General features: G+C 37.2%; 7 protein-coding genes across 9 annotated transcripts; 4 read left to right on the top strand and 3 right to left on the bottom strand.

The window, feature by feature from the left end:
* The first annotated feature begins 14,631 nt into the window (after positions 1–14,631).
* Positions 14,632–19,298, top strand: LOC109239961. 2 transcript variants are annotated; one of them, XR_002069986.1, is made up of 10 exons: positions 14,632–14,749; positions 14,850–14,897; positions 15,016–15,085; positions 15,244–15,334; positions 15,415–15,476; positions 15,852–16,120; positions 16,218–16,251; positions 16,332–16,463; positions 18,076–18,324; positions 18,437–19,298. XR_002069986.1 is itself a non-coding variant. In XM_019406576.1 (9 exons), the coding sequence occupies exons 2-9, from the start codon at positions 14,850–14,852 to the stop codon at positions 18,261–18,263; spliced, it is 894 nt and encodes a 297-aa protein (XP_019262121.1). In that variant the 5' UTR covers positions 14,632–14,749; the 3' UTR covers positions 18,264–18,471. The 2 variants fall into 2 exon arrangements, 1 of the variants encoding a protein (XP_019262121.1); XM_019406576.1 differs by having other exon boundaries at positions 18,076–18,471.
* Positions 19,299–19,934: 636 nt separating this feature from the next.
* LOC109239960 (60S ribosomal protein L11-1-like) lies at positions 19,935–22,073 on the bottom strand. The gene is made up of 5 exons (XM_019406575.1): positions 21,963–22,073; positions 21,736–21,843; positions 21,606–21,648; positions 20,748–20,943; positions 19,935–20,436 (listed from the first exon to the last, which is right to left on the bottom strand). Exons 1-5 carry the CDS (start codon positions 21,963–21,965, stop codon positions 20,241–20,243), a joined length of 546 nt encoding a protein of 181 aa, XP_019262120.1. The 5' UTR covers positions 21,966–22,073; the 3' UTR covers positions 19,935–20,240.
* Positions 22,074–22,752: 679 nt separating this feature from the next.
* Positions 22,753–25,305, top strand: LOC109239958 (putative pentatricopeptide repeat-containing protein At4g17915). The gene is made up of 3 exons (XM_019406573.1): positions 22,753–23,046; positions 23,405–25,110; positions 25,258–25,305. The coding sequence occupies exon 2, from the start codon at positions 23,431–23,433 to the stop codon at positions 24,811–24,813; it is 1,383 nt and encodes a 460-aa protein (XP_019262118.1). The 5' UTR covers positions 22,753–23,046; positions 23,405–23,430; the 3' UTR covers positions 24,814–25,110; positions 25,258–25,305.
* Positions 25,306–25,323: 18 nt separating this feature from the next.
* On the top strand, positions 25,324–28,626 carry LOC109239959 (LEAF RUST 10 DISEASE-RESISTANCE LOCUS RECEPTOR-LIKE PROTEIN KINASE-like 1.4). The gene is given in 6 exon segments (XM_019406574.1): positions 25,324–26,058; positions 26,061–26,354; positions 26,434–27,042; positions 27,045–27,333; positions 27,458–27,609; positions 28,253–28,626. Coding segments are annotated over 4 exon segments (1,284 nt in total). The 5' UTR covers positions 25,324–25,952; the 3' UTR covers positions 27,320–27,333; positions 27,458–27,609; positions 28,253–28,626.
* Positions 28,627–35,197: 6,571 nt separating this feature from the next.
* LOC109239957 (protein ABHD17B) lies at positions 35,198–42,012 on the top strand. The gene is made up of 5 exons (XM_019406572.1): positions 35,198–35,792; positions 36,560–36,596; positions 39,954–40,190; positions 40,273–40,320; positions 41,192–42,012. The coding sequence occupies exons 1-5, from the start codon at positions 35,497–35,499 to the stop codon at positions 41,591–41,593; spliced, it is 1,020 nt and encodes a 339-aa protein (XP_019262117.1). The 5' UTR covers positions 35,198–35,496; the 3' UTR covers positions 41,594–42,012.
* A 2,212-nt stretch (positions 42,013–44,224) lies between these two features.
* LOC109239955 (chloroplastic group IIA intron splicing facilitator CRS1, chloroplastic) lies at positions 44,225–53,054 on the bottom strand. 2 transcript variants are annotated; one of them, XM_019406570.1, is made up of 10 exons: positions 52,043–53,053; positions 51,191–51,671; positions 50,089–50,219; positions 47,782–48,120; positions 47,545–47,701; positions 46,767–47,056; positions 46,621–46,680; positions 46,148–46,447; positions 44,950–45,030; positions 44,225–44,881 (listed from the first exon to the last, which is right to left on the bottom strand). In XM_019406570.1, exons 1-8 carry the CDS (start codon positions 52,961–52,963, stop codon positions 46,388–46,390), a joined length of 2,439 nt encoding a protein of 812 aa, XP_019262115.1. In that variant the 5' UTR covers positions 52,964–53,053; the 3' UTR covers positions 44,225–44,881; positions 44,950–45,030; positions 46,148–46,387. The 2 variants fall into 2 exon arrangements, with proteins under 2 accessions (XP_019262115.1, XP_019262116.1); XM_019406571.1 differs by lacking the exons at positions 44,225–44,881; positions 44,950–45,030 and having other exon boundaries at positions 46,371–46,447; positions 46,625–46,680; positions 52,043–53,054.
* Positions 53,055–58,478: 5,424 nt separating this feature from the next.
* Positions 58,479–61,623, bottom strand: LOC109239954 (delta(7)-sterol-C5(6)-desaturase). The gene is made up of 3 exons (XM_019406569.1): positions 61,228–61,623; positions 60,372–60,677; positions 58,479–59,025 (listed from the first exon to the last, which is right to left on the bottom strand). The coding sequence occupies exons 1-3, from the start codon at positions 61,442–61,444 to the stop codon at positions 58,733–58,735; spliced, it is 816 nt and encodes a 271-aa protein (XP_019262114.1). The 5' UTR covers positions 61,445–61,623; the 3' UTR covers positions 58,479–58,732.
* Between the last annotated feature and the right edge of the window lie 8,921 nt (positions 61,624–70,544).

Raw genomic sequence — 70,544 nt, 5'->3', positions numbered from 1 at the left:
AATAAACAATCAAAATGCTATTGTTTAACTGTTATCATATTCTGCTTTACTGCAATACATAAAAGATGCAAAATCAACTAGGACTGATGTTCCACCATCAGTCGCCAAAGATGTATCTGCCAAACATGAAAAACTGATGGGGTCATTTTATAATTTTTAAAAATATAGGGTAAATTGGTAAAACAAAAAAACTAGCAAATTCCCATTTTCAATTGAAAAAGTGGTGAGAACCAGTCTTTTAAATTTGAAAATGAATATTCAAGTGAAAAAGGAAAAATTGGTAAGAATGGGATAACCATACATTGTTTTCAAAAAAAAAAAAAGGAAAAATTTTGTATGTCCAAATAGGCTCTTTATTTCGCTCTTTAATCTAGTCATCATTTTTTTATTCATATTTCATCCAAATACTTTGGATAAATTCGTTTGCTACCTCCTTATAATATAAATTCAATTATTTGTTCGAAAAAAAGCTTGTGGGTAAAACACTTTCCAGGTTATGCTTCCGCTTCCTACACTTAATAGCTAATGGTAAACCTAAATTAATCCCGCTGCAGTTTATATTTGTATGTTGTTTACATGTATATGGATTCTAAAGTCTAACAGTACACCCACTATTTTATTTGTGCAGATTGAATCAAAATTTAACTTAAATATGGTAATTCTAAAAGGAAAGTGAGGTATTAATTGGAAACTTCCATTGCCGAAGTCGAGAACGAGATTAAAATTCAAAATTTATAAACTAATCTAGTCAATAAAGAAGTATTACTCATGAGTCCCGTATCTGTGTCAAAGATTCAAACTACAAATTTATGCTTTGTAAACACACCGATGTAGGATTCCACAAATTGGTCGGTGCTCCGTTTCCCAGAAGCAAATCACAAAGATTTGAAGGAAATAATTCCCTTAATGTGATTTTCACTGCTTTAGTGTGACATGTTCTTGCAAAGGGATGATATGTTTATCAAACTATGGTTCAAATCTTAATATGAATAACGCTCATGAGTTATTAGCATCTGGTTAAATGGTTTTGGTTGCCTGATAGTAGATATATAACTAGCGAGTTTAAGAGATTTTTTTGGATTAAAGGGATGATATTGTATGGGGTCAAATTTGATCGTCAGCATCCCTACGCCAGAGGGTACGCCCAATGAGTGCACGCCGACTAACGTAGCGGGCACGACTCGGACGTGGGGACGAAAGCGACATCGTTTAGGACTCAGTGTCTTCACTAAGGAGACGTCACCTGTCTTTGTAACTTTTTGATTCTTTCGAGGAAGGTCTCTTATTATATAAAGGAGACCTTCACATTGTAAAAGGGGGATTCTGATCTAATACAACTCTCTCATCTTCTGTCTTTCTCTCTCTATTTCTACCTCAAACGAGCATATCTTGTTAAGTTCATATTATCACTTTGCAATACCAGATCTACAACAATAATATCATCTTTGCATCTCTAGGTTTATTATATTTGATTACGATTTACCCTTTCCTTACTTTCGATTGTTTTCTAGCTTACAAAGTATATTGCTAACTTTTGAGCCAAACAGATATATTAGCAACTAAAGGAAAATAGGTACATCATCTTCAAAGGGGTATGAAGTAACCCCCCCCCCCCAAAGTTTTGATCCACAGTATTAATATTACATTCTTGGAAACACAGTTCCTAGGATGTTTGTCCAAAAAGCTTCATTTGCAAACACCGGAGGAATAGGCAGTATTGTTGTTCTTCCAAAAAGATCTTTCTTTGCTCCTTCCTTCGCCAGCAGATCATCTACCATGTTCTTCTCCCTGTAGCTATGTTTCACCATTGTGCCTCTTAATCTTTGGATTATTGACCTGCATTCAGAGATAATAGAGTCATAAACATAGTTTCCTATTTTAAGCATTCTTATTACCTCTGTTGAGTTTGTGTTGATTTCCAGAGGTGTTAGATACTTTGTTATGCAATTTGCAGTCCCTGTAATAGTGCAAGAAGCTCAGCTTGGGTATTTGTTATGTGTGACATGCTTCTCGTAAATCCCAGAACCCAGTCACCACTAGAATTTCTAAAACCACCCCCACTCCACCCTTTTTAGGGTTCCCTAGTGCAACCCCCATCAATGTTAAGCTTGTATTGGCCCCTTAGTGGTGGATCCCATTTGACCCAGATGGTCACCTCTTTTCTGGGGGTATTACCTAATGAAATAGTAAGGTATTCAGTTGCAATTAATATGACATTAAGGACAGAGACCTGATCTTTTTTGTTGTTGAAGAGGTTGTTGTTACGAGTTAGCCACAAATGCTAGAAGCTAAATGGAAAAATGTCTTCCCAAGAAAGATTGTTGTTGAAAGTTTTATTCTGGAGGGTGGACCATGTGTCAAACCAAGAAATACTTGTGAAGGTGTGGTTGATGTAAGGTTGTGGTAGTTCTCTTGGAGACTAGGTTCTGCCAGAATATTCTTCCATTAGGGCAATCAAAGAAGATATGGGCAGCTGTTTTAATTCCAGATGAGGCAAAGTGGGTTACAGTTGACACAGGCACCTGTGGGAAGCCATCATAGGCTGTCGGAACTTGCTTCTTGGCGCTACGTGGGAAGAGAATTTATCTATTCAGCCCCCCCGACTTCAATTACAAACTCTTACTACTCGGTCTAACTTGGACTAATCCCTTAGCAGGCAAGAAATCGCCGTATATGGTTCGAGGAGGTATATAAATCCTCTACTTAGCTAGAGAAAGTCTTCTGGCCATCGTCTTACCTCCTGCGAGATAGCTTCCAATCCATCTTCTCTTCAAGCCCCTTTCATGGTACAAGAGCTAGGGGTGACCATCGGTCGGTTCGGTCGGTTAGTATGAATGTACGGTTCGGTTTATCGATTTTCGATTTTATAATATTAATAACCAAACCAAACTAAAGTATTTACGGTTCGACCCGATTTTTTCAAGGTTCGGTTCGGGCATACTCTACGCCTTTGCAGGTAGCAGCTAATTATTGGATCCTGTTACAACTTACAAAAGTAGGTAGCAGCTAAAATCTTGCATACTCAGATATTACATTATACAGAAGCAGGCAGCAACCAGCGCCCAGCAGCTACTCTATGCCTCCACAGTGCAGTCAACTCATTGCATACTAAAATTTTACATTTTTGCATACAAAAATTTTACATTTTTGCATACTAAAATTTTGCGCCATTATACATAACAGAAGAAGCAGGCAGTAGCTACTATTGAAATTTTGGTTCAAACATGAAATTTCATATTACGGTCTATCACGAGACAGTAAATACCACCAAAAGTAATAAAAAGCCATCTCATTTTGGGTTTGACTTTCAAGTATCAACATGAGACGTGAAGGAGTAATAAAGTAAAGATAGATCTGCAAAACAATAAGAAGAAAGGGTTAGCAGTAATTGCTGTCGATATCCAAATTTTCCCTCATATTTAAAATATATATACATATACTTTTAAAATAATGCATATGCCTCATCATTTGATTTACAAACATACACAAGTATTTTTTATAATTTTTTATGATTTTTAAAGATTTAAATCAATTTATTTCTGTATTTTTATTACATAAATGCCCAATAATTACCCTATAAATTATTTTTTATGATGAATTCATCATCCAAAATTATCATTTATACCAATATACTTTTAATATTTTTAGTGCACTTTTTCTAATTATATTTATATTTTTAGGCTAAATTGCACATATTATAATAATAGCCCATATACATGTATAATTACATTATTTATGCAGAAAATGACTTTTTATATTTTTATAATGTTAAGTAATTATTTTAAATTTTTTTGTCCACAAATGATATTTTTATTGCTTTAATAAATTATTTATTTATTAAATATTAGGTATTTAAAAACTAGCCTAAATTCCTAGCCAAATCCGAACCTAAAACTACCCAATACCCTTGGCCCAACACCATTAGCCCAGTCCCTTACCTATTTTAATACCCGACCCAGGACCCCTTAAATCGGGACCGTTGATCTCTAGGATCAACGGTCCACGTTACACCTGCCCCTTTAAACTTAACCCAATCTAAACCCTAAATCATTCTTCACCACCCTGCCACCCTGAAACCCTCTCGTCTCTCATATCTCACAGAAAACCCTAGCCGCAAACTCTCCAAATCCGTCTCAACCATGGATTTTTCCACGATTTTCTTACCTTTTGTATGTTATACTGCCATCTCCTACGAATCTATACTATCTCCTAGTACTTGCCTAAACATGTCAAGTACCTTATCCTAGATTCCGGCCATTCCCCTTTTGACCGCTTGAATCTGGACATGAATCTCATCCATATACTTCACGATCTTGGCTATATGGGCCTGATTAGCCGAGATTTTTGGCTTATCTTCGACTCCTGAAAACTAGGGTCTGAACCTCCCTTTGTTCCTTATCAATTCCCAACGGATACTTCTCATTTTCTGTGTTTGACTACTCTTTTCTTTAGGTTTTCCTTTTCTGCTTTATTCTTTACCTTAAAAATGATTTTGGTATTATTTGGTGTTTTCTCTGTTGATTTACCGAAACCATTTAATTTGTGCCATAAAATCGATTCTAATTGATTCCAGAATAATTTTTTCCCTTATTTGTGTTTGAAAGACATGTTTGCCATGTTTACTTGCTCGATTTTTTCCCTTTAAACAGACTTGAAAATTATTATAACCTCACTAGATCTAAAGCTTTACTCTGTTATTTCATTCTATACTGTGGTCTTGGCCGGCTGAAAGCCAAGGCCATTAAGTTTTTGGGTTTTTGCTTCTCATTGACGATTCAGAACACTGTAGGTTTCTGTTCTTTTCTTGCATTTCTCGCTTAACTGGTGAGTCACTTAACTTCTGCACTTGCTTTCATACATATCCTGATTTGTATATGTTGTTATTGCTGAATCCATGATCCAATATGCATACGAGTGATGTTTAGGCATTATCTTTGTTAGTTGTGTATGTCTTGGTCTTTTTAACACTTGTTTGCTCCTAATGTTGCTTGTTCTGAAGTTATTTGAACTCCTTTAGGGTCTATTCAGTTAGTGTATTGACTCTTGAATGCCTATGAACATGTTTATTCACCCACCCCCTGAATCCCTACAGTAGTCTGTGTTGAGACTTAAGTGTTAGTCATTATGGCCCTTAACATATTTATTTGATCCCATACCCCTTTAGTATGTGCTTGTGATTTAGAACAGTTATCTCAACATGTTTTGAATTGTTACTTTAAGATGTTAGGCTAAACCTTTGGCACAAACTGAATCATATTCTGTTAATTAGACCTCTATAACAATGCTTGAATGCTTATCTGATATTTGTGCCTTTCATGCTATCTGGAATCTCTGTAAAATGCATTGGCTGCTAACATGATACCCTCTCCTTTCTGTGATTATGCGGTTTAGCACAATGTTACTTATATACTTAGCATAATTCCCAATCATGCTTCAACCTGTCTAGTGATAATAACCCCAGTCAATCATGCAAACATGTTCTTATCAGCCTCTCTTTAGCATGTGACTGTTTCTGTGCTAGGTGTTGAACCTGCTTTCCTAAATTTACTTTTTAGTTCTGTGATTTGTTCAACTGTTTGCCTAATATGTTCAATTTGGTCGTGTATGTTTAAATCCTCAATTCCTGTCCCTTAACTTTAGTCTTTTCTCTTTCACCTCTTGCTTAAGTTCTTTGAATCCTATTCTTAGCCGGCTGAAAGCCAAGGCTATTTAGGTTCTGTCCTTTGACCTCTCTAGTGTGAGCACTGCTCAGGGTCTATTTGAGTCCCTTGTGAACTCTGACACACTAGGACTTGATCTCTAGTCCCTCATCTGAATGATCTCTGTTAACTTCCCTAATGTAAGCATTGCCTTGGGTTCTTGAAGCCCTTGGGAACTCTGACACACTGGGGTCTTTGTCCTATATGCTTGATTCTGTTTTTAAGACCATTGGGGAATCCCTCAAGTCCTGGCTGCCTTATGTCCATGAACATGTGATTTTGTGTTGTTGTATGAAAATGAAGGTCTGGCTTGGCCAGGTGTACTTTTGGGCCTGCTATAGGCTCCCTATAGCTATTCTATTGATGTAATTTATTCTATTCATTCTGGGTCTGTAATAATTCATGTAATAATAATTTGGGTTACTAGTGAAATTGGGGAGAGGTCTTTATCCTATACTTGCACTAAAAATGGGTAGAAATCCTGCCTATAGGCTCATTACTTAGCTAAACTGTGTTATCTTGTTCAAGCCTGTTTCAGCCTTCATGTGTTAGAAATCATGCCTATAGGTAATCTGTCTTTGCTCAAAACATGCTACTTTCCAGTTATGTAGAAAGCATGCCTATAGGTATTCTATCCCTGCTCAAAACGTATTATTTTCCACTAAAGTTCCTGCCTATATATCCTTTATTTGGTTAAAAAAAATGCTCTGCGCCTGCTTGTTACAGATCATGCCTATAGGATCTAAAATCAGTTTTAATTATAGAAATCATGCTTATAGGATCTAAAATCAGTTTTGATCGTAAAAATCATGCCTATATGAACAAAGTCAATTTTAGAGATCATGCCTATAGGATCTAAAAATCAATTTTAATTATAGAAATCATGCTTATAGAATCTAAAATCAATTTTAATCTTAGAAATCATGCCTATAGGAACAAAGTCAGTTTTAGAGATCATGCCTATAGGATCTAAAAATAAGTTTTAACCATAGAAATCATGCTTATAGGATCTAAAATCAGTTTTGATCGTAGAAATTATGCCTATAGGAACAAAGTCAATTTTAGAGATCATGCCTATAGGATCTAAATATCAGTTTTAATTCTAGAAATCATGATTATAGGATCTAAAAATCAATTTAAATTATAGAAATCATGCTTATAGGATCTGAATCAGTTAACTATTTTACTCATTTCTTTAATAGTCCTCGTAGCTGGGTTGACTATTGTCGCTAGAAACCATGCCTATAGGATTCAATTAACCAATCCTAAATATAATCCAGTAATCACCAAAGTAAGTTACTGCATCAAACCCCTAGATATCATGCCTATAGGTTTAATCTTTTATACATGTAACCAGTAGGCAACTTGGTAGGTTTCAGAGGTTATAAACTGTCCCGCTCATTAAATACAGATTCACATAGAGATCCTGCCTATAGGTTTCTGAAGCCTCATCAGCAACTGTCTTTGTTAATCTGACTCGCGTGCATTTAATGTTTAAGTGCGGAGGCCAACTTGAGCCCTTACTTGCTTATAAGTGAAAGTCCAATGTGTTTTGTATGTCGCTACAGTTTTTGACATTTTTGAGCAGCCTAAGTTAAAGTCTAGAACCACCCTGAGATAGAGGTCCAAATGCCTCCTGGACTATAAGCATGGGACGGGTAGTGCACGCGTAGGACACGACTTAGAATTGACTAGTGCGCTTCAGGTAAACAACTTAAAGATAGTAATTGGGTAGCAGGAGATGATAGTCTTTGCCCGCTGAATAATATGAGTAACACCCCATCTCGAGGGAGTTACGAAGTATTATTCATGTTGCGCGGGGTGATCCTTTAGACTAAAAAACTTAGGACCCCTCTTTCCCTTTGTCTTTCAATTGATTATTCACGTTTAGTAATTCCTTGTTTCTTATCTTTGATCACATAGACTAATTCATTTTATTGAGTTCGGTCGGGACCCACAGTTGTATACCTCGAAGAGTGCCTAACACATTATCTTCAAGGTAATTTCGAGTCCTTACCCGATCTTTGGTAACGGAAACTGGTTAGACAAAGTTATCTTCAAATAGGTTCCCTACGCACCTTAATCCGTTAGGTGGCGACTCTCTCTTTTAAAACACCTTCCTTAAAAGAGTTGCCACGTGTCGAAACCCGATTTTGCGAGAAAAAGGGGCGCGACAATTGCGGTGAGCATTGAATCTCTTATAACTTCAGTTTTTCGGTTTAACCGAAAACAGAAATACCAAAGCTGTAAATCGCACCGAATACCAAAATTTAATAATTTATAAACCGCACACCGACCGAATAATCAATTAAACCAAAATTTACGGTTCCGTCAATTTTTTCGGTTCCGCCGGTATTATGCCCACCCCTAACAAGATCCATAAGAAGATCTTAATCTTATTGGGAACTCTTAGCTTCCATATCCACGTGTAGCTTGTGTTTTCCCTATCCAAATTGTTGACATTTTTACTTGTGAGGAGGGTATAGGCTGATTTTGTGCTTTAGAGGCCATTGCTTGTTTTGCCCCAAATCATTTTATCCTCATTTATGGAACTAGATGGGATGAAAGTTGATAAGATTAGGTCTCTGATGTTGAGAGGGATATTTAGAGATATTGAGTAAGTATCCTATTCACCATTGTCGTAAATAGTGGTCACTTTGTCAATATGGTCAGTTGGAATGAGAGTACCCTCAATCATGTTCCTGATTTGGGGGGGGGGGGGTAGTTAGGGATCCAAGAGTCATTTAGAAAACTGACTCTGTCACATTTATGAACCACCCACCTGGCAGCTTGTCTGCATGTGTCCCAACCTTTGAGGATACATTTCCATGTGGGAAATTTAGCCTTTTTGGGATGTGATTCCAGTTGCAGTATTACGCAATAAGGATTTTGGCATAGAGGGAAGAGGGGTTGTGAAAGAGTCTCTAAGCAATGCCAGCATGGATAGCTTTATTTTTATATTTAGCTTTTTGAATCACAAGACCTCCCTTGCTTTTAGGCTTGGTGATAGTATCCCAGCCCACTAGGTGCATCTTCTTCTTATTTGGGGTGGTGCCCCAAATAAAGTTTCTTTGGATTTTGTCAATTTCCTTAATGATTTTTCAGGGAAAGCTTGATGTACAGCATGACATGATTTGGGATACTATTCAAGGATGCTTGTGCTAGGATGGTTCTCCTAGTCATGTTTAGGAAGCTTGTCTTCCACCCAGCCAGTTTGGATTGTATATTGTCAAGGATGAATTGAAAGACACTATTCACTGGCCTTTTATGGAAGATTGGGAAGCCCAAATATTTGCCAAAGGTCGATGATGCCTGGATTGACAGGTTGGCAGTGTAAGCCTTCATCTAGTTAGGGTGACAATTAGCAGAGAAGAAGACCATTGACTTAGTGAGATTAATTTTCTAGCCTGAAGCATGATTGAAGTAGTTTAGAGTATTGATAATGTTGGAGCAATTCGTAGGGTCTGCCCTAGCAAATAGGGTTAGATTTTCAACAAAGAAAAGATGTGAGAGTTTTGGGCCAGACCCACTAGTGCTGATTGGGCACCACTCTTTGGCTTGCACAAAATCATCAATTAACCTATAGAGTCTCTCCATGCACATTATAAAGAGGTAGGAAAAAAAGGATACCCCCTGTCTTATACCTCTGGATGGTTTGAAAGGAGGAGTTTGGTTTCCGTTCGCCGTGATTGAAACGGAGGAGGAGCTGATAAAAGTCCATTCAATCATGTTAAAAGCCTTTTCCATGTATCATGTGTGTTTTTTCCCTCTCATCTTTCCAAATTGGGCGATGTATTCCTGAACTATAATAGCATTATCAGAGGCTCTATTGTTGGACAGGAAGCTGGCTTGACTAGGACCAATTATGTGAGGTAGGTAAGGTTTAGTTCTGCTATCCGAAATTTTGATCACAGTTTTGTAGACAGTATTCTATAGGCCTATAGGTCGGAAGTTTTTTAGCATGGAAGCTTAAGGGCATTTTGGTATGAGGCATAGGAGGGTTTCATTCATCTTAGGGTGCATTGTTTTGGTTTCAAAGCACTTTTTGCAAAACTAGATGACATCCTTCCCCACAATGTCCCAGTATTTTTGGTAAAAGAAGCGGTGCAGGCCATTAGACCCTAGTGCTTTGAATTAACTTTTTAGATGCTAGACAGTGTATGGCTCTGAGTGTTTGGGTTAGTGGTATTGATTGATGATTATGTGTGCGAAGATGTGTAGAGTGCACCAAAAAAACTAGCAATGGAGTTTTGGATGTCATGTGGATCAAGTTGCCAATTATCAGACTCTTCTTTTAGAGAAAGACTCATGTTTCTTCTTCTCTTGTTCAGGATAGAAGTATATGGGAGAATCTGGTATTGGCATCCCCATCAGTGAGCCAATTGATTCTGGATTTCAATTTCCGGAAAGCCTTTTTTATTTTTGAGGATTAAGTCTTAATTCCTCAATCAATGTGTTTTCTAGATTTAGGAGGAATTGACTAAATTGGTAATTTGAAAATTTTTGGATCCCAACAATCCTGGCTAGTAATCTCTTTTACTTATGGAATATGTTTCCAAAAGTGTTTTTGTTCCATTGAGTGGCATTGTTCTTCAATACTTGGGATGATGCGATAAGGGTGGAGGCAACTGGAGAAAAATCCTAAATGAGTTGTGGAAAGGCAAGGTGGGTGCACCACATTGTCTCAAATCTGAAGGGTTTGGTGCTAGCTGGAGAGGGGGTCGTGTTTTAGCTTTATTAGTAGGTGGCAATAGTTAGAATGGGTATTAGGAAGGTGAGTTACAGAGGCCTCAGGGTATTCAGAGACCCAACAGTTATTGGCAAAATATCTATCAATTCTTTCTAGATTAGGTTGGATCTATTCCTATATCTCGTGTTAGTCCAGGTGTATTTACTACTCTTGTATCCTAGGTCCACTAGTTTATATTGTTAATGCAATTTCAGAATAGGTTGCTTCTGTTAATGTTAAAGCGGATTCCTCCAAACTAATCTCTGGCTTTTAACTGTTTGTTGAAATCCCCTCCCACAAATCAACTATCATTAATACTGCTTGAGATATCAATTAGACTGTCTCAAAGGATTTTCTTATCATCTAGGTTATAACTTGCATAAATAGTAGGAAAAAAACCATGGGGGATATGAGGGTAATAACTTGACCATTGTATGGATACCTTGGGGGGGGGGGGGTGGAGACCTCATCTACCTGGAGGATGTCTTCTTTCCACATAATGATTATGCCTCCTGAAAGGCCCACTCCTGGGAATTGGATGTACAGGTCAAACTGTAGTTCCTCGGCTAGTTTTTTTGTAGTCTACCATCTTGGTTTCCAGTAGCACTAGCATGGCCGATTTGTGAAGCTTGATCATCTCTGAGTAGTGCCTTTTGAACTCAGCATTGTTTGCCCCTCTAACATTCCATATGATGTAGTTCATCAAAGGGTTGAGGTTTGTTTGGAAGGCCACTGCTTGTGCCTTTTCCTTCCCCTGGGCATGCATCTCCTTTTTCCTTGATACTGGTATGTGAGAGCACACATTGGTGTCAGTGTAAGCAGGGGCTTCAGTATCCCCTGGCTCTAATGAGATCCCAGACCCAATCCATATTTGGCTAGTGTTTTGGGGCATAGTAAGATTAAGATCTCGTTTCACTCCACATTGAACTCTATTGCTCTCACTACATCTAGCCATAGTGAGTCTGTCCTCAGTGGTCAATATAAGCTCTGGGTTATCATCTCCTCTTTGTCCTTCTTCCCTTTCAGGATATCCAATGATTTTGTTATTTCCCTTGATATGTTCCCCAATGGGTGGTCTTTGGATTTCCTAGTGTTGAAGATGAATGTTCCTGTTGAGACCAATGATCGATCAATTAAAACTGTGGCGTTTCCACTGGGTCTATTTTTGCTGGGTTTGGGAAGAATGGGATCAAGTGGAAGGCTTGTTGCTTGAGGTTGTTTAGTGATGGAGGATAGTTGTTGGATTGTGTGGTGTTGAGGTTGCTCTGTAAGACCATTGATTGCCACAACTGAGTTCCAAAGGTTGCCAAACCCTTGTTCAGCGCCTCCATTATTACCCTTGCTTGGTGGGCTAGGTTTTGGATGATGAAGGTGATGGGTTGATTGCCCAGTTGAAAATTGGAGGATAACCCATGGCCCTACAAAGCTAGTTCCAGCCATGACGCTGCGTGTGGTCCAGCGGCGGTAGAGTGGAGGTTATGAGGATGGGTGCCTTGGTGGGTTGATCCATTTTTTGGTTTTTTTAGCTATTTCTTTTTTGGTATTGTAATTAATTGGGAGGGGTTTGGGGTAGATATTGACCATCTAAGTTTTTATGGTCAAATCATTACCCGACTGCTGGGTTTTGATAGTTGTATCTAATATCGGAGATTTGGAATTAATTGAGTATCCAGTTAAGTTGATGGAGGTTGTGAAATCACCCGAGATTTGGTGAATACGCAGGTAACACACTTGAGTATCCATGAAGGGTATTTCCGCTGAGTTTCTTGGAGGGGTGGAGAAGATGTGTAGGGTGTATCATTGGTAACGGGCTCTCCAAGTGGGTATGGACCCCTGTGACGGGAGGGATTGGTTGGGTCTTTCTTTAGTTAGCTGACAGGCCCTTAGTTTTAGCCATTGGTCTTGTTGTTTGTTTTTCACTGGGGGCCGCTGGATCGAGGCTCCTTCTAGGGTAGGGCCTGTTGTGGAGTTGACGCTTCGGCCCTCTCCTACCGGGCCCGCTTTCTACTTTGCACGCAATTCGGGTTGTTGCTGTATGGGCTAACTTTTAGATGGGGGTTATCTTTTGTTGAAGTATGAGTTATGTTAGTAGAACGATGCGTGTTTAAATGCTTGGAATTACTTTTTGATTTATATTTAAAAGTTTTAGTTTCAAGGAACTTACTAGAGTTTACATCGAACATCTTTACCTGTATACCTTTTGCTGGAGTGGTGTTTGCATTGTTTGTCTGTGCCAATTGTGTTTGTCTTTGTACTATAGGGTGGCCCTGTTTCCTCCTCCTTGGGAAAATTATCGTTTTCCATTCACTTTCCCCTTCAATATTATTTCGTTATGGTGAGCATTCAGGTTGGTCTTGAGAGCGGGTTGGTGGTTTTGGCCTATGCATACATAACTTTTGGGTATGCCTTATCCTTTCACACCTTGTACATAGTACACTTTCTCCCTCATATACCACAACTTGTTTATGATTCCTAATTGTGATGGATGTTTCCACTGGAATCTCAAGAGGTACTTGAATGCAGATTCACGCATATCAACCCATTAAAGTGGCTCTATTTTGAGTAGCTTTCCCAGTTTCCTCCCAACCTTTTCTAGTATTTCTTTGTCGTAGAACTCTGTAGGTAGTTGTGGTAAACGTACCCATATAGCGGTAAAGGATAGAGTTGCCTCTTATGGGATAAATTTCGGTTCCCATTTCCTAATTGAAACGAAGTTCCCAGATAAAAACCATGGCTCTTGGTGCAATGCTTTAATCAAATCTCCTCTTTACAAAACTTGACTATAAAGAAATCTCATCTCAAGTCAATCAAGATCAACTGTTCGATGTGTTCCATGGATCAATTTGTTTGGAGCATAGGAGGTGATGTGACATTCTTCGACCAAAGATCTTGATAATAACAGAGAAGCGCCAGAGTTGGTATAAACGATTCATGTCATTTCGGATAGGATGATTGGGCCCATATTTTCTTTGCCCTTTCCGTCCCCCTTGGTTATGCAAGGTTTATTTTCATAGTACTGAGCTTGAGTTGTCTCTTTCTTATTTAGTAGCATTTCATTGTAGCAGTGTGTTGGGTTAGTGTCTCCATCCATCGGGTTATTGTCCGGTGGTTCAGGTGGGATATTCGGTGGTTTGGTTTTAGTATCCATGTTGGGTCTAGTGAGAGGTGAGAGTTTCTCTTTCTAAGTTTTTTACATTATGCGTAATGTCTAAGAGATAATTATGAATAAGCTTATAAATTGGCAGATTATTTTATACTTTGTAGCTTATAATATGTTTGAAAAACACCATAACTGTTCGTACATTAATTTGATATAATGTAACTAATCTCATTATTTTGGTGTAAACAACGATATCCCAGGGGGTGTGATGAGATTAGCTATCACACCTATATGTAAAAATAGCACGGGCTAGCCAGTTTTCGAACTGGTCATTCAAAAATAGCCAGCGTTTGCGAAGTCATTGAAAAGTAGTCACTATTTTGCTGCAACACGGAAAGTTCGAGCATAGTATATTGGAGATCGGTGCACATGTGTATGAACTTCCAGCATATTATGCTGGAAGTCCAACACGCGGAAAGTTCCAGTATAATATACTGGAGTATTTTTTTCGGATTTTGAACCGTATTTTCGTTCATATTTATCTTTATATGAAAAGTGGCTAAATTTCTATTACTTTTGAAACTATGGCTATTTTTAAATGAGCACTTTTAAATCTGGCTATCTTTGAATTTCCCACCTATATGGGATAACTAGTCTCACTATTTTAGTGTAAAATTTATTTCGATAGCTAACACCTATAACCAAATATGAAATAAATATTATCCCGGAATTATTATCCTTATTTTGATAATCAAACAACCCCTATGGGTTTACAAATAAATATTAAAAAACACGTTTGAAAATATTTGATGCAAAGCATAGAACTTCAAAAGATTTTAAAATTTTAAAGTTGTTTAGTAATTCAAGTTTATATTTTGATGTGATATTTTATTAGTCAAGTTTATTTCTCAATTATCAACACACTTTCTCAGTCAGTTTTATTTGCAATTCACATTTGGTCAATAGTATCTAAGAGGTTGTAGGTCCATTTTATTAGTTAATAATTCCGCAGCGTTAAATGAGCCCGGATCAACCCGACCCGAGACCCAAACGGGAAAGTTGCTTTAAAATTCATTCAGTATAAAGAACCCAATCCTCCAATTTTGGCATTTTGGAATTTTGGAATTTTGAAACTCAATCTCCCGCCAAAGCTTGTTACTCGAAATCGTCAGTTGATTTGAATTTTGATCAACACATCTCTTCCATTCCCAGTTTTCCGATGTCAGTTTCTTCAGCCAAGTTTTTATTCCTGAATTCAGTATTTTCAATGTTAGGGTTATCATTTCTACGTTTTTTCTGATTTTTACCTTTTTGGTTTCAGATGGAGGCCATTTATACCAAGCTCTACAGCAAGTACACTAAGCTCAAGGTATTTTGCGGATGTTTGTCGTCTTCAATTTTTCAAATTTTATTTTTACTTTTGTTTTTGAACGGTGCTGTCTTTTCCTGTTGTTTAAGAGTAAGATTTTTCATTTATTTTTTGGTAGAAAGAAAAAGACAGGGAGTTGGAAAACCTGAATATGGAACAAGAGCTGAAATTTGTGAATTACGTGGCTGGTATGTTGATACATGAATGCTTACCTTGATATGTATCCAATAATTCAAGAAATTATAGATAAAATCTATTACTTGGAGACCTCATAGCTGCCCCATCTTTAATTACATTGAGGCTGAAACTTGGTCGAAGGCTTGACATGCAGCTTTGTTTCTTCCAGCTGCCGAACAACTGATTGAATTCGTGAGAAGTGAAAATGACAGACTACGCGAACAAATCAACGAGTTGAGGAGTGAAATGGCATCAATGAGGTGTCCACTCTTGGGAAGGGCTTGCTTAATTGAATAAGAATATTGAAAAGAATATAAATGTGTACCTAACCTGTATGCAGGGTTGCCAAAGATAATGAGAAGATTCAATACCAAAAGCTTTTGATGGAAGACAACCGGAAGAGTAAGGATAAATTTGGGAATTTTTTAATTGGTTATGGAAGTTCGATTCATCCTAGAATTCCTATTATGTCTGTAGTCCAAAGTTAGTTCTTGAGGTGAGAATTACCAAGAACATATAAAGTGAAGAATGGCTATCGCTGATTCCCTCATCCATTGTGGGATACTCTAACAAAGTCATCATGCATTAGTCAAAGCTTCACTTATTTCTGTGTAAAGGCAGCTACGTATTGCGTTTCTGTAGAGATTTTTGCGTTTCTTATGCTGGTTTTGCTGTCTGTTTGAACTTTTGGAGATAATATTTGTATTCAGCTGCTCTGTTGAATAAATGTCCAATTTTGAAATCCATATAATTATATAGTTATTGCTAATGCTGCAGTTAAAGAACTTAGTGATGAAATTCAGAGACTTCAACAACTTGACCGAGAGGGATCTGGTTTCCATGCTAGCACTAATAAAGGAGAAAGCAGACAAATTATTACTGTTGGAGATTCTCTTCCAGATGCATTGGATGGCTCAACCATAGCAAACCAGAAACGTCCTAGGCAGTCTTTGCCTAGCATACAAGCCGCTGTTACAATGTCTCCCAGGGAAGAACTTCCAACTGGACCTGCACAACCTAGTACGAGTTCATATAGGTACACTGAGGTCAGTGCTACTCTCCAATTTCTATCACATATGCTAGTTTATGCAGTAGAGCTGAGTTGGGATTTTACTGTTCTGACCATCTGACAATATTTTTCAGCCTGCTTGCTGCAGAAGAAATGCTGACATTTCAGGTTTGTTCCAACTGTTAATTGTTGTTTTAAGTCTGTAGTATCTCCTCTTAAGTAACTACTATTTGTATGTGATATTTTAGGTGATGGTGCAGCTGACATCTCTCCAGCCAAGTGCATCTTCCAAGACGTTTTTCAGTGGCTACTCGGTATGAAATTTTCTATTGTGACGGAAAATGAAGAATTATGCATATCAGCGCTTCATGAGTCAAGTGGTAATTTCTGGAGGAACTCTGAAGTCCTGGATCTTGCTTCTTTTGTTCTGTTCCCTTTCCTCCTTTTCAATTCCATTTTCTACTGCCTGATTTGTAGATATGTTATAATCCTTGCTGAAATCTTTGGAATTTGCAGAGGCATTATTCAGTTTCAATAGTTTCCGAAAATTTGCCGTATTTGATTTTATTTGGCCTAAACTTGTAGTTTCTTTTCTAAATTATAAATCTGACCTAATAAATAACTAGTTGGCAGTATATCCATTTTATTTTATTTTTCTTTTCCTGCTTTGCTGTGTTTTTCTTCTTTCAATTAAATTGAAAACTAAATTTTAAAGTTTGTATAAATTAAAAACTTCGGAATAAGTCCTTAAGATGCGCTGTTAATATTAATTTGTCTTGTGAAGGGGAGTCAAGAGATAATGTGAACAACAGCCTCAATTAATAGAAGCTAGTCAACGACACAACATACCCAATATATTCCCATAAGTGGGGTCTGGAAATAGAAGCTAGTCAGCAAAACATGAAATGGTGCTACACTGCTACCTAATAATCAGAAACCTAGATGGTTTATAAGAAATTATTCGATTTTTACATCTTTAGTTTCATTTCTATCTGCAATAACTGAAAAGCTTTTTCTTGGCGTTTGGTTGACCTTTTTTTTGTTGTTGCAAAACTCTGTTTCAAAAATTTGAACCAAATGCCACCTAAATTTCATTTTTGTGATTTTTACTGACTGCTGCTATATAATGACCTAGCAGGTATTGTTTGAGTGGTGAACTTCTATACGTTTAATGCTGTAAAATTTGAGCTGAATGATTGTCACTTAGTCTCACTTTAGATTTGCTACCATAGTGCATTCAATTGTAATTACATCTTCAAGTTAATTATCTTTGGTCAAATACAATTCGACCATCAGATTATTTTACTTTAAATAATAAATATGGCTTTGAATATCAATCAGAATTTCCACTCAAGAGAACTTCGGTCAGTTTGGCCACTCAATGAACTTAGCTGATTTAAAGCGGGCTAGACTGAATGTTTTTAATCTTTAGAAATCACTAAATTAGAAAGGTAGCACTTAGTCTCTTTATAAGCTAGCTATTTAATGTTGAACTTCATTAGATGACTCAGAATTTTGAATTATCCAATTTTCCCTTTGTTCTTCTTTAATAATGATTTGGTGTGATATTCTCACACATGCAGAGTGCTAATAGGGATTAAGATAGAATAATGGGGTCTCTGGGTGTGAATTGCCTGCAAGTCTATTTGATCATCTAGCCAGACTACTATGTTTCAGGAGCTTCTTGAGGTTTTCATGTAATGTGCGTTAGTCTTTGCCTCTTTTAGTTCACGCATACTGACAAGGAAGAGCTGCCCTAATTTTGTATTTTGGATTACAAGACAGTATAATTGTCTCATTACTCTATGCGTTGAAGAAGTGTGATACAGTTGTTTTTCAGCTCTGTGGTGTTTTCCTGTTTCTTTTTTTTTAAAGTGAACTTAATCACTCCAAATTTCAGATATATTCTTCATTGATAACAGCTATGCGCTTTTGGAAGTCTATGCGCTTTTGGAACTTACAGTCTGAAAGTCATCCTTTTGGTTTGTGCAGGACTTTCTTTTAGTTTGACGTTGATAAAGAATGCATCTGAAGAACCAGAATTGGTGTACCGCATGCTATCACTGGGGACCTGTGAGAGAGTGGCCCCTGAGTGGATGAGGGATACTGTCGTGTTCGGTCCAACTATGTGTGCAGTTTTCTTCGAGAGGGTGATTCGTGCTATTAAGCACAGATACTGACCCCATTTCTCATATGTTTCTAACTTGGATCCTCATTCCTCATGTTGTATAATTTTTCTAGGTGATTCCAGTAGAACTATATGTTTTAAAGCAAATTCATGTTTTTATAAGTTGTTCCAGATTGAGACCGCCCTTTTATTTCAATTGGTTGATTAATAAAGCCCATTGTGCAGGAGAATTGTATCCTGAGGCCAAGTGGTTTCTACAACAGGATGTCCTCCCTCTGTCTCATCATCAACTTGAATATTATCCATTTGCAGCCATTTCACTCGCACACTACCACAAAGAGCTTTTCTAAATTCTTGAAATCAACTTGTACATTGGTCCTGGTACTAACTAGCATGTGTAAACAATCAAAACTTCTCACCTTTACGCACCTTTTCTGTTTCTTCAATCTTATTTGAATGGTGTTCAATTGTGGAGAAAGGTGATACATCTGTTTTCAACCATAGCTTGTAAAGCGTGCCTGCCACCTAATACAAGCTATAGAGGAAATCAAGATTACCTAATTAACATCATGATCACAATTCACAAGCTTTATGAGCAAAAAGAAGGTTCCCTATATCCCTGGTGATCTTCACAGGTTCATTAATGTTGAGAGATGATAATGATTAGTAAGACCCACTTCTGAATTACAAAATGATTGTCCCCTAACATCCCTCCTTCATATCAGAGCTCTGTGTCACTGCTCAAAGAATGCAGAGCTCTAAGGTATCCAGGAATCAGAAGCTTCAACTTAAGGGTTGCAGTAGTAGGCTGTGTTTTGTTTTCTTCTGAAGAACTGAAAGTTGAAATTCTGATAGATATCCAGCCAGCCATTTTAAGCACAACACATGCGGCATGATGCAAGAAAAGTTAGACAAGATGATTAGAGAAAGAGAAGAGACTAAAAATGAAAATACCAAATGATAGCCATGGAGAAGTCTTCCTCCGATCCAGGAGAGGATTTTGTGGAGTCCATTGAGCAGAAGATAGTGGCAAATAGGATACATTTGAATTATTACGTTTCTATGGATTCTGAGGAATATCGTGGTTTTATACTCGGGTGTTCCATGAAAATTTGCACCAATTTATTCTTTATCATGTAAATACCTTTCAGATAGTATGAACTTCGGCTTTCTTCATCATCGCCCCCAATCCCTCTCTTATGAGTTTCATATGTTTTTTTGGCCTGTATTTTAAAAAACAAAAGTAGCACCCAAATAACGATGCTGAGTTCAAGTTTCTTTCGGGAGTTGTAGTAATTTAAAGTTGGAACTAGGAAGACCCCCCTCCCCGCGGTCCTACCCACCACCACCCGACCCTTCTTTTAGATATAATATGTGGGCATTTTTATAGTTAGTTTAAGTGATGCTCAACAGCGTAGAATTGGCCTTGGATCCTATAGTCCATGAGAGTATTAGATTCAATTACATGTATATTTACTAGTACCAGTTACCTTAACTGATATTTATTTAACATACGGATTCACAGGCTGCAAATATTGCAGTAAACTTGAATGGGCAAATACAGATTGAGAGATCTAACTATATCAGCCTGTGTTCCCAAAGCCGCCCTAAACAAACTGCTTCATTAGTACAGCACATAAAAAACCCCAGACCCGGAATAGTAAAAGGCTCGTTTCCGGTAACAATAATAGCATTGATATATACTTGGTTGTACTGCACGCCAAAAAACAACGCTTAAACAGTGGATTAATTTGTTACCACAATAGCAAACAAATCTGGTATTCAAAGAGTCTATTGTACTAGATTGTGGAGTTGAATGATTCTGATTTAATTTCAACAAAAGAAAATGACCAAAAAAAAGATTGAATTGATCTGATAGCCAAAATGAGAACTAAAACATCCTCATACGCTACTACTAGAAACTCTCCAAAACTTCCCTCTACGAGTGATATAGATGCAGGTCTACAAAATGCATAAACATAAACTTGCGAGGAGACAGACTGATCCAGAAGTTGGCTTTCTAAGCTTATCACTGAATGTTTGAGGACTTGTTAAGGATAACACCTTCATATTTGACCTGGAACCACTTCATCGCATCCTCCTTTGTGACTCTGTGCTGAATCCCAACTCGAGACTTGCACCTGCGGCGACGGGCAACACGGTATCCAGGACGCTCCAATACAACATAGAAGTCCATGCCATAAATACCAGTTGAAGGATCATATCTGTAAAACAGATGACAAAACTTAAGGAGCGGAAAGACATTTTATGGATATGAAGTAGCAGATGCATAAGCTTCGACGTTAATATAGTAAGGCCACAGCAACCATAAGGAAGAAACAAGAGAGCAATATGAGAAGAATTGTTTCTCAAGAGTCTAGTTCCATTTTTATGCAGTTCAAACAAAAGAGTTAACGACAATATTCTTGTTTTACACTGTGAAAAGGAAGACCAGCTACAGACCACCTCATAAGCAATAGCAGCTAAATATGTAAATCGTGAAAGCAATAGAGAGATACTACAAGATTATCCTTACTTAATTCCAAGATCAATGTGCTCCTGAATACCAAACCCAAAGCAGCCGGTCTCACTGAAGTTCCTTCTCAACAACTCATATTCCTTAACTTTCAATCCACTCTCAAGTAGCTGCATAGCTTTCTCCCCTCTGACCGTTACATAGCAAGCTATCTTTTCATTACGCCTGATTCCGAAAGACCGCACAGTATACCTTGCTGTTAATGAGAAACAAGCAAGCAAGTGAGAGATTAAACAGTTTTCTTGATAAAGCAGGGGAAATCTGAGATAAATACAATATCAGTTAAAGAGTCAGTAAAAAAAGTAACAAAACAAATCACTGGAAATTCCATTCACCAGCTATATTACCCGTATCAATGTATGAACAATAGGAAGACACTAGTTAGTTATCCATAATACGTCACAATATCAAATTGTGAGTAACACTGGCTTCAACCAACATCTACCAAAAATTATTTGCATGCCTTGCAGCTAAAAGAAACATATCCAGTATAATTAAAAAAAAACAACCAAATAAGCTAGTAGTTGTTCAAGGTCTAGTCTAACTGCAGAAAAAAGGGCCTTGTCTACATGCATAAAGGGCGAACTAAACATAGATTACTCCCCATTACCTGACATCTGAACTGCCATTGGTCGATCATCCAACTAAGCCGCAATGAGAAAACTAATTGGGTTCGGCTATATGAAATTTTGCATCCATTTCTTTCTATTAAACATTTAAACTAAAAAATGAAAAATTAATGAAAAACTAAACAAACTCCAGGACAAGCGACATGTTCTTCGCGCAGAGCTAATATTCCCAGAACCGACAATGTACTTAATAAAAATGTGCCAATTAGATCATATTCAAGAACTTTACCCTTGGAGAAAACAGGGGATTGACCGCTAAGCTGCTCCAAGACCTTAAGCATCAAAATGGAAGCAGCCTCAATTTTAGTTTCAACATTAAAAAACGGAAAAAAAAAGAAATTACGGAAAAGGGGTCACACCTTAGCTGCTCTGGTGAGACGATCTCCGCTCTCACCGACGGAGATATTGAGAACGAGCTTCTGGACCTTAATTTCTCTCATGGGGTTGCTCAATTTCTTCTCTGAAGCCTGCAAAACCAAAAATGCTATTAATTTAAAAGGTACATATATACATATTTTTTGGGGACATATATACATATGATTAAACATTAATACTCATGAAACGGAAATGGCTGAGAGATAGATACCATGGCGCTTCCGCTGGAAGATGTTACAGCAGCAGTAGCTGGGAGAGTTGTTGGGTACTGAGATGGCGGAAAAAACCCTAATCGTATCTAACTTTATAAATGGTACGATATGGGCCGCAGCTTGCGTCGGGTCGTGGCCATTTTCAGAATATGTTGGTAAAAAATAATAAAAAAGAAAAAATGTACTAAATTACATTCCGAAAATGATGACACTTTATAACTAACTAGTACTAATACCCGCGCAACACAACTCATATCAAAATTGTGATGCATGTTATTTGAATCATGTGCATATAACCTTAAACTAAACCTCTCAGATAAAAATTATAACTAATTCTTATAAATAAAAAATTCACCAAACACAAAATTAAATAACTTCACATGTCCCCTAATTATTTTCTCTTTTCCATGAACCAAATAACCAGCCCTTAAAAAATAAAAATAATTACTCCCTCCGTTCCAATTTATGTGAACCTATTTCCTTTTTGGTCCGTTCCAAAAAGAATGAACCCTTTCTAAATTTGGTAACAATTTAGCTTAAACTTACAACTGTACCCTTAATGAGAGGCTTTTATAACCACACAAATACTCTGGGCCCTATTTGGACTTGTTTAGAACCACAAATTCCAAAATTCTTCATTTTTTTCTTAAACTCGATGCCCAGTCAAACGATTCACATAAATTGGAACGGAGGGAATAAAATTGATCCAAAGTCAGTATTTCCGTCTAAAACTAACGGTGCAAAAAAATACGGAAATTATCATTCCCATCTTCCCATCGATGACACGCTCATTCCCAAATCAGGAAATACTAACTTTGGACCAAACTTGTTCGCATTTTGATACTTTAAGGATGTAAATGACCTTTAGGTATACTTTAGGATGCTTTCTGCTAAAACTTGTCGAAAGTCTTTTGAAATTTCAAGGTGGTGTTGCTACCGGCAGCAATTGTTGTTCAGAAACTGGCAAAGAGAGCTGTTTGAAATTTCTGCTCATTTCTTGCTTGATAGCCGTCTGGTTAAGGCTATAGATTATTTTTGACCCATTTTTTCTGCTCCATTGAAACAGAGTTCATTGTATTTAAGGTATTTATTCTTTCCAGTTATGGGTTATTTTTGTGTGCTAATAGGTGATTTTGTGTTTGCAATTTTGTATTTTCATATGCATTGATCATTTTATGCATTTTATATGTTCTCATCAGAATTAATTATTCAGAATAACGAATTTCAAACAGCGATTTCATATTGCACTGTGTCATTTCAGCTTGAACAGAAAGGATGCTTATTATAGAGGAAGATGTTATTCTTTTGTACTTTATAAAAGCGTTTGATATCTGCGAAGTATTTGTCTGATAATTTTTAGGTCAAAAAATGCTCAACTGTTCTTCAAAAAATTCTTACTTTTACTCGAAAAATGCTTTCTTTTGTTCGAAAAATGCTTCAGATATCAGGTTTAAACTGTTGGATTAGATGTGGAGCATCAAAGATAAATTATCGACAAGGTTAATGAATGTTTGCGTGGCATCTCTTTGTAAAGCCAAACAATTGGAGAAAGCTGAAGCTGTTATAGTTGATGGCATAATAATTGGAGTACAACCAGATGTTGTCACTTACAACACATTGATTGCTGCATATTGCCGCTTTGTTGGCATAGATGCTGGTTATTCCGTCCTTAATAGGATGAAGGAGGCTGGAATTAACCCTAATGTTATTACATATAACTCTTTGATTGCTGGAGCTACAAGATATTGCCTGTTATCTCGATGTCTCGATCTGTTTGATGAAATGCTTGAGATGAGTATTCTTCCTGATATTTGGAGTTACAACACATTAATGCATTGCTTCTTTAAATTGGGAAAGCCAGATGAAGCGTACAGGGTTTTTCAAGATGTTCTTTTAAAAGATATTTCTGTTCATCCAGCAACATTCAATATTCTAATTAACGGTCTTTGTATGAACGGATATACGGAGAATGCCCTAATGTTATTTAGGAGCTTAAAGCGTCATGGATTTATCCCTCAGTTAGTAACTTACAACATTCTTATTCATGGGTTGTGCAAGTCAAGACGAGGAAAAGCTGCAAGAGAGTTCCTCACCGAATTGGTCGAATCGGGTCATATCCCGAATGCAATCACTTATACGACAATAATGAAATGTTGCTTCAGATGTAAACAATTTGAAGAAGGCCTTAAAATTTTTGCGGAGATGAGAAGGAAAGGATATACGTATGATGCCTTTGCTTACTGTACAGTCGCAAGTATGTTACTTAAAACTGGGAGGATAACTGAGGCCAGCGAGTACCTGGGCTATATTATTACCAGTGGCTTTAGCCTTGATACTGTGTCTTTTAATACCATTGTTAATCTATATTGTAAGGAAGGTCAGCTGGATAATGCTTATAAGTTGTTATACGAGGCAGAAAAAGAAGGTTTGGAATCTGACAAGTACACCCATGCTATCTTGATTGATGGCTTGTGCAGGACTGGCAATTTCAAAGAGGCCCTGCAACATTTGAACAGTATGAGTATGATCGGTTTTGATTCTAACTTGGTCGCATGGAATTCTTTTATCAACGGGTTGTGTAAAGCTGGTCACTTTGATCATGCTTTGCGGATGTTTGAGTCAATGGATGTGAAAGATTCTGTTACTTACTCTACCATAGTGCACGGTCTTTGCAAAGCTGGGAGGTTTCGTGCTGCATCTAAGTTACTACTATCGTGTATTAGAGGTGGCATGAGAATTCTTAAATCAGACAAACGATTTGTTGTTGACGGTCTTCGTAGTTCTGGACTTTCACAGGAAGCAAGGAAAGTCCAGTCTAAAATTCGATTGGCTAAGATACTGCATTATTAATAAGAAATGGTGATCAACTCTGTCACTGAAGTTTTAACCTTATTTGATTGGCTAAGGTTCTGCATTATAATGATTTGTGGAAACTGAAAAATCTTAGAAATTAAAGTGGCTTTAAAGTTTAAACATCTGCATCTGTGCTGGCAAGAGCCAAGAATTCATCTTCCAAATTGGAATTTCCCATATCTCCCGCCAAAGCTTGTGAATTTGTGATCCGAAATTGTCAGTATGGGAAGCTGAACTGAACAACACCTCTATTCTATTCCCTCAAATTTTTCTACGTCGGCTTCAGTACCACAGGTTTTGTTCCTAAATTCAACTTGAGATGTTCTATTTTCTCCATCCAATTTCACCAATAAACCCTTATACTAAGTTAGGGTTATCAAGACTATCTTTTTTCTTTTCAGTTTTACTGTTTTTTTCTAATTTTTGGGAATTTTGTTTCAGATAGAGACGCTCTATGTGAAGCTCTACAGAAAATATACGAAGATCAAGGTTTTTGGGTTTTTTCCTTAACCGTTTCTGTTTATTTTTATTGCTGCTGAGTGAAAAAAGTTAGTGTCTTTTCCTGTTTACTATTATTGATTTGCGTGACATTAAAATTTCAGTTGATGAATCTTTAGTTCATGGTCTAAAACATTACTTGTTCTATTTCTACAGATTGCATGGCCATCTTGATAGGTGGTCTATCCATGTTTACAGGGGTCTTTCTAATCTCATCCTATTGCATGAGTAGATGCTAGAGGTGTTTGATTCAATGGATACACCTAATAAAATACATTATGCAATTACTTGCTAACACAAAAGTGAACTAGGAACAAAGTGCAAGGCAATGTGATTTACTAAAATTTTTATGATTAGTTTGTAGATTTCCATGGTATGGTTTTTCAGGTATCTCTAGGTCTTCTTCTGACAGTGTGCTTCTTCCTTATAGTTTGTGCTTTTGAGATCTATTATTTTCCCATACTTTCGTTCATCTCTCCACAGTTTTGTAATTTTTTCCTAATTCCAGTCAGGTTTACTTTATGTACCTCAGCATCTATATATCGCGTTTATCACTTATTGACAGTATTATGATTGTAAAACAGATATTGGAAAGAAAAATCAGACGCCACTTGCAATAGGTGTTGTCTTTAGTTCTAATGGTCAAATGCCTTGAGAAGATTTTAAACTTTCTTCTTTTGATTGCAGGCCTTAGCGTAGGAGGTGCTGTACTTGCCGGCATTGGCATTGGATGGCTAATCTTCTTCTGCAACAAAAGAGAAAGCAGATTATAGCACAGGCTTCACCTGTCCAAACCGAAAAGAAAGACCTTCCAATTTTAAGTTCAAGCAATGGCCTGACTTCTTCTTCTCCTAATTCTTCAACCACTTTCACCAGAAGCATTCCCTCTTATCCCTCTTCCAAATCTGAGGCTGATTACCGGAGGGGAAGCTCCTACTTTGGGGCTCATGTCTTCAGCTTCGCTGAACTTGAAGAAGCCACGGATAATTTTGATCAATCTAAAGAACTTGGAGATGATGGTTTTGGCGTCGTGTACTATGGTATGTACTGCAAACTCCTGATTGCATATTATTATTTTGGTAAGAGAGCCTCCTAACAATTTTAATAATTGTTAATCAGGCAAGCTCCGTGATGGTCGTGTGGTTGCAGTCAAGCGCTTGTATGAGAACAATTTCAAGCGTGTTGAGCAGTTCATGAATGAAGTTGAGATTTTAACTAAACTCCCCCACCAGCACCTCGTGACATTATACGGGTGCACATCAAAACAAAGCCAAGATTTACTGCTTGTTTATGAGTACATATCAAACGGGACAGTGGCAGATCATCTGCATGGAAATCGGGCCAAATCTGGTTTACTCTCTTGGCCTGTCCGAATGAACATAGCCATTGAGACTGCTGATGCTCAGGCTTATCTCCACTCCTCAATTATAATACACCGTGATCTCAAAACCAACAACATTCTATTAGACAATGATTTCCATGTGAAAGTTGCTGATTTTGGGCTATCAAGATTGTTCCCAAATAATGTCACAAATGTCTCTACTGCTCCACAGGGTACACCAGGCTACGTTGATCCTGAATACTACCAATGTTACCAGCTGACCGAAAAGAGTGATGTCTATAGTTTTGGGGTGGTCTTGATAGAACTGATCTCATCATTACAAGCTGTGGATACCAACAGGCACCGCCATGATATTAATTTGGCTAATCTGGCTGTCAACAAGATCCAACTCATTCAGTACATGAATTAGTTGATCCAAGTCTTGGATTCACGACAAACAGCTCTGTGAGGAGGATGACTACATTAGTCGCTGAGTTAGCTTTCCGATGTCTGCAACAGGAAAGGGATATGAGACATTCAATGCAAGAAGTGCTGAAGACTCTGAGAGGCATCCAGAATGGGAAGTCAAATGCACACAAGGCTGAGGTACTCGACATTGTGGTAGATGATGTTGGGCTTCTAAAGGGCTCGGGCTCCCCTTCCTCACCATATTCCAGTGGATGAACTATCATTTTCAGGTTGGTCAATTTTATTGCCTAGATGAAGAAGCAATTACTATTTTGACACTAGTGATTAATGTCATGGTTCCGTTAGAATCTCCCGTCTTTGATGGACACTTAATTCCTTATTGCTTTGATGTAGTTATCTTGGTATACTGCGATATGGTCTCTGGGAGATTATCTACTGCTGTTCGCATAAGGATGTAAATATTGAATGGAGCTGCCAACATTCTGGTATATATGTGCAGTAACTTTTATGCTGCCACGGGGTGAAATTTATGAAACACGTGGCTGGTACATCTATACCTGATTGCTTACCTTGCTATGCATTCCAGTAATTCGCTTTTTTAAGTTATAGCTATTACATTTTACTAATTGAAAGATCATATCTTGAAGGTAATTTTGTCTTTTTTATTGGAAAGTAGTCCATCTGTTATTGAGCATGAAGTAAACCACTATCTTTAACCGTTGGAGTCCTGAACTCAACTGTTGCTTGTTACTATGAGATATCACATTGCAAGAACAAAATCTGATTTCCTGAGGACATAATCAACCTCATTAAGCTTGCAATGTCTCTTTTTCTCTTCCTTGTTCTCATGAATTCTGACCTATTTAGCTATATGTGGAATTTGAGCACCACCTCACTCCTTGGGGTTGCACTTCAAGAAATTCAGAGCACGTATCTTCTTTTTTTCTTGGCTAAAACGTTATTCCGCCGTAAATTCTACTGGGAGGCCATGTCAATTTCTTTGGTCCTGTCTTGTGCAGTCCTGGCCGAAGAAAACCAGAAGAGGAGTTCCTAAAGTTAAAGTTACTTGTGTAATTTTCTTAGAAATTCTTGGCATATCTAGGGTTCTTTTGAAGTATGCAAAAAATTTCTATATGAAAGCTATATTTGAAGAACTCATAATTGCCATATCTTTAATTATATTTGCAGACGACACGAACAAATCAATTATTTGAGGAGCGAAATGGCATCAATGGGGTGTGCACTCTTGACAAAGGCCTGTCCAATTGAATAAAGATAATGAAAAGAGATATACCTGTGTACTTCACCTGGCTACTCTCTGACTGTGTAACACATATTCTAGTTTATGTATTAAATGAGCTCTGATTTTACTTATCTGACCATCAGACAACATCCTTCAGCCTGGTTGCTGTAGAAGAAATGTTGACAATTCAGGTTTTTCCCAACTGTTAGTTATTATTTTGAGTCTGCGATGTCTCTTCTCTTATGTAACTATCATTTGGATGAGATATTTTAAGTGACGGTGCAACTGACATCTGTCTAGGCACGTGCATCTTCCAAGACCTTGTTCAATGGCTAGTTGGTATGAAATTTTCTACTGTTGTGGAACATGAAGATAATGCATATCAGCACTTCATGAGTCAAGTGGTAATTTCTGGATGAATTCTGTAGTCACGGATCTTGATTATTTTTATTTCTTTAGAAGCCCCTTTGTCTTCCTTACCACTTCCATTTTCTACCTAAGCTGCCGATATGTGATAACCCTGCTGAGATCTTTGATATTTGTAGAGGCACTTGGTCAAGTTTCAATAGTTATAGAAAATTTGCCTTATAGATGACTTGAGTTTTATTTGGCATAAACACGTAGTTTTAAAAAAAAATTAAATATCTGACCTGTAATAATTAACTACTCCGTAGTATATCCATTTACTTGTTTTCTCTTCTACTGCTTTGCTTTGATTTTCTTCTCTCAATTAAGCTGGAGGCTGAAATTTGGAGTTCGTATAAATTGAAAAGTTGGGAATAAGTCGTTATTATACACTTCTGGATACTGATCTTAATTAGTCTAGCTCCACAGGAGTTGAGAGATAATGTGAACAGCCACCTCAATGAATAGAAGTTAGTCATTTGAAACATAAAGAAGTGCTCCCTAAAATTCAGAAACCTAGATGGTATACAAGAAGTTAATCTGATTGTTGGATCCTTTGTTTCATTTATACATTTTCAAAAAGTTTAAAAACACTTTTTTCCCTTAGCATTAGGTTGATCAGATTGACCACAAAGAGAACTTGGTCAGTTTAGCCATCCAATGAACTTAGTTGATCTTAAGCAGTCTTAATGGAGCATTGTCAATTTACAGAAATCATTTACAATTCTCCCTATAAGCAGTTTTTCTGTTGTTTTGCTGAAGGGGTAGGGGAAACCCTCCCTTGGAGGTATGCCCTATTGCTTCATAATCTGAACAGCACCTATAGTTTTCTGAGATTTCCTTTTGACAGCCTAGTGACTGTACTAAGAGCTGTGGTCTGGAAATGACTCTTTGGTGATTAGTAAAATAATTTAGTTACAACAAAAAATCATTAAATTGGAAAGGAAACAATTAGCCCCCTATAAGCCAGCAATTAATGTCAATTTCATTTAGATGAATCAGAAATTCTTATTTTCCAATATTCCATTTGTTGATCTTTCATTTCCAATTTAAAGTACGGCATGAAGCAAGTTGATCTACAGTAATGATGTGGTATACGCTTTACACACGCAGAGTGCTTGTAGGGCTAAGACGGAATAATTGGGTCTCTGGGCCTGGATTACCTGCAAATTTATTTAATCATCTAGCCGGACTTACTATATGACGGGAACTTCTTGGGGTCTTTACATAAGTGCTTTATGGTCTTTGTTATTTTTAGCTCACACAAACTGGCAAGGAGGAGAAGCTATCATATGTTTTGTGTTTTGGATTACGGGACAATGTAAACTTGCCCCATTATATCGAGTTTGATGCATAGAGGAAGTCATTTATGGTCGGAATTGAGCTCTATGGTGTTCTCTTTTTTCATTTGTTCTTTGCTAAGTGAAGCGTCACTCACTCCAGATTTTGGATATAGTAATGTCTTCATTGGCAACAGTTGCCCTCTGTTGGAACATAAATTCTAAAGGTCATTCTTTTGGTTTGTGCAGGATTTTGTTTTAGTTTGACACCGATAAAGAATGCATCTAAAGAACCAGAATGGTGTACCATATTGTCACAGGGGACTTTTGAGAGAGTGGTGTTCAGCCCGATTATGTGTGCTAAAGCTTAGACACTGACGTTGAACCCCTTCCAGTATGTTTCCAGCTCAGAACTTAATTTGATTTCTTGTATATAATATGTTCTCTCCTAACTTGGATCTTGAAAACTCTAATCAATATAAAATCTGCTTTAGAAATTTGAAAGGGTGACCGCTGCCTACTGGAATTGTTTTCTACTTTAGATATCAGTATTCTCTTTTCTGCAAGTGAATTTAAAGTTAAAGGTTAATGAATGGTGTGGTGAATTGAAAAAGAATCAGATAGAAGAATGACATCAGCTATTGAGAAAAGGTATAGAAAAGGCAGGGTCCAGCGCAGAGGAAATGCCAAGTTTTTTTGGCAGAATGCGGAAACAAGAGTCTTGTTTCTATGGCTTTAGGCATGGAAGGCGATTGATTGCTCTGCGCATTATTTATTGTGAATATAACATGGAGTGATTGTGGTGGTCCATTACTTTCCCTTCATTACTCTTTTCTTCTTTCCCTTTACCTTAAATTTCCCTTTCCCTTACTTTCTCTTTTTTCTTTCTTTGCTTTTGCTATCTCTTTGCAAATCTTTCTATATTCCCGTACCCCCATCAAATTATTAAACGCAAGACATGTATCTTTATACATAAAATTATTTAGTCATAGTTAAGCGTTACGTATTTTTATGTTATTTTATAAACTGCTAAGGTCAAGTTAATTGATTTGATATAAACATCGAGTGCAGATAAATTTTACCTGTATTCCCTTCTAAATATTTTAAACTGAAAACATAAAAAATGGATACATTCAACATTCTCATGTGTGTATTACTTTAGCGCTAACAGTTTTATAAAATAGCAGCTTGTCAAATATTCTAGGTGATTATACAACAACAACAACAACAACTACCCAGTATAGTCCCACAAAGTGGGGTCTGGGGAGGGTAATACGTACACAGGCCTTACCCCTACCCGAAAGGGCAGAGAGGCTGTTTCCAATCGGCCCTCGGCTCAGGAAAGAAAAGGAAAAGGAAAAAGAAAAACAAAAGAGCATTAGTGACTCCAGCAGAAATCGCATAAATAATTATCTAAACATAAAACCATAAATTAAATGACATGCAATAATATCGACCAATAACTACCATAAAGGGGCACAATACAATACGCAAGTCATCTATGGAGAGCCCTACCAAACCCCACCTAGCCCCGGGAATGAAGTACGAAAAGTTCTAGAAGCCCCTATCCTACAACCCTGATACTAGACCTCCAGACTTTCCTATCAAGGGCCATGTCCTTGGAAATCCGCATTCTTGCCATGTCCTGCCTAATCACCTCTCCCCAATACTTCTTAGGCCTCCCTCTGCCTCGACCCGAGCCAACCACCGCCAGCCGCTCACAACTCCTTACCGGGGCATCAGGGCTTCTCCTCCGCACATGCCCGAACCACCTGAGCCTCGCTTCCCGCATCTTCTCATCCACAGGGGCCACCCCCACCTTCTCCCGAATAACTTCATTCTTAATCTTATCTAACCTGGTGTGCCCGCACATCCACCTGAGCATCCTCATCTCCGCAACCTTCACTCTCTAAACATGCGATTTCTTGACCGGCCAGCACTCCGCCCCATACAAGATGGCAGGTCTAACCACAGCTCTATAAAACTTCCCCTTGAGTTTCGGTGGCACTTTCTTGTCACACAAGACTCCTGATGCAAGCCTCCATTTCGACCACCCCGCCCCTATACGGTGAGTGACATCCTCGTCGATCTCTCCGTCCCCTTGAATCACCGACCCAAGATATTTGAAACTGTCCCTCTTGGAGATGACCTGAGATCCAAGCTTCACGTCCCTGCCTACTTCGCTCGACTCGGCGCTAAACTTGCACTCCAGGTATTCTGTCTTAGACCTGCTTAGTTTGAAACCCTTAGACTCGAGAGTCTGTCTCCAGACCTCCAACCTCTCGTTAACACCGACCCTCGTCTCGTCTATCAAGACTATGTCATCAGCAAATAGCATACACCATGGCACATCCCCTTGAATATGGCGTGTCAGTGCATCCATCACCAAGGAAAATAAGAAAGGGCTAAGCGCGGATCCTTGATGAAGCCCCATAACCACCGGGAAATGGTCTGAGTCGCCACCCACCGTCCTAACCCTAGTCTTAGCTCCATCGTACATGTCCTTGATCGCTCTGATGTAGGCTTCCGGCACGCTCTTCGCCTCCAGGCACCTCCATAGCACCTCCCTTGGTACCTTGTTATACGCCTTCTCCAAGTCAATAAACACCATGTGCAGGTCCTTCTTCTTATCCCTGAACTGTTCCACCAATCTCCTGACAAGGTGGATAGCTTCTGTAGTGGAGCGGCCCGGCATGAAACCGAACTGGTTCACGGATATGGACGTCATCCCCCTCACCCTCGCCTCAACCACCCGCTCCCAGACTTTCATGGTGTGACTAAGTAATTTGATACCCCTATAGTTGTTACAACACTGAATATCCCCTTTGTTCTTATACAAGGGCACCACTGTACTCCACCTCCACTCATCCGGCATCCTCTTAGTCCTGAAGATCACATTGAACAACTTAGACAACCACTCCACTCCTGTCCTACCCACGCATTTCCAGAACTCCACCGGGATTTCGTCTGGCCCGGTCGCTCGACCCCGACTCATCCTACGCAAAGCCCCCACGACATTATTACCAAATAAAGAAATGGTTATAATTCAATTATGTATCATTCTCTTCATCTCGTTCATTATAGCGAGTAGTTAATCTCTTGATTACATAGCTGGCGAGATGACTTAATTACTATATATGGCTAGTTAAGTTGCGCGCGCGGTTTAGTGTTTCTTTGCGTAGAAGATAAACATTTTTAACTTTTTGACGTATTTCGAAGTTTCAATCATATGGGGCACTACTTCTTTACCTGAAAAAAGTAGTAGTAGTACTATATTTCTTGGGTCTCTTTTCCTTTTGATTTTCGTCTTATTGTGAAAGACTTAACCACCTCTTCCTGTCTTCCATCCGATTTCCTTTTCAACTCCATACTAATAAACATTACGTTGGCAGCACAAAAACAAAAGGAAACAAAAGGTATTTTAGGTACTGCTTTAATTTTTCATTTGACTGATTGTTTTTGTTTACCGTAAAAATGGTAATAACAATTAAATTTGTTAATGGGACTCTAAAAATACGTGATCTATTTTTATGCTAGTTGTTTAAGCAGATGATGCTATATGTATGAAGTTTAGAGGCGAGATGCGAGCTAAAATAGAGTTATAATCAAACCGATGAGCTAGCCAATCGGGGCCTCGGACTGACCGATACAGAGTCTCGAGGTCAATCCCTGGGCTCGAGCTCGAACCATTAAGGGCAATCGGGGAAGGGCTAACAATTGTAAAATAATCAACGAAGGCTCTTTATGGCCAATGATAAACAATAAATGAAGAACAAATATGAAAATAATAAATAAGAGCAACAATATCGAGAGACTATGTTAGAGAGAGAAAGAGAGAGTTCTTGTATATTTCGTATGAAGTAGTTGGAGCAACAGTCGCCCCTTACAAAATGACAAAGATCCCCTTTATATAGAAGGGGAATCCCTACACGGTATAAAATACATTAATTGTAAAGATATGGAGATGGGACGGCTAGACATGACACCCTGATTCGGGTTCAGAGTAGGCCGGCTAGGCTTTGCCAGACTTAGCCGTGTGTCTTGGGAACTCCCCGTTTTTACCTTTGCCACGGTCAATATTGCCTCTAGGCCGGGTGTCGACGAGCCTCGAGGGAGGGAACTCGGTCATAGCTTTGCGGCCTCGAGGCTCCGAGATGGTCTTCTGGAATGCCTTAATAACGGGAAATTGGACAATCCGATTTCACCCTATACAGATTTAACTTTAACTTTAACTTGATGAAGCGTAATTACACGCAAAAAATGAGAAAGAAAATGTCAAATTATCTGAAAAAAGTGTACAGATGGGATTATATTGACGTGTTCCATTAACTCTTTCTCTCTCTCATTCTTCTGTTTGACCTAATCGGACAATCTTGATAATTGATCCTCTCCAATTTAATAATGTTTTTTCATAGATACGTTAGCCCTTTGTCATTCCCTCGGCTAGCAATTAGTGCAAAATAAAAAACAAGAAAGGAAGAAAAGACTTTATCGTACAACATTTTCTCTTTGGCTGGATATTCCAACTTGCCGCACCTATCTCATGCTTTTGGTCCGAATATTGGCAAGAATAACAACCTTCAATGCATATTCCTACCGAGATTTTAGCCCCTTTTTTTCCTTAAAAAATGCTTTTTCCTAAGAAGTATCGACATTTCTCTTTCTTTCTCGTTTTAGCCAGCTGCAAACATGTCTATGATGTGTATAAAACGTGAGGAATATATAATATTTGGGAACTGACTATATTCTCGTCATAGTGGTTGGTATACATTATTAAAATGTTTTAGGTTGTCTTGAACTATTTCTTTTTTCCTTTAAATATTCGGTGTTTGAAATTCACTAGCCCGACTGATTTGGATTCGCATCGCATAGATTTGTTGAGGAAATAAACATTTCACGTAAAGAAATTTTCCACCTCAAAAATCAAAAACTCAAACTCAAAACTTTTAATTAAGGAGTAAAATCCCACCACGTCTCTTGTTGGTCTATCTTGAAGTAGTTGAAGTTACATAGGACCATTTCTGCTTCGTGTATTTGTATGGTTAAAATAATCAAAGCTTCGTTACCTTCTTCTGTGGTTGGTAATTAGTGGCAAGCAAATTCTAATTCAAAGCTCTCTAAAATAAGTTAATAATCACGCAGTCATCGTAAACTATTTATGCTTTTGTTTGAATAACTCATTTAAAGAAAAAATGCAATTTATCATTTTTTGGACAGAATGTAGTACAGTATATTCTGGCACCCATAGCTATGAATGACTTTAAGGTCTTACATACTATAAAAAGTAGCCGTCAGTATTTTGTCGACATTTCACACACAAAAAACACACACTAAAAAAATACATAAATCCGAAAACTCCAACGTTCTACAATATCCCTCCCCCATCTTTCCAACACAACTTTCAATTTTCCACGCGCCTCCCTTATCCTCCACGCGCGGCCCTGAAGAAGAAGATAAGAAAAAGTGAGTTGCTTTTATGATTGGTGTAGTAGCATTAAGTTAAAATGGGGGGAGTGACTTCTTCTATCGCCGCTAAGTTCGCCTTCTTCCCACCAAATCCGCCGTCCTACACGGTGGTCGCCGCCGACGGCCATCTCAGCATACCTGAGGTAGCAAGGAGGGATGAGGTAGACGTATTGAAACTTCGTACTCGCCGTGGAAATGAAATCGTGGCCGTTCATGTGAAGCATCCAAAGGCATCCGCTACTATGTTGTACTCTCATGGTAATGCGGCTGACTTGGGTCAGATGTTTGAGCTCTTTGTTGAATTGAGCCTCCGTCTACGTGTCAATCTCATCGGGTAATTAAAGCTTCCATTTTTAGCAGAATAATATTTGCTAATTAAGTACCTTCTTTTTTCAAAATTTTATCTAGTTTGTTTTCTCTTTTATTTTTGTTGTCTGATCTCATCTTAAGCTAAAGTTCATCTCTTACTTTTTCGAAATTCTATTTCTGTTTAAACTTTTTTTTTTAGTTTTAGTTTTCTGGAATCTAACTACTGGAAATACAGCTTTTGCAGTAACGTAGATTTTGTAACTTCCATCTGTGGATCACTTTTTTCTTGAATAAGGATGAGTCAAAGGTTTGGAAGTATTGTTAGAACTCAGAAATTATATGAATATGAAAGAAAAAAGTACTTAAATTTTGGAGCCAAGGCATTTAATGAGTAGAAATAATGGATCATTGTAAAACAACAGTATAACTTGTGAATTTTGTTGAGATTTAACAGCATTGGAGAAAGTTTGAGCCTTTGAGGAAGTTGTTTGTGTTTATCTATGGTGATGACACGGTCAAACTCATTTCTATAACATAATTTGAGCGGTATTCAATGTCTCAATCAGTGTTGATGCTCTTTGAGAGAATCTTGAATATAAGCAGGGTCTTCCTGATATCTTTTTGAGAAAGATACTCAGTAAAAATGTTATCTTCATCAAAATTTTATGGATGAATCTCCCTCTCTCTCTAGTTTTCTTTTAAAAACCATTTCTTGTGCTTCAATTCTTTTCTCTTAAATGTCAAATTATATAGTAGGATCAGACTGACCTTCTCATATTGTTTCTTGTTTAGGTATGATTACTCTGGATACGGACAGTCAAGTGGAAAGGTTAGATACCTGCTTCCTTGGTCTTATGTAATTGACATCTTCTTGTTCTCATTGTTCATAAATGAAGCTGGGACGAAGAGAAAAAACTTACTGCCTTCGCCCGTTTCAGTTTGCTACTTGTTTAATGACACGATTAGTAGGAAGAATATTGACATCTGTTGCGAAAATTCACTTTATCGACCAGCTCTAGAACTTGCATTGATGCTTGTTATTGGAGGAGTGTCATGGTAGAACTTTAAGTTTTACCTTTTTGGACTTTAAGTTTTACCTTTTTGGACTTTTAGTTCGGATTGAGTAGTGTGAAGGAGATAATAGGACCTGCCGAAGTAGTTCTGTCTTTCCAGGTCTTCTGGAGTCAAAATTTCCTCATTCAATAGCATTCTTCTCGCTCAGCAGCCCCTCGACTTCCACTTCTTGTTTGGGGAGGGGGACTTGAGTCTCAATAGAAACTTCCCTTTTCTTCTCTCTCCTTTTCCTCATCTCCCAGGCTTCAACCGAATTTGCTCCAGACTTCAGTCATCGGTTTACTGTAAGACTTAGTGAAGAGTTTAGTGCAAGGGAGACCGAGCAAGGGGAATAGTTCTTCCAACTGCTGAGTTTGCTATAAAAACGATATGAATCGGCCTATGTTAAGTAATGAGGGAAGTAACTATTTTGAAGTGGTGTATTGTAAGAGGACTAACAATAAGGGGGAAGCTCAGGCTATCAAAGCTTTGGTTTAGGGTCCACTAGGTTATTTTTATTTCAGAAGATTAGAAGTTAAATGCTGCTAAGATATGGTAGAAGTCAGCCTTCAATCTCATCCCTAAGCTATGTAATTGTTATATTTGTGTTGATTTATAAGTAGGCATTTCATATTTACTAGATTCTTCCGCAACTCTCATGTAAATATTGAAAAATTTCTTTCTTAAATTTTTTGGTTGCACACTTTCTGTAGATTTCTTATTTATCAAAAGAAAAAGAAAAAAAATTGGCGGAATACGTTGACAATCCCTTAAATTTGCATTTATATTTTGAGACACCCAACCAAAACATGTTTCAATTGAGAACCTGAACACATGATAAAATGTTTTTATTAGACACTCGTTAGGAAGATCTTGGGAAAGTGGCTTTTGGTTTTTTTAACGGAACGGCTCTTTTGTTTAACAGAATGGGAGTTTGTTTTAAATTGATTGGTTTTTTTAACTGATCTGTCTTTTTTCTTGTTTATTATAGCAAAGGATTATATCTGATCTAGTGATCTGTATTATTAAAAGAGGTGGCATATTGTAAGTGGTTAATTTATCCACGTAATGGGTGCTTGAGAACACGCGCATAAGGTTTTAAGTTTGAGCGGAAAGTGTCCAAACACTTTATCATGTGTTCAGGTGCTCAATTGAAACATGTCTTAGTTCGAGGTTCTAAATGAAATATACTGACAAGTTTAAGGGATTGTCAATGTATTCCGCCAAAACAATTTCTCTAGATTTCTTACATGAAAGTGTAGTCTTAAAGCCCATGGATGATGTCAATTTTGTATCGTCTCCCCTCCAGGCCTCATATTAGTCATTGACACCATTTGTCACCCGTGATGCTACATGGTCTTTAACTTTGAAACCCTAAGATTCTCTGAAGCGAAATCTTATGTCAGAGAACAGATTACTTCTCCTCTATGCTTGCCCCAGTAATCTGTCACTGGCAGCTTGGACAAAGATATATGGTAATATTGCCAAGGCAAATCAGTCTCCAACTGATGCTAATAATGCAGAAGAATCATTTCCCAACCATAAGTTTGGAGGTTACCTATGGTGCTGGTGGAGGTAGGAAGTATCCCGAGGAATTAGTCGAGGTGCGCGCAAGCTGGACTGGACACCACGGCTATCACAAAAAAATAAATTGGAGGTTGCACATACTGTATTATTAGGGATAGGTTTTCATCTATTTGACAACAACAGACAATAAATTTAATATGTATATTGCTTGGGGCTTTGGTGATGTAGGAATAACCATAAAGACAGTGGTTTTCTTTTCTGTACTTGCAAATATACAAGAACTGTTCTGTACCTTCTTTTTCTTTTTTGACGTGGTTTTGGGGGTGGGGGGTGGGGAAGGGTGGATGTGTTCTATGATTTGAAAGCATATTCGCAGGAACATACTAACGTTGATTATTTTAAGGTAGCATTGACTATTCAGCCGTTATTTTAGAACACATCAAGTTCTTTCAGCACCAACTCATATGTTACCTAACCTTTAACTTAGTTTCTCCTTTGTCATAGCAACCACAAGTTGGGAAACTTTGTCATAGCAACCACAAGTTGAAGCACCTTCTTACCTAACTGGTTTACGTAGTTGGGCCTGTGAAATCATCTAGACCCTGCTATGCACCTTTTTTTGCTTAACTGCTAGTTTTTGTTGTCTTAAAAGGGTAAAAGTCTCCTTTGTTCCTAGAAAGGAATGCGCAAGGTGTAGTATTGGAAATGGACTTATGTTTAGACATTAACCCTCCTTTCTAATCCCTGATCAGTAACCACTCTATTACAGAAGCTGTTTGCCGTTGCCTGTCAATGAACTCTTAAAAGTGTTAACGTACATTTTGAAATTATCAAGGAAGAGTTTTCTTGTCCCATTTGTACAATGAAAACGATGTATCATCCACTTTTTCATTTATTGAACTCCCATGACAAACCGTTTCTAGAAAAATCTTTTAGGACTAATATCCCTTCATGAAATCCATTATCCATATATGAGTGAAATTCTTCTTTTTTTGCATCTTCTTCTGTGCTTACTAGTGCCTCTGTCGTGTGTTGTGTGATATGTTGCAAAAGATATCACATGTCTTGATTTTCTTACTAGATCTGGGTAGACCTTTCAGTGAACTTTTTGTTGTCCATTAAGTATCTTTCTGAGGGAATATAATATTGCTTACCATCTATATCAAATGATAAGGTGAAAGACTTATGCCTTATCAAAGTTCAGATGATGCTGGAAGAGCTAAGGCCATTGAGGTTTCACCAATTTGGGTTGTACATTCTTAGAACTTATTCATGGTTCCAAACCGGAACAATTCTTTGCTTTTTACCTCGTTTCTTAAATCTCTCGATGCTGGCAACCATGCTAGTTGATTTGGGCATGTGGAACTTTAATTAGAATTTGGGCATTAAAACTTGTTTTTCTTCTTTATATAACTTTTTGGCTTAATGTCATTAACAAATTTGTACGAGACCCTTGCACAGAAATATAAGAAAGTTTCAGTTCTAAATCTTGCATTTCTCATTCATTGCTTGTTCTGGGAAATTGTTTTGGGTTTCATATGGGTCTAGTCCCTTGTTGCTGTTCACTGTTTTAAATTGTGATCAAATTATCCTTTCTCTGAAGCAGCCATCTGAATGTAATACGTACGCGGACATTGATGCAGTATATAAATGCCTAAAGGAGCAATATGGGGTCAAAGATGAACAGCTAATACTCTATGGTCAATCTGTCGGCAGTGGCCCAACCGTTGATCTTGCATCACGAGTACCCAACTTACGAGCTGTGGTTTTACATAGTCCAATATTGTCTGGTGTAAGAGTTTTGTACCCTGTCAAGCGGACATATTGGTTTGACATTTACAAGGTAAAATATTCTCAACGGTTGTCGATAATTCTTTTACCATCTCCACATGTAAAATCTGATCTCGTTACTCCAATTTATTCAGAATGTTGACAAGATTAGTGCAGTGAATTGTCCTGTTCTGGTCATTCATGTAAGTTTTCCTTCTTTTCAAATGTTTAATCATTCTATTCCATAAAGTTGAATATCTTCAAATTCTATCTATTTACGAAGACCTTGCAATGGAGATGGGTCTGGGGAAGATTTGGGGGGGGGTGCAACTACTCTTATACTGGTGAATACAACTACTGTAGACCCTTTCCGCGTTTGGACCTCCCAACGGTTCTGTCTTTTCTCGTGTGGTCAAGAATAAATAGATAGTTTCTAAATGCATAGAAGATTCAATTGAATGGCCATAATGTTCGTGAGGTTGGATAAATGTTCAGCGAGAAAGGCATGCACCCGGTACCGCAGAAACTGATCTAATAGGATCTTTCCTGTTGGATCCTGTAAACTGAGTTTGTAATAGGAAGTCCTGAAGAACTTTTACACGTGGCATAGTTCATATGAGTAGTGGAAATATGGCTAATCTGGGTTCGTTTAATAGTACATATTATGTTGGGGAGGTTTTTGGAGGGGGTGGACGTACTTCAACTTCAGCAAATGCTGATGATGTTGACAGGCCGTACGCCAGGCTGTACTTTTGACAGTGCAATAGGTTCTTAATTTCTGTTGACTGAAAGGATCAGCTGCTGAGCAAGCCTGCAGCTGATGGAACTATTTATCTGGCAAACCTTTCATTTAGTGAATAACTTCTAGAGGGTAATGTATAGTTGCATACCCAATATATCACATCAATTTTTCACAAGGTTTTGTTCTGCATCGAGGATAGAATGTGACCCTAGAGTGACTTGTTTCCATGATCACTCGTCTGAATTTAACATAACCTTTTAGTAGTTTCCCCTGCAAACCTTTCCATAACTTTGAATATTTTACTCGTGGGATTTTAACATTTCCATGTATAGGGAACAGCAGATGAAGTTGTTGATTGCTCCCATGGAAAACAGCTGTGGGAGCTATGCAAGGAAAAATATGAACCTCTGTGGATAAATGGAGGTGGGCATTGCAATCTTGAACTTTACCCGGAGTACATCAAACATCTAAAGAAATTTGTTATTGGTCTTGGCAAACCAAAGCCTGCCGCTAATGGCTCCCAAAAAGCATCAACAGAGTCTGACAACCAGAGTAAACCTGCCGAAACCGTCGCCACAGACACATTTGACCTGAAAACTGATCCTCCTGAAATTTCAAGGAACAGTTTGGACAGTCGACTTGAAAAGACTAAGAAGTCAAACAAACCTGAGAAGTCTCGGATGAGCACAGATCGTGTTGACAGGTTTAGGAGAAGAAAGGGATTAGTGTGGTAATTCCTTAAATACACAGGGAAAATACCTTTAATTAATCATCAGTAACCCGCCCAAGAAGGTAACATGTGCCTGTTTATGCAACAAGGGATGAGCCTCTAACTGCAGTCACTGTGAGTGTAATTGTAGCTGTAAATGGTCGAGTTATCTGTGTCATCAAGAGATGAAGTGGTGACGGAAAAATAAAGTAAGTAGCGCATCCCTTTTTCCCATGTATAATCAAATGTGACATTTTGACATGAAAAGCTTGTAGTTTTATACTCTTATGAGCTTCCATACTTGTATATTTGCGAAAAGCTACGCAAGATGTGCCGCTGTAGTGGCAGAAACTCTTGGAAACATGGCTTGGAATATTTTGAGTGTGTTTCTGAACATCCTTTAAAAGTTGGTCATTAATTAAGTTTCCAACTATAAGCATTTTAGCTCCCTGCCTCTGGTAATTCTGTTTGCCTAAGTTTACCTTAAAAGTTGAAAAGGCACAGGTGTGAAAGTAGTTCGTTTTGTTCCACCTCTATCATCACTACTGCCAGTAGTCTAATGAATCACAATTATAGAAGGAGAGCGGTGGAGCCGGCGATGGTTAAATGCGCGTGGAAAACTTGTTAGAAGTTTGGATAAGCCAATTTTATCTCTTTTGGTGACCATCTAAATTTTTGAATAAGTCATATAGAGTAAGAAAGCTGGAGAGAATATATTTGGTACTTATAATTTGTCGTATAATTTAATTTTCAAGAAAATGTTCCCTTCAGCGAAATCATGTTATGGTTTTGGTTGTTTAAATTGTAGAGTTTTTATTTAAATCTTCATCACATAGGAGAAAACAACTTACTCGCGGCCATTCTTGCCTATATCACCTATTACCATCGTCAGCCTAGAATGCAGCGTTCACTACGATTAAGAACGTACATCCAAGTGAATGCAGAAACTGAGTGAGAAAATTATCTTTTATGCCGTGGAAAATAATGTTCTTGACGTAACAAACACGGTTTGACTTCAAGTTGAGAAAAGTAAAACAAGTCATTTTTTCTGGGTGACAAGACTTAATGGTGCATGCATCGACTTAGGGTTACAGAGGAATCTTCCTAACAGTTATCTTAATATGGAAAAAGTAGTCAAGGTATATGCAGAACATCCGGTGTGTTCATTTGGCGAGGTGGAATGGCAAGTTTTAAGACAAAATAGACTTGAACAGAGCTTCCTCTAAAACGATGAAGTCAAATCTCCACTCAACTGTTATCCAGCTTATCATTCTTCATATGCCCATATCGCTTTGTCAAGATGACGAGCGATTCTGTGGAGGTGGTAGACCAGAGTACTGTGGTCATCCAAGTTTCGAGATCAACTGCAACATCCCGAATATTGCTATTGAGTAAGCAGCATACAAAGTGATAGCCATCGACACACCTACTCGAATACTAACCTTGGCTAGAGATGATTTACTGAGTAATATTTGCTTGGACAACCCTGAGAACGCCTCCTTGGATTTTAACATTTTCAGCTATGTTTCCAGTGACCAAAATATTACTCTGTATTATGGCTGCACCTTCTCTGGTTCGCACATACCTACTGGGCGTCCGAATGTGTTCACTTGCCCTAGCAATATATATTTGGTATATATGGCGTATCCTTCGACTTCTCTATAGTGAGATGCGAGAAAGAAATAATAGCTAGGGTCAATCAAACGAATGTTGTGGCTAGGGGTGTACATAGGTCGGGTTGGTTCGGATTTTCTAATTTCCAAACCAAACCAATTCTATCAGGTTATTAAACTTAAAGACCAAACCAAACCAATAAAAGTTGGGTTTTTCAATCTCAATTTTTCTCTGGTTTTTCGGGTTTTTTTCCATGAAGTCTTCATAGCAAATATAGAATTTGTGCTCCAAATATTTCTTTAATCCTAGTAAGATAGAACTATATAAGGTATTTTTCAATAAAATAACATAAATATGAGATGAGTCATGGCATCGTACTAAAATATTCAACAATAAAGATAATAAAATCGCATAAAATAAGTATTTTTAATAAGCCATAAAGAAGACAAACATAATTTAAAATTACGAATAAGTTGCTAAAATAAGTACGACTAATAAGCAATTATTTACATGTCCAAACACTAAAAGAAAAATAAGTTATGCATTTTATCTAAACCATGGAAAAACTAAAAAATAAATATCCAACACTATTAGTACAATTGAATTGAATGTCTTTTATTAACATTAGTATTGATTTTATATTGATTTAAGATTTATTTGAGATTTTTTTTTATGAAGTATAAAACTTATTGGAGCATCCACATTTTTCATCTTTCAAGCGATTCACCATAATAGAATCGCATAAAATAAGTATTTTTAATAATCTGGTGCATTCAGATTAAGCCGTCAGATCAACCAGCAATTGAGAAATGCTGGAGGGAAACCTTCACTCCCTACAAATTCCACCAAAACCTGTCTTGTTTTCTTCAACAAAATCCATCCCAGAGTCGTTTGCCTCCACATCCACAACAGCCTATGGAAAGGAGGCTTCAGTTCTGGAGCCAATTATCTCTTCCGAGTAAAAAAGCTTGATGCAAGCTTGTTATATTTTACTCTACTCAAATTCAAGTAATTGAGAAAGGAAGCGGGATATCTGGTTCCCTGAATCAGAAAACTAGCTACAATGCATTAATAAAGTTATTGCCAACTTTCACCAAACAAAGAGGACATAAACTTCACTTTAGTGTCATACAATGCATGTGAAAAGGTAATGATGCCTAAGGTTTGTATCCAAACCATCGAGCAGCCACAACCTGACCACACATTTCCCACTAAATTACACCACTAAATTACACTAACACCTATATCGTTGTCTTGTGGAAAATGAAGGGTAAATCCATAGGTGCACTACGCCCTGGATTGATAATCACCAAATAACAACGAATCCTCCCGGTAACACTCATCTCATCCTGCATCGCACCCACCTTTTGTTGCAGTGTGGACTTGCCACTTATCTGAGTAACTAATTTTAAAAGTCAATGTGTGGTATGAACAGGACCTTACAATTCAATCTGCCATTCAGTAGAAAAATATGAGACATGTCTGCAGTAGTTGAAACATGGAATTGGCACAATATCATGCAGTTGCTGCGAGAGGTGGCAGAGTGTCCTTAAAGAAACAGTAAAGCAATTAATTTTACTGAATCCGTGCTGTATGGAACAAATCTCTATCGTACGTTCATCTTCTCCCTCCTCCAAATGCTCTTTTATTGCTTTCGAGCATAGAGGTCGGCCTACCTAATGCTTCAATAGATATTTTCCTGTAATACAGGTCATGGGAGTTGAGGTCTGAGTTCTGGAAGTAAAGCAAAACAATCTTAAACCTTACCAGATCATGCAACAAGTGGCAAAAAAGAATGTTAGCAATGTTACTGTCAATCCAATGCTCTTATGCAAGTCCACCATCATCCTGCCACACAACACACGGATAAGTGAACTACACATTGGTTGAGAATTCCAATGAATTTGATCGTCCCAGTTACGCAAATATGAAAAACTGTTCAGAACAACAAAATCCGAATTGAAGCACCGATGAGAGTAACAGGAAAAGACAGCAAGAGAAATGATGGATATATTTATTAAATGACACACCTAACCTGGAAAAGGGTAAAGGAGTAGAAAGTAATGAATTCTTGAATCTCTGGAGATTCTTTCGACACCCTGTAACATTGCAGGCCAAAACGGTCCTACAGTGGTATTTTACAAAAATCTCACACTGTGAGCATCAAAACTTACTAAGCCATTCCCGTGGAAGGATATATCAACTCTCCCCTTTGTTAAGAAGGTGCAGTACTTGGCATCTTATCATTTACTTGCATTATTTAACGCATGATGCGAGGATATGTAGTGTATCTGCTTTAAAACTTGGATCTTCTGCTCATTTTTGGGATTCTAAAGCCACTGATGGTATTGACCTCAGACTCCGAGTAAAAAAAGTTGGAGGTTTAACTGCTAAAACTCAAAAATCATACCTTAACCTCATCAAAGGCATAAAATTTAGTAGACCAACACCACTTCAAGTCTAGATTGGATTTTGCATTCTCACAGTCTCCTATTCCAACCTAGTTCACAGAACTCAAAAGTTACTAAAACACAATACTCAGGTGGTGCTTAGTGTAAACTTGTCCTAACTGGAACATAATTTTGAAGTTCAAACCTCTATATTTCAGACAGGATTTTCCAATCCAAAATTAATCTGAAACAATATGAGGCAGCTTCACCTCTTACTTCAACCAAACAAAGGAAAGAAAAAAATCAATCGGATGCAACTATATATTGCAAGGTTTAGCCAGAACGAATTGGGTCATTGACAGCCACAGGCAAATCCGTATGTCTTGCTTATGAGTGGAAGTTACAAAGATGCATGACTAAATCATTTTCTTTCAAGAAAGTTTGGTATTGATTTGAAATGTCAACAAGTCAATAAATTTGAGTGCTGCAAACCGTCTAGAATTGAAGTAAAAACAACAGCTAAAATTTCTGGATAACTGACAGCATATCTTTATAGGTAACTGAGAATAAAATACCTGAAACTCTGCTGTCTCATCAAGGAGAATCACGTAGTTGAATGCTTCCACAAGTTGCACAGTTATCCCAAAAGTGAAATCCCAAGACGCATCTCAAAATTTACCAAGTTTAAGGTCATTAATCAAGGGCTCAAAGCAATAGTCCTTATTTCCCCATAATACTCAGCTAGCCAATGGGTGAACTCCCTTCGTGCTGATGCATGTAGACCATGTCAAGATAAAGATCAAGATCAAGAGTAGTTATGCACCACTAGCTTTTAGATCTTCCCCCATTTGACCAATCTTTACTGTATATTCTACCTGTAAAAGACAATTATCCATCAAATTTCAGCTAAGAGAACTGAATAGGATTCACTTGAGATACCATTTCAAAGCCAAAGCTAATAGTCATGAGGTAAGTTAAGACATGAAAGGCAAAGCCCATCAGTTGGTATGTAGACAAAGAGGAACTTTAACAGTGAGACAGAAATTACCAACTTGCACTTAAGATCAGAGATTGCCTGCTCCGTTTGATTTGCATAAAACTTCAATGACTGACAAAGAACAAAATAAATATTAGATCCAGGAATTATAAGAACTGAGGACCAAATAAACTAGCCATAAGACACAGAAGACTCACTCCAAGTCTCTGCATTTCAAGGGACCGACTTAAAGCTTGTCTTTTGTTTAAAAGATTTTGCGGCACCAATTCCGGGCGTCTGTAGTTCTTTCCCCGATAAATTATTATAGCATGGCCTTCTTTAAGTTTGTCTACAGAAACCAGTATTCCACCACTTTCTGCCTCCAGGAGATTTGCAGTATGAATGACCTGAGAAAAGATTTTCTGCATTGTGATCACCTTAACAACTTCTCTGTGCTTCCAATGCTGATGGAGACCCGCTAACACACCATCAAAAACACCGCGTCTCCCTGAAGTCAAATTGAAAAAGTAGATTTGAGCTGACCAAGTGATCAAGACAGTTTTATCATAGGACCAGAATTGCGTCAATTCTCAATAATTAAAGATCCTAAAATTTTGAGCGATTAGAAGTTATCAGATAAAGGCGTTATTGTCGAGTATTGGAATGAAATGGACCCAAATAAAAAAGAATGGATATGGAGGATCCATATAGTAGGCCCAACTAGTTTGGGGGTTGAGGCATTCTTGTCGAGCCCATGAATGATAATGCATTTTTTTATGCAAGCCCAACTAGGGAATAATATGACAAATAATAGCTAACTCTTTTTTTATGGAACTATCTAATATGTGTAACCATAGCAGAAATTTTAGAATCCTGGTAGATAATGGACAATTTATCTGTAGATGACTATGAAATTTTCAATAGCAACTCAGCTACACCTTTCATAGTTTGACCACGAAATGATAAGAGAGGATAATATAGCAAAAGTCTGCTCACCAAGCACTAAACTCCTGTCCATCTTCAATCCTATCTGCCTAAGAGATCGTCTCTCTTCTTGTGTTAAGATTTCTTTATCGACATCTGGTTTGGCAGGTCTCCATGCAGCATCTAACTTTCCCAATGCTATAGATGATTTTTCAATCTTCTTCTTGAGCTGCACGATTGAGTAAGAAAGCATCTTTCATTTGCTGCTGAAAACATTGAAAGTGGAAAAAAGAATAGCTGATATCTTACAATGTAAAGGCTGTGCTGTTCATCTCTCAGTTCTTTTTCTAATCTTTCTTTTTCTGCTACTAATTGAACTTCAGTCTCAGATTTCTCCCTTCCAGGTTCTGCAATTGTCTGGAATTCTGATAAAGGCCCAACATTACTACTGCTCATTGATTCTCCAGTAGTGATTGGAAGGGTTTCAATTGCTTTGAATCGTGCAGCTTCTTCCTCAAGCTGACATCTTCTGAGTTCCACTTCCCTCTCAGCTACAAGGCTTGCAACTTGAGAAGGAAGAAAATCCTTACCTCTGTATAGGATTATAAAGAACTTATTCCGCAATAAAAGAACTCCTCCAGTAAGATACTACATAAAAAATTTGAGCATTTTTATCAGAATCTGAAAGACAAAGCCGGTGATCTATACCCAATGTGCCCAACATTTTTTTTCTTTTAGCTTCTACCACTGCTTAGAAGAAGGCCGCTATGGCACTATGGAGATTTTGTAGCTAGAAAAAGAGGCGAGAATAGAGGAAAAGATAGTCAACAATGCATAGACTAAAAAAAAAAAAACTTCAGTCAAAAATTTGAGCATTTTTATCAGAATCTGAAAGACAAAGCCGGTGATCTATACCCAATGTGCCCAACATTTTTTTTCTTTTAGCTTCTACCACTGCTTAGAAGAAGGCCGCTATGGCACTATGGAGATTTTGTAGCTAGAAAAAGAGGCGAGAATAGAGGAAAAGATAGTCAACAATGCATAGACTAAAAAAAAAAAACTTCAGTCAGTTCAGTAATAATGGAGCACTTTCAAGTAACGACTTCCAGGAAAGAGGTCTGCATTGGAATCAATTCTTTTAATTGATTAAAATAGTCAGGCTCCTCAAAGATTTCCAAGAGTTTTAAGTTATACCAATGATGACATTATATCAGTCCAGAGAAACCAAAACCCAACACCAGAAACCGCCAGCCAAAAATTCAAGTGTTGCTTTCATCACTACCAACTTCCAACACCAACCTCTGTAGCCTGAACCACAGTTCCACTGAATACCACCTAGACCACGTTCGCTTTTTCCAGTTGCTGAAGTGTTTTCAACACCAAAAAATTGTTTACAATGCCACACTCCAAACACTCTTAATCACAATGAAAGTGGTTTTGCTGAAACATTCACCACCAAGCTTCCTAAGCTCAACTCTGGGACCAGTGCCCTGACATATTCACCAACAAAGCTTCAAAACCATCTATTACCTAGCTGCTTAAGTCCTCCTCTGTATTTTGCAATTTTGATAGTTAAGTCAATCCTAAAAATGAGAATCGTTCAGACAACATCTGAAAATAGTTTTCTAAAATACTACGTAGTAGAAAGTTCAAGGTGTGTTTTAATAGTTGTAGTATTTTTAAAAGACTTTTGTTGAAGTGAGTGTTTTGTAAGTAGAAAATTTGTTTCTCAAACAAGTTCTTTGAAATATACTCTCAAACCACAATTTCAAAAATTTGTGCTTGGAAAATTTATTTTACAAAAAACTTCTTTGTAAACTTAACAAACACGAATTGAAATAAAATAATTGCATGTTCATAAAAAATTTCATTGACAAGCGCCACCTAAATTTTAATCCATTAAATATATACTAGCTAAATTTGATTATTTTTATTTTTATGTTTTGATAACAGTGGTGTCGGGGCAAGCTTGTGCGTGCCTCGACTATCCTTCGAGTATCTATTAGCTCCCACTAGCACAAGTACCGGATAACTCTATTCACCAAGGGTTAGGCAGATGGGAAGAAATCACCTAGCATCTTTTGCCTCCGCTGGGATTTGAACCCTAGTCTCCAAGGTTTTCACGCAGTTTATTGGCCGCTATGTCACACCCTTGGTACACTAGCTAAACTTGATCATTATGTATGAATAAGAAGAATTGAGAACATAGAAGGATGCAAATGGGTATTGAAAGTAAGCAACTTTAAAATTGAAAAACTTCAAGCCTAGCCAAACCCTGTGCTACCCTACTTCCATCGCAAATTTCATAGAGAACCAAAATAGTCTTTCAAACTGAAGAGGAGTAACATTTTTTTTTTTTGAGTAACTAGTTTTTCTACTCTTACTAACCCTCAAGACAAGATAATTACATGAAACAGAGGGCAGTTAACAGCTCCTCTCCTCCCATTTTCTACTTTACTAAGATGCCTAGAAACATATCTGATGTCATGTAACAATAAAACAAGCTTGCTAATATAAGAACTAATAGAACAGACTCATCTGTTGGTCAAGAAGTTGACTGCGATTGACTGAGAAAATATAAGGATGTTAAGTACGAATTGTTCCGACTAAACTTACCTTCAGCTCATTTGCCATTAGCTCATTGTTCGTATTTGGAATTCCCCACTTCAAAGCTATCTTTGCAATATGACATTTCTCCCACAATTTTATGACGGCTGCAGCCAGACCTTGCAGTTTTCTGTTTCTCCCTTCATATCGTGTCATGAAAAAGTAATTACAATCTCAAACAGGACAAACATAGGCAAGTGTTGCACAAGGTGCATAACCTATTGCAACAAAGTGCTCAAAACTTTAAAATCATCCACGATACAAAATGCCAAATAAGTACAATTAGCTGATTTCTTATCCATGTGTAGCAAAGACCTAGCAACAGTTGAGAGTGCACTTGTATAATGTTCTAGAGACAAGAGGGGAAAGGTGACTTCTGACTTGCTTTCTCTTTAACCTTAAGAGGTTCAAACCGAAGACTCTTTTGATAAATTTATCTACTATCTCCATGTAAATTTAATCATTTTGCTTCCTAGGGTCAATTTGACCAGATTTTGGGGAAAACACAAGTTCAGGAAATAGAAATAAACCTAGGAATTACGTTAAAACAATCTCAAGTCACAAACTCTTACATTGAGAATATTTAAAAATCAATATTTCAACAATCTTAGGCAAACTATTCTTTTGGCCCTCACATGCAGAAGTGACAATTCAATAGTGATAAAAGGAGTACCTTACAAAAAAAGGCACCACATACAAAATAAATTTAAGACTTGTGAATGACAAACACCGTCAAAATTCTGAGTCAAATATAATGTTTCGTTATAGAAAGCCTTTTGAAATTAATTTAGATATTACATATCCACTTTTTAAATGTCTAGACAGTCAAACTGGAAGAAGCATATACCATTGCTAATGCACCGCTAGCAATTTTTCTTGCTTGATATAATCATATAATGGCATAAACACACACATACCAAACGTCATACAACAAGCAAACTACAATTATAAAACAGGAAAATTGTCAATGATAAAGATAACTCGAGTCCAAGTAATCAGTAGAGAGACAGTATAGCAATCCAGGATATACACAAGCAGCAAACATATGCAGAATAAAATTCATGGAGCAATTCATCTGCACAAGATACATCATCAAGAACCAGAAACTTACCGAGGACAAAATGAGTTGGCAAAGAACGAGCAAGCTTCCTTAAGTGTGTAAGTTCATCATCAGTCAGCTTTGATCTTGAACGTGGCGGGCAAAGTCTAAATGGTGGCTTAAATCCAGGAACCACTTCAGGAAGCAAATCTGCATCCACAGGTAAAGGCTTTGGCCACCACCAATCAACATAACGAGGTCCTAAGTCATCCAATAATCTATTAGCTTCCCTCTCATAGAGTGACTCATTTATTGTTAGGCTATCCTCTTCTGAGCTTTCACCACTTATCACATCTACACTGCTCCTACTTGAGTTCGACGACAAGAAAGCACTTGTCTTTTTAAAGGTGTCAGTAGATGAACTGTTTTGTTGACTACGGATAAAATCATGAAGTCGTTTGGGGTCATCCTTCAGTCTCAAAGTATAATCACATCCTCTATAAACAACCAGAGCATTTTTCTTCCTCCAAACTACAAAGCCTCCAGTCTTCATCTGCAGTACAAAAAAGAATAACACACAATTCGATCAAAAAGGACAGAAGATTAACAAAGCAACCTCTTCATTATCGAGCAAAAACTTTCTAGAAGCCATGTTTGTATTCTTTAGCAACTATGAGGAATGGTTTGAGGATTCACACTTATGACCCAGTGACAGAACAACTCATAAGAAGTTGAATACAAAAGGAGAAATATTCCGATCAATCAAATACCTACTCATCCTTTTGAAGTTTGAGCTGAAGCTGAAATTAAGTCATTACAAATAACAAGTATCCGTGCAAGTTCTTTTCACCCTATGAAGCATCAAATATAGAAAGCTTATTTACGGACATATAACAGTATATAAGATAGTGTTTATAGACCAACCTCAATAATTTCTTGAGCTCTGTCCATATTACGACATAAAGGCAGGTCAAATTTGAGCATTGCAAGTTCATTATTCTTCCAAAGCAAGTGGATTTGGTGAACAACAGCTTGTGTCACTCCTGCTTTCTTAACCTTCACCCACTTCTGAATCTGTGCAGCCTCACCCCTCAATCTCTCAAGCAACATTGCATCAAGTTTCAACTCAGCAGCTGTTAAAACTTTCTCCTTCTTCATTCTCCTATACACAATTCTCTCCTCACTCTCCCATGGCATTTTCTCTCCACTTCTTCTATTCCCACTTCCTTCATTCTCTCTTGATAAAATATCAAATTCCACTTTGTCCTTTTTCACATATGGAGTTTGTTCATTAAATTGAAAGTTCACATCTTTCCAATGAGTTAAAGAAGCAGGTGGGAACTGAAATTCAAACTTAGCATCAGTTTCCACATGTGTAAATTCCAAATTCTGTGTTTCTTGGAGCTTATCAATGCTTTGATAAATCTTCTTCATTGCCTTTTTACCTCTTCCTCCACTAACTTTACCAGAAAGTGAATCACTAGGATTTTGGGTTTTAGTAAAGTTGGCATCTTTCTTCTTTCTTGATTTGGATAAGTCCACAACTTGATTGGGTTCAACAAGAAGAGGACCCCTCATCCATGGAGCAGTAGGGCCTTTAATTCCTGAACTTGAACGTGAAATAGGGTTTGATGTTGACCCATAATCTTGATTTTCAAATTCAAGATTGCATTGTTCCAAGTTTTTGCTGGAATGATTATAATCATTGGGTTTGGAGGAAAAAGTGGTAATTTTAAAATTGAATGATTTGGAAAGAAGAACTGTTTTGGGTTTGATAACAAAATTGGAATGGGGACAGAGGGTCAGTGTATTAGAATTGGGAACTAAAAATAAAGTAGCAGACATGGATATGTTGATAAGAAGTTGCAGTTACTTTCCTTTTTCTCAGTTCCAAACTACTCTGCAATCCTTGCCGAGGAATTTTACTTTATGTCAACTAAAATCATAAGTAAAATTTTCTCACCACACGTATCACACTTGCTTTACATTTTGTATATCATTTTATAGTATTGTTCTTACAATATTTGCGAATTCAAATTATTAGTTTTTTTATTTTTAAAACTTTGAATAGCTTTTTTTGTATAATTAACTTTTTTTTTTTGGTGCAAAGGATGATATATATATATATATATATATAATCCCTAATGTTACACTGCTTAGGCAGTTGCTGGGGTACTTTAAGGCCCCCAATGATGCATAATTTTGCATACTAGTACTTAAGTTATAACCCAAAAACGATCTAGGTAGTTCAGTTCCTAGGATGTCTGCCCAAAATACATCAGTGACAAACACCGGAGGAACTGCTAGAGTTACTGATTTACACAAAAAATTTTCCTTCGCTGCTTCCTTTGCCAGTACATCAGCTACCATGTTTTGCTCCATGTAGGTGTGCCTCACCTCCACTCTGCCCATTCTTTGGATCAGCGACCTGCATTCACAAATTAGAGGGTCAAATATTAGATTGCCATTAATCAGCATATTGATTGTTTCTGAAGAGTCAGTGTCTATTTCCAGCGGCAGAAGGTTATTGTATAATTAACTTTTCACTACGTCCACTATTATTCACAATTCAACTAATATTTTAAAATTAATGTAATCAAATAGTATCAGTTACAAAATTGGACAAAAAGCTTCATTTATTTGGATAATCAGAATTACAATACTTTTTTTTTTATATATGCAATATATTGTTTACTAACATTTCTCACAAATTAAAGCAATTTTAGAAGAGTTGTGTTAAAATTGTAGGTGTTATGAAACAATAAAAGAAAAAAGCGAGTATTGCAAAGAAAAGTAGAGAAAGAGAATTCTTATTTGATATTGGGATGAATTACAATAGAATAGAACCCTCTATTTATAGGGAAAGGTTGACTTAGCCACCAAGCAATAAACCCTAGAATCTCTCTAAATATGGACATTCACCATAAATACAATTCTATTTATAACACTCCCCCTTGAATGTCTATTCAACAGATAATGTGCCTCGTTAAAACCTTAACTAAAATAAAACCCAGTGGGAAAAAATTTTTAGAGAAGGAAAAAGAGTACACATATCTAACAATACGCCTTTTGGTTGCCTCGTTAAAAATCTTGCAAGAAAAACCCAGTGGGACAAAACCTTGTAAGGGAAAAAGAGTACAACGCGTATTAACTCCCCCTCATGAGAGCATCAATTCACATCCTTAAGCATTTGTATTCCAATCTTGTGCACCATCTTCAAAAGATCTTTGGTAGATATTTGATGAACAAATCAGGCATATTAACTTGAATGAATATATAGCACCTTGAAATCATTATTTTTGATAGAGATGAATTGTCTTCATATTATCTTGATGGAATCGTCAGTTCAATATCTTCACATAGAGGTGAAAACTCTTGCTATCATATTATCATGCATATAGTTATAGCAAGATACATTTGTGCACAAACTGCACTGAGGAAGTGGTACTTCAAGATCAAGAATTGTATACACTTCAAGCAACTTAAATCCGTCATGGATTGTCATATAAGATAAGTCATATAAGCCATATAATAGACTTTAGATGCATATCAAGTTTTCATGCCATGCTAGACATATAAGATATCGAAAACTGATTGCACATACCATTGACTTTATACTTTCAAGTGTTTGAACTACATGTTCAAAACTACACGTCTTTCATATGAAACCAATTCTATTTGAATTGTGTCTCTTCTATTTGGCCAATATTTTTGTGTCTGTAAGCGACAGATTTAAGATCCTCATCTATACTTAGCGCTATCATAGATGTCGTAGACAAACATTTTATATCAGTTTCAATATATTTTCATAATGACATAACATAGAGATCTCTTTATTCATATATTCAGGTACCTGAATCTCTCATGAGATATTATGAAGTGTTATGTCATGTGATCTTCTAGATCCTTTATTATGATCATTTGCTCATCTTCTTTATCAAGAAGTATTTGAAACCGATTTCTATACGCTTTTAAGCGTACCATAGACTTTGTCCTTCTAGGACTTAATAGGATAATTTGGCAATCTCCACCACCTGCTGAAATGGAGTATATGGGTCAGCAAATGCGTCTGGCATGCTTTGCAATATATTGCACATGAATTATCCTTTTATGAACTTCAAGTTCATATTATCTTATTTGAGGATCTAGATGTACAAATGATAATTCATTCCACGTAACTTTTTCTCAAATGTTGTATCTTGTCTTCCCCTCATGTTAGAAAAACTAACTTGTTTCCTCAACTTTGAGAACCCATCTTTGTGCGGTATGGTGTTAATCAAAATATACACCGCACATCAATAATAATAAGATGGAATTATTTGGTTCCTGACCCTGAACCACTTGTGAGGGGAGAAAATAATATACTTTCATATATAACGTATATCAAACTGATATAGATAACTTTGTTCTCATAAGCAATCGTTTAGCTATTAAGTGGAGACACTCAATAAATCATTTTTCTAAACCAACTGTGATGTAAACCAACTTATCAAGATGAACTATCTTGAATAAAAAATCTGGAAATTATGCTCTAAATCAAATTATTGAGCAAGTTACCTCGCAAACACCATGTTGCGGGTTAATAATAATCGCACATGTAACCATCTCATAGATGCATCTTATGTGGTATACATGGCAGGTGAATGGGCCCATATTCACCTTTGATATTTCCAGCATTCATGGGATTCGATCCCAATTTTAGTTGGTCTATTAATTAATGAGAACAAGCAATGTAAGAGAATTCGTAAAGAACTTTCTAGTTCTTTAATATTTACCCATGTGTTCTTTTATTTTTGCACATCATACTTGAATTAACATGGCTAAACCAATTATGCCAACTGGATAAATTATCAATATTGATAACTTCAGGTTTACACCATGATGTGTGCAATTATGAATAAACTCCAAGTTTATTATGATATGAGTTTTTATATCAATAAATATCCACTTCATTGTGGTATTCTTTTGTTTATGTAGTACAAATTGGAGAATAAAGCGGGTAGCTTTTCACATACATATTACCCCGCTCCAAGTTGTAGTAATAGAAGATATTAAATCTTTCCTTTATTTATAGTCTCAATATAATCAACCGCTTTCGCGTATACTTTGGAAACTGAATAAGTTTCTTTGAGACTTACTACAACACAATACCTTATTGGTAATTAATTGTGTTTTTCCAAAATAGTATAATTGGCTATTGCAGAGTTCTCAATTAATTTTGTAGTACCATATATTCATCTACACTCATATGGTGAATATCTCTTTTAAAGAGAAAGCTATACCATTATAGTCATGGTCAAAACTATATGCAAGATCTGTTTCTTGCATTAGTGTTATTCTTTAATAATCATGTTACCCGAATATTTGGGCGTACAATAGGTACGTGACCAATGACCATTCATGCCATAATAATGACATAATAATGACATTGCTTTCTTATATCATCTCAAACCTCCTTTTAGAGGTGAGTGTGTTATAATCACTACTACTAGCACATTCATATTCTTTCAAGAATGAATATATATTCATAAATCAGATGTTTTTACATCCACATCATGAATGGACCATAGTCATCTGTATGTGCTTTACGAAATCTTATGTCAAATCGATGACATGAAGGATTATTTTGAGAATCCTTATTGTTCTCATTACCACAATGATGATGATTATAATTTCGTCTATTGCCGCGTCCACATCCATTGATACATTCATAGTAATAATTTTGTCTTCTTTCAGATTTATCACATACTGCTATCACATTCTCTCAAGGGAATGAGAATGGAGCAAATTTAATGGGACGGGTCAATTCTTTGCCCACAATCATACATGAATTTGATCATGGCGAGGCATAGAAATTTTACCACTTCGAGTGGTTATAATTTCTTACTAACTCCATTAGAGCTATAATCAAAATTTATCATCTTTGCTTGTATTTAAAAACAAATTATAGAAGTAAAGAATTTAAACGAGACAAGTAAAGTAAAATACTTACCTTAAATCCAGAATTTAATCATGAAGGAAATTCATAGAACAATTGACAATCATTATGATCAATCCCAAAGCTTCTACTCAATTGGTTAGAGTCTCGTGCTGATAACGTGTTATGAAACAATAAAGGAAGAAGAAGCGTACTGCGGAGAAAAGCAGGGAGGGAGAATTTTTATTGATTTGGGATGAATTACAATGAAATAAAACCCTCTATTTATAGGGAGAGGGTGACTTAGCCACCAAGCAATAAACCCTAGAATCTCTCTAAATATAGACATTCACTATAATTACAATTCTATTTATAACAGTAGAAATCTTTTTATTATTATTATGGTGTTCGTCTTTCTTATCGCAGTAAGCCGTTAATGCTCTCAAAATTACGATTATAAGAGGTTTCTCAAATGAATGATTTCTTCTCATCAGGTCTCAACCACATACTAAATATTCTTTGCAGTAAATTCTCGAGCAAAAAAATGAAGATGCATTCAAGCAGAGTCACCAACCAGAGCCTAGAAATCAGCGTATTTACTACATATAATTTAGTTTTAACTCATATATCAAATTGGATATTTGCCCAACATAACATGGTAACACGTTATATTCATGTGAAACATTTGGCTTTCGTTAGTTAATTACTACATTGTATATTTCTATAATTTTGTAATTCAATAATTACGCGGTCATAACAACTCCATTTAACTGTCAGTCCTGTCTTGTATCCTTGTTGATTATACATCAATAACAGAATGTAAAAAATAGCACGGGCTAGCCAATTTTCGGACTAGTCATTTAAAAATAGCCAGCATTTGCAAAGTCATTGAAAAATAGCCACTATTTTGCTGCAACATGAAAAGTTCCAACATAATATACTGGAGCTCGGTGCACCTATGTATGAACTTCCAGCATACTATGCTGGAACTCCAACACGTGGAAAGTTCAGCATAATATACTGGACATTGGATATACTGGAGTTCCAGTATAATTATGCTGAAATTTCAGTATATTATACTGAAATATTTTTTCGAATTTTGAACAGTGTTTTCGTTCAGATTTATCTTTACATGAAAAGTGACTAAATTCGATTACTTTTGAAATTATGGCTATTTTTGAATAATCACTTGCAAATCTGGTTATTTTTGAATTTCTCCCTAACAGAACGAGAAAGATGGGCCAGTTTATTTGACAACCAAGCCAAATGTGCGACAAAGTATCACATCAGCAGTGTACGTTGTATAATCATAGCACAAACATATAACTTCACAGCACAAACATTTGACTAAAAATTAATTATTCTCCTATAAGCTTATGTGCTCCACGTAGTGTTTGTAGAAATCACAGTGAGTTATCACAAGTTCACAACCAACATATGAACTATCAAAAACTGTGACATAGATTAGCCTGAAAGTTTCTGCCCCGCTGATTTTATTAAATATAAGGGAAGAACAGACATGAGATGACATACTCAGCCTACAGAATTGTTTTCAGTCTACAACTTAAACTACTACCAAAAAACTTTACATCCATCAATGATTGGAAATACACGAGACAAATTCTAACATTCCACAGGTGGCCTAACAACTAGGACAATGAACAGCAAGGAACATCCTTGGGTGCAAATCAAGTACATTACATTTTCTTGGCATCCTCTTCAATCGGATCACGAAGAGTTCCAAACATCCAATCCATCCATATTGTGTAATGACCATAATTATGGCGGTATGTCGTATGGTGAATGGTATGATAGCCAGCACCCATTATAGGAAACACCTTCCCATGTATGCAGTCATGAATATTAGCCGTCCATAAGGCTTCCAAGAAAATGAGTGCTATGTGTGTAGTAAAATGCATTGGCACCAGGAATAGAGCTACAACGTGTGGCACTGCCTGCAGTATTCCATCCAATGGGTGGAATGCCAATCCTGAGTAGCAGAACATGTCGATTATTATGAAGCTCTCGGAAATGAACTATGACTATGGGCAGATAAACCATAAAAGAAGCTATGACATTCAGAGGTCAATTTGTGACAATTTAGCAACCAATTTCCTAGAATGGATATGCATTGAAAAGAACAGAGGCTTATAAAAGAGTCAGAATGTCAGAGATAATAGATGGTACAAAAGACAAAGCAGTGACAACTTAGTAATGTTTTACTTCCAGGGCTATGTATTTAGATTCTGAAACTCATTTAGACGGGAGGAAGAAAATCTATGGCCGAAAACAAAAGTTTCAATTTTCATTTTGCAGAAATCCGTAGTATCCTATAGTTCTTGTTCAGGTTCTTGTGGAAAGCTTGTTTGGAAGAAAAAGAGGCTCTCCATAATGCTGGATTTTTGGTATCCATTTTAGTAACTATTTCTCTTTATCTTTTTTACCAAAAGGCATAAAAAGCATACTAGCTTTCTTCACTTACAAAAAGAAAAACAAGTGGATGTATATGGAACTATGTGTATTTATACAAGAAAAAGAGCCGAGTTTGGTGTGCACAAGTGGCTGTGCATGTGAGAAGAGAGAAGATAGGGAGGGTATTTTTTTCTGATGAAAAGGTAGGGAACAGAAGATTGGGAGGAACTATGCTGCTGTGCATGGGATTAGTGGCTGTCCTGCAGAGAGGAGATAAAAGAGTGGATTGGAACATACAGTTTGCATGTTGTGGGTGTGATTCGAGTGGTCAATGGCATAGTTTGTAACATACATTATTTTTCTCTTTGTGGTGGAAACATAGGAAACACCTTTTAGCCATTTTTCAGAATGTCCAACTTTTGAGAAATTTGCTTAAATATTTTTCTCTCCTCAATCCTATCATGATTTCTAGTTTCCCACAAAATGATAAGAGAAAATAAGAACAGTTTCTTGACCAAACACTACTTTGCTCTTTCAAGTAATCTGGATTTCGTACAGAGAAACATTTAAAAGGTAAGAGATGAAATTCCAATGAATTGCTTTGTTCCCATCGTCTTTATTTCATTTCAAGTACTATTCATGAGAAACTCATAGTAGTCTTGGTAAAACGAGTCTAACCAACCACTTCAGTCAATCCTCCGACCAAGAAAGAAAAAGGTGATGACACAAGACTAGGATGTAAAAATTTACACATTAGTTTGTCCTCAGGACTAGCTTCCCAATATTATAGCCATCATACAGGAAATACAGCATTAGTTCGACAAATTATCAAGAAGTATCAAGAGAAACCTAACTGCTGCGCCAGCTACAAGCTGTTATCGCAAATAAGCCACAATTATGAGATGACTAGACTTGAGAGCTTACCAGCAAATGGGGAAAGTGTATTTTGCTTGTTGTAAATATGATGTGTAGCATGCAGATATTTGTACAGAGGTTTTATGTCATGCAACTCTCTATGCATCCAGTAGATCCCAAACTCCACTATTACAAGATAAATAGCCGCATAGATAGCATAGGAAAGCCATCCAACATCACTTATTCTTGCAAAACATTTTGTCCATCCATTTTCAATCATGTACTCAGAAAGTGATGGAAGGGCACAGTACCATGGCATCGCTTTCATGGCAACTGATATTTGCAAGAGCATTGCTTTGTTCGAAGGGATGGCATCTGCAATAAAAATGTTCATGAGCCCATAATTTCTCCTTTTCACCAAATGAACATCACAGGAAAAAATATGAAGTAAGATTTAAGTTATCTTTATCGAAGCATAAGAAAAATGGAGTTGTTACATCCATTGAAAAATTGACATCCATATTTAGAACTAAAAGGACCATTAATTAAAACAAATATAAGATCAGCTTGTAACATTCAACAACCACTGATATTATCTTGAGATAATTGAGGAGATTTGCTCTGGAGATCACAAATAGCTATCCATACGATCTAGTTCAGATTCATAGTCATCAAAAGCAGAATCACTACCTTAAAATTTGATAAAACAGAAAATTCGTAATTGTTTTTCAAGGTTATATATTGATCTACATATACACAATGTAATGTGAATGCATGCGTAGCCTTTTTCCTACTCTTTACATATACACTTAATACTGTAGCACGCAAAAATGACACATCACACATATTAAGGTAAATGTAATTTATGTAAAAGAAATTCAAAAAAACAAACATAAAGAGGGCAAAGAAAAAGAAAAATTCTTACCTTTGGGAATATATACATTGCGTTTCAAGTGATAGATGTAGAAGCACCAGAGGAAACCGGAGATGAAGTAAAGCAGAACTCCACCAATGTAGTTACGGAGCCATCCCTGAAGCATGTGAGGAAGTGGTCCCCACCATGATTCCGGCAGGAATGTACCCAAAACCAGCCGATTGTAAAACGATGTCTCCTCCACAAACTGTTTCAAGTAATCATCCATCTCCGACGAAAGTGGTCGGGTCGGGTTTGACCAGATTCCGACGGCGATGATCCGGTGAAGAGGGTGAGAAGTGGAGGAAGATGGAGAAAACAAGTGGCTGTGTAGGGCGACAACTATGTGTGTTTCTGGTCTGCGCCACTATTTAATACAGAATAGATTCCGTTTTGGACTTAGCCCATCATAATGAGCTTAGCTTTGACAAAGGATTCTACTACGTAATAAAATATTATCGTATTGAATAATGATAGTTTTTGATAGAGATTTTCATGATATTATATTTCAAACCTCTCTATAATAATTTATTTGTTCCGAATATTTTTTGATGTTATAGTAAATTACTGTTATAGAAAGTATATTTTATAATAGAATATAATATTTGATTCCGAAAAAATTTGACTTTCATAAAAAAGTATTGTTATATAAAAATATTTTTACAGATAGATAGAGAGACTGTAGTCCGAAAAAAACAAAAGAGAAATAAGGCGTAGTGAAAGTAGTACTTCAGTTTTTTCGGGGCAGGATAAAGTACTCTTCTGTGCTCTGTCCTCACCCCACTTACATTTCACATTTACATATTCCTTTATTTTCGTAACAAAATTAAATATTTCTTATAACAAAAGTACTTTCCTCAAATTAACGTTCAGTCCAATATTTAAAAGATTACATCATTTTATGTAAAGTACAAATCTGTTAAGTTATTTTTCCGAAAGCACTTTAACATGCTTCATCTGTGTTGGTGTTAAGTAATCCCTCCGGTTCAAAATAAGTGATTTTTTGATCTTTTCTTGTGGTCTAAAATAAGTAATTTTTCCATTATTTTTTTCCTACATTGTCTTTGGAGTAAATAGTGTCGGAATATGTATTAGGAGTGTTTATGTGAGATAGTAAAGGTTAATATGGTTAATTACATTACTAATTAATTCTAAAAGATGGATTTCTTAATCTGTGTAAAAACATCCAAAAAAATCACTTATTTTGGACCGGAGGGAGTACTATTTGGCAATTGAATATCTTGGTGTTAGTAATTGATCAGTCATCCACCTCAACTACGTTTGATTTTAGCTTTGAAATTATTTGATAATTGACCAGTATATTCTTTGTCTGTTCGACATTAAAGATTTGTACAATTTAATAGCTACGTCTATCTAACTTTAAGGAAACTACTGGAATAATGAAAGATTACAGGTTTTTCCCTTTAGAGTCTGTTTGGAAAGTCATTCGGTAATTGGAATTGATGTAATTAGTAGGGTAGTAATTATACAGCCTAGTAATTACACAGTTATATAATTATGATAACAAATTTTTTTGTCATAGTGTAATTACAGTATAATTACGAGTTTACTGTTTGGTTTCACAAGTGTCATTACAAAGTTAGGTTGAATTTTAAATTAAGTAATTATCAAAACTTAAAAGTTAATATAATAAATATATGCCTATAATTTTTTATATGTATAAATGATATTATATTTTGTATTTAAGATGTATATTTTTCGTGAGTATACATTAATTTAGTAATCGTATATTTATAACTAATATTGTAAAAATAATTTATTTATATTTTAAATTAACAAAATTTAGTTTAGATACTTCCAAAAATTAAAAATATACCTTTTTTAAGAACATCATGAAATTCATGTTTGATAAAATAAATTAATATTTATAAATATAATGTCATAAAATTATTCAAATGTTTGACAAAACTAATCTATCAATTCTAACTAAAAAATGAACAACGTGCAATGTGAGCCAATACTACTGTAGACACTGAAATTTTAACAGGTCAAGATAAGTTCTAATTTTTGGACAACTCTTGAAATATTAGGAGTCTATTAGGATTACTTGGTGGCTACTTCACCAAAACCCTAATTTATGCCTATAAATAAGGCAAAATGTATCCTTCAAAGTCGATCTCGAAATTCCATTAAAAAATCTTACAATATTCACAAAGAGATCAAAGACATTAAATATTGTCTTTCTCAAAGCCGCCGAAGTGATCAACGTATGTTCTTCCTTTTCATAGAGATCAAATACATCTAAATAGGTCAGCATCATCCTATGTTCGAGAAATACGCCGCCAAGGCCCTCGAATCACGTAGAATAAATCGGAGGGAAGAATCAAGGGATAAACAGAGTTGTAACATGCATTGTTTATCAATAAAATTATTTTTTCTTTATAGTTGTTTGTGATTGCAGTTTTATTTTTCTGCATAAATTTGTTGCAAATAACTACTAAAACAAGTAAATTGGAACCATGAATCTAACACAATTTTAAAATTCAAAAAAATAAAATAATTTAACATATGTCAAATTCCAACATAATAATAGTAAGTTCTAGTGCAACTTAAGATTAGGAAACATGACAAGTTTCCTATTTGAAATTGCAATGGAATATCGAAGTCGCACCCTAAAGGAAATGACTGAGAAGAAAGAATTTCACTATCTCCCTAGATGTGCAAAGCTGGAAATAACTCACCTATGTTTTGCTGATGACCTGCTAATATTCTCAAGAGGTGATATTTCATCAGTAATAGAAGTACAACACAGCTTCAACCAGTTCTCAAAGGCTTCAGGATTGCAAGCAAATTTAGGAAAGAGCTCCATTTATTTTGGAGGTGTATCACAAACTGATCAAGAACTGATACTGAGGAATCTGGGATTCACTAAAGGATTACTACCATTCAAGTATTTGGGAGTTCCTTTATCTACCAAGAAGCTGACAATAATGCAGTGGCAACCCCTTATTGAGAAGATAGTGGCAAGAATTACATCATGGACAGCAAAAAAACTGTCATATGCAGGTCGAGCTCAACTGATAAGCAGTGTGTTATTCAAGGAGGTGTAAATTTTTTTTTTTTTTACAAGTCAAGAAAATGAAGTTTAACTCTTTTAGAAAATCATTTGCAACTTCGATATGATTTAAGCAATTTAAACTATCAATAAGGTTACATTTATTACAAGTAAGCATGCTTTTGGGTCCTAGACTACCCGGACATAAGTATTATAGTAGCTACGCACAGACTCTCGTCACCTCGTGCGTACGTAGCCTCCACAAGTAGCAGCACATATTCAATTAATTCACATATGGGGACAATTCCCTCTTACAAGGTTAGAAAGGAGACTCACCTCGCTCCGAAGTTCCATAATCGGCATTCCACGCCCTTCCGAAGACTCAAATTGATGCACAACGTTCCAAAACTAGTCAATGATTATGTAAACCCATTAATACATGTTTGATTACTCATAATAATCCAATTTATAATAATTTCTAACCCCGATCGAAAAGTTAACAAAAACGCCCTCGGGCCCACGTGCCTGGATTCCAAAAATTTTCGAAGATAAAGTTTACCCATAACCTCACGAACACAAATATGCAATTTACTCTTAATTTCATGCCCAAAATCGTGGTCATAATCCAAGAATACCAATTTTCTAGGTTTTCCTCAAACCCCCAAATTTCTACCAATTTACATGCTAAAATCCATACATAATCAATATATTTTAACTCAAAATAGGTGGGGTTAGCTTACCTTGTCGTTGATGATGAAAAACCCCCACTTGAAGCTCTCCAAAAATCGTCCAAACAAGAGAAAGATGAAAGAATATGGCCAAATCCCGACTTTAAAACAACTCACTGCCCCCAGCTTTTCCGCACCTGCGTTCACCTGATCGCTCATGTGGTTTCGCAGGTGCGGCCACACTACCGCATCTGCGGTCCTTCATTAGGCCCTCTCCTTCCGCTTCTGCGCTTCTCCTTCCGTAGGTGCGGTCCCGCTTCTGCGGCTACATGACCGCATCTGCGGTCCCAGCCTTCTCCCTTCTCAACCGCATCTGCGCCCCTTTGGCCGCTTCTGTGGCTCCGCACCTGCGGCCAAAAACTCGCAGGTGCGGTTACACCGGATACCAACTGCTGCAATCCTTCTTCAAATTCTAATTTTGATCCGTTAACCATCCAAAATCCATCCGAGGCCCCCGGGACCCCAACCAAGCATACCAACCAGTACCATAACATAATGCAGACCTGCTCGAGGCCTCAAATCACATCAAACAATGCTAAAATCAATGAATCGACCTCCAATCCAAGCTTAATGAACTTTAGAATTTCAAACTTCTACATTCTATGCCGAAACCTATCGAATCACGTCCGATTGACCTCAAATTTTGCACACAAGTCATATTCGGCATTAAGGACCTACTTGAACTTCCGGAATCGGAATCCGACCCCAATATCAAAAAGTCCACTTCCGGACAAACTTCTAAAAACCTTCAAATTTCCAACTTTAGCCAAATGACTCCAAAATGACCCACGGACCTCTGAATTGACTTCGGATCGCGCTCCCAACACCAGAATCACCATACAGAGCTATTCGTAGACTCGGAATCCCAAACGGACATCGATAACACTGAAATTCACTTCAACCCAAACTTATGAAATTCTTCCAAAAATGCTAACTTCCATAATAGGTGCCGAAACGTTCTCGGGTCTTCCAAAACCCGATCCGAACATATGCCCAAGTCCGAAATCATCATACGAACCTGCTGGAACCTTCAAATCCCGATTCCGAGTTCGTTTACTCAAAAATCCAATCTTAGTCAATTCTTTCAACTTAAGCTTCCGAAATGAGAATTCTCTCTCCAAATCAGCTCTGAACTTCCCGGAATTCATTTCCGACCATGCGTACAAGTCATAATACCTGATGTGGAGCTGCTCATGGCCCCAAACTGCCGATACGTGCCAGAGCTCAAAACGACCGGTCGGGTCGTTACATTCTCTCCCACTTAAACATATGTTCGTCCTCGAACGTGCTAAGAACTGCGTTGGAGTTGTCTGAAATCACAATTAAACACCTCGTGCACCTACCCGTGCTACCACACCCAGTTGAGCACATTAGCTCGAGAAAATCCGAAGATATTCTCTTTTTTTCAATTAATGAGCCTTAGAGCCCAGTTTCAACATACGAAATTTCTCTGCCAGGCCTGTTTCTAGTATATGAACACTGTATCAATCGCTACGCGATGAACCAGGACATGACTGCATACCTTTGCTGGATTCTCACCATGCGCCACATCATTCACAGGACCATAATAACGTTCACTAATCATAACAACCGACATTCCCCGAATATAATGCTCATAATGCACCTCATGACCTGTATAAGTCTTGTTCCAACTCTTACAATACCGCCGAAACGGAAGAGACATGTAGAAATTTATAACCAACTGCCAGGTCAACAAATCATTGAGTCTATACTTCTAACAAGAACATTACCTCATTCTGAACCAAATAATGATCTTTGCTCTTTAATATACTTCATACAATCCGATTGCACTGATCCTAGATCCAATAACCTTGTCTCACCCAGTACGAACTGCTCAGGCAACAAGCCACCCCTGACATGACCGAAAGTCTCATATGATGCCATAACGTGCCAATAGGCTACCAACTCGAACGTGATACATAAGGAAAATGAACTCTGGAAGGGACTACTCAAATCACGCAACTAATATGAACTTTCCTCAGAAAATGGGAAACAAAACACATAAAAACAGATATAAGGAACTGTACCCAATATCACATGTTGCGGCGTGCAACCCGATCCAAACAACATACCCGTGGCGGCGTGCCACCGGATCCACACATAAAATTCACATAAGAAGATACATACCGAGCTAAATCGCTCATTACTACAAAATACCGAATATCGGCCACAAGCACGCTAAGTGCATAATACCATCCCTAGGGAGACAGATAGCGCCATCAGCTACAAAACTCAAGAACAACTGAAGTGCAATATATGATCTGAATCTCAAGAGACATCCCGCTCACATAACACCATCGCTACGCGGAACCTCAACACATAAGAAATTTACCAAGCCATTTCGCAACTCACACGGCACAATATAGCATTAATGAAATAGCCGACGACGAAATAACATCCAACGTCCGAATATTCCTCCATAAGGAGCGCTATGTTGAAATGAACACATTCGGCCTGATATAGAGCCCATATTCATATATATATATATATATATATATATATATATATATATATATATATATATATATATCCATTCACAGACCTCAGGCCCATTCTGATCGTGCCGAACTAGGCCAATAATCTTTCCTAGGTCCATAATAACCCCCTTTTCCCCATAACACACAAGAACAACCATCATCACCGGAGCAATCCTCTACAGTCCACAACCCAATAAATCGAGTGCCCTCTAGGCATAAATTCTCAAATTAATGATATCACCACAATCTTCATACTTGGTTTCATTCTTCAATCAATCAAGTGACTACATGCCACACTTATACAATCTTCCCGTGGGGCACGCTCCCACGACCTTTCGTAACAGATAACAAGTCTGCACATCCATACCTCCGGCCGCACTAACGCTGAAAAGTGTTCAAGAGTCCATGACCAGGATGCAAAGCCTCTTTCACAAAACACCGATCTCAGGTGACGATGAAGACAATGCCAGCTTACTCTAAATATTCAAATCCCGTTCATGATCATCCGAGCTCGTGACATCCTTGTCAACACCAAACCGCAACCTTGATCCTCACTTTTAAATTCCATACCACTCACGGCACCTAACATGCTGTCGCGCCCCCTTTTTCTCGCGAAATCGGGTTTATGACATTTGAGAGGACAACTCGTTCCCTTTTGGGAATTGGGTTTAAGAGAATTGAAGAGTCGCCACCTAATGATTTAAGTGCATTAGGACACTAAGAAGGGTTTTGTTTGGATAACCATAGATTGGGTAAGGGCTTGAAATTATTCCAAGGGGAAGGTGTTAGGCACCCCTCAGAATCCACTAGTGTGGTTCCCGGCCAAGCTATTGTTGTGAAAAATAACATATAGATAAGAAAGGCTTCAAATAAGAGGGGATTTTCACATAAAGGTTAGAAATAAACAAAGTCGGAAAGCATTAAAAAGAGTTGATTTAGAAGAAGCGTTTAAAAGATTTAAAAGAAACAAAGAACAAAGGAAAGGGGTCGTAGGTTTATTAATAATAAGGATCACCCCACACAACACCCGATAATCACTTATACACGTGGTGTTATCGCATGGTCATCATATCCATATCTACCCTTTCCCACCCCGTTAAGGTATCAAAGCGCGGAATAGTCTCGTTTACTTATTGCATGCTATTACCCGCCCTGAATCTATCAATCCTGAAGGTATTTGGGATTACTAATCCTAAAGGGAGGAGATGTTGGGCTCATTTGTGGTTTCAAAAGGTTAAAAGTACTAAGGCGACAAACAAAACACATATAGCAAGTTTGGGGGAGAGCATATAAACAAATAACAAGGCTCAAACAAACCTCCTTTAAACTGTCTTACACGTACCGTTTAAGGTCTAATTAAAACTTAAAAGATTTGAGCCAGATTGATTTATTACATAGTTCAGATAGGAAGTTGCCAGTTAAAAAACGAGTTTTAGAAAAGCACAAGTTCTGCCATTGTAATACGTTATTACTGCTAGTTTTTAAACTTACCAACGAGTGAGGCGATTCAAATTTGATTAGAACCCCTATAGGCATGCTTTCTATGTGTTTGGCCAACTTAAAACATTGTTATAGACATAGAAGAGTACAGAAATTCTACAACATGATATCTAAGCGTTGCGTGATGTCTGATTACATTTTTTTGGTTATTAGGACCTATAGACAAGTTTGCCTAGTGAAAAGCGGGTATGCAAGAATCAGAAAGGACCTATAGGCATATTTTCTACGTGCGTGTGCAGAAGCTATAGACATAATATCTACATGAAAGTGCAGGATTCCTATGGTCATGGCATCTAAATGAGAATGCAGAAGTTCTTATAGACATGGTAACTAAATGAGAATGCAGAAGTTCTTATAGACATGGTAACTAAATGAGAATGCAGAAGTTCTTATAGACATGGTAGCTAAATGAGATGCAGAAATCTTATTAGCGTGGTAACTACATGAAAAATGCAGAAATTTTATAGGCATAGTAACTACGTGAAACATGCAGAAGTCTTATAGGCATGGTAACCACATGAAAAATGCAGAAATCTTATAGACAGGGTAGCTATATGAGAAAATACTGAAATTAGAGATTCCTATAGGCAGGTTATCTATATGAGAACATGCTGAAATTAAAAGTCCTGCAGACATGGTATCTATATGAGAATGCTGAAATTAGAAAATCCTATAGGCAAGTCATCTACCCCTTTTTGCATACATGGTTACCCCTCCCTTTTCACTAACCATCCCCAAAATTTTATTACAAAGTTATTACAGTCCAAAGAAAATAAAAAAAATACATCATAAATTGAAAATTACAAACAAGAGAGCCTAATTCAGGCTTCCTGTCTGAAGTATGAAGTAAACCAACTCCAAAGATCATGTTTCAAAGCCTTTCTCACATTTGGATGTGTCAGAGTTCCCTAAGAGCCTCATATGGACTCCGGGCAGTGCTCACACCCAAATACATTACAAATTAAACATAGTGCAGTATGGAAGGGCCAGCCCTCAGGTGTCCAAGTTTAGAGGGAACTCAAGGTCCCAAGGCAAGGCTCACAAGAGGGGGGGGGGGGGCAGAACTTAGGAACTAAGAGAGAGAGTGCAAGTGCAGAGTGAAATTCTGAAAAGGGAAAAGGGAAAGAGAATAACTTAAAATCCGTGCACATAGGGGTATAGGGGAGTGGGGAATTTGCAAGAACACAAGAAGAGCAGGCTGATGGGCATACTCAGCAATGGGATATGCTGCCACACCCTCCAGCCTGTTTAAAGGTAAAGACCCCATTGGTTCAAAACTCAGTTCATGGACAACAACTCATATTGCCATGCCCTAAGTAACCACTCACAAACACATAGGGGTAATGGGATAGGGAGCAAAGATTCACAACAGAAACAGGCAGTAGAACATAGGCATACTAAACTGAATGTCGAATTCTACAGAAACAATAAAGTAGACATGGATACAAAGACTGTAAGTAAACACACTGGGAGTGATGCTAAAACTTAAATTAGGACATACCAGTTTCAAGGAAACAAATAGTGAAAAAGTAGTAGTCTTGTAAAAGCCACAGAATAGACAAGAAGAGAGTGCTAGTAAGAGTTCAG

The sequence above is a fragment of the Nicotiana attenuata genome, unplaced genomic scaffold, assembly GCF_001879085.1.
Source record: "Nicotiana attenuata strain UT unplaced genomic scaffold, NIATTr2, whole genome shotgun sequence".
Classification (NCBI taxonomy): domain Eukaryota; kingdom Viridiplantae; phylum Streptophyta; class Magnoliopsida; order Solanales; family Solanaceae; genus Nicotiana; species Nicotiana attenuata.
Note: the sequence above shows the minus strand (reverse complement) of the source record. Positions and strands in the feature narration are given on the sequence as shown.

Bases quoted from the DNA above. Each gene is read 5' to 3' on its own strand.
- LOC109239954 (XM_019406569.1), bottom strand. From the start codon at position 61,444: ATGGATGATTACTTGAAACAGTTTGTGGAGGAGACATCGTTTTACAAT. The intron at 60,678-61,227 runs GTAAGAATTTTT...TTTTTATTGCAG, and splicing joins CAATGTATATATTCCCAAAG to ATGCCATCCCTTCGAACAAA. The intron at 59,026-60,371 runs GTAAGCTCTCAA...TCTGCTACTCAG, and splicing joins TACACTTTCCCCATTTGCTG to GATTGGCATTCCACCCATTG.
- LOC109239958 (XM_019406573.1), top strand. From the start codon at position 23,431: ATGTGGAGCATCAAAGATAAATTATCGACAAGGTTAATGAATGTTTGC.
- LOC109239957 (XM_019406572.1), top strand. From the start codon at position 35,497: ATGGGGGGAGTGACTTCTTCTATCGCCGCTAAGTTCGCCTTCTTCCCA. The intron at 35,793-36,559 runs GTAATTAAAGCT...TTTCTTGTTTAG, and splicing joins CTACGTGTCAATCTCATCGG to GTATGATTACTCTGGATACG. The intron at 36,597-39,953 runs GTTAGATACCTG...TCTCTGAAGCAG, and splicing joins ACGGACAGTCAAGTGGAAAG to CCATCTGAATGTAATACGTA.
- LOC109239960 (XM_019406575.1), bottom strand. The intron at 21,649-21,735 runs GTGTGACCCCTT...TTGATGCTTAAG, and splicing joins GTCTCACCAGAGCAGCTAAG to GTCTTGGAGCAGCTTAGCGG. The intron at 20,944-21,605 runs GTAAAGTTCTTG...TCTCATTAACAG, and splicing joins ATCCCCTGTTTTCTCCAAGG to CAAGGTATACTGTGCGGTCT.
- LOC109239961 (XM_019406576.1), top strand. From the start codon at position 14,850: ATGGAGGCCATTTATACCAAGCTCTACAGCAAGTACACTAAGCTCAAG. The intron at 15,335-15,414 runs GTGTCCACTCTT...ACCTGTATGCAG, and splicing joins AGTGAAATGGCATCAATGAG to GGTTGCCAAAGATAATGAGA. The intron at 15,477-15,851 runs GTAAGGATAAAT...CTAATGCTGCAG, and splicing joins GATGGAAGACAACCGGAAGA to TTAAAGAACTTAGTGATGAA.
- LOC109239955 (XM_019406570.1), bottom strand. From the start codon at position 52,963: ATGTCTGCTACTTTATTTTTAGTTCCCAATTCTAATACACTGACCCTC. The intron at 46,681-46,766 runs GTGAGTCTTCTG...GTTCTTTGTCAG, and splicing joins TTGAAATGCAGAGACTTGGA to TCATTGAAGTTTTATGCAAA. The intron at 46,448-46,620 runs GTAATTTCTGTC...TGTCTTTTACAG, and splicing joins CTGATCTTAAGTGCAAGTTG to GTAGAATATACAGTAAAGAT.